We start from the raw sequence: 52,060 nt of genomic DNA, 5'->3' as shown, positions 1-52,060 counted from the left end.
ACGGTGGCAAAAAATGATCAATGCGAGAGGGCATATTTATATTACCTTACTAGTTTTCCACAGTCCATCGCCATCTAACTCAGCTTGGTCTTCCATAAGCAATTCAAATGGGTTTGCCGTAGCGATGCCATCAACTGCCTTAAATGGTATTGGTTAAGTTATAGTTGTATAAAGCATATTTCGTGTGGGCGTCAAACGGCCCTACCGGAACAGCGCAAAAAATGATTTTTACGATTTTGTAAAAATAGATGGTAGTTTTTACATCGCTGTTTTTGTCAACCATGGAGAAGATGTAGGGAGTACGTACTACGGTCGGTAAGGTTGTACATTTGAAAACTGTAGTGTAATTTCCTTGTACTCCACAACCATGCGGTAAAAGAAGGAGCGGGACTAGTGACTGAGGCATCCTAAAGTAAATACACCTATTGCAAAAAAGGTTGTCATAGGCGAAAGTTCATTCCAAGAAGGAAACCAATCATCGGAAGGTGTTTAAACACGAATAACAATTGGTTTATCAAATAGTTATTGCGATTACAAGCAGCCCTGAGTATTCAAACAGTAACCTCCGTGTTCTTGATAATGACGAGAATAATAATGTTAAACACCTGGATTATTCACGATTAGAAGTACACCCTTAATTCCTTTCCTTATTCGAATTTTTTTGTTTCAAGGTCGCTAAGAGATAATATGATTGTGTGATGGGTCTAGGTTTTGAAACATGCATTTGACCTGGTACTCTCGACTATCGACTCTCAACTCTCGACCAAAAACCCCAGACTCTTGTGTGATCTGATGATATAGATAATACATGCATCGTGGGTGATCGGAGCGTGGTTGGTAAAGGGAGATTCAATAACGCATGCAATATTATAGGAATTGCAAGTTGGCGTTAATAGACAACATTTACTATCTTTTTTTCTTTTTCTTTTTGATTTTATTGTTTATGCAAGTTCGCCTGGTTCACCTCCAAAGGAAACTTCCCTAAATTTTGTATCAAATTGCAATTCTAAATATTGATGGGAAATCAAAGATTCTTATTGCACAATCATATATTATAACACATACCTTGTTTTTCAGGGAAACGTTAGTAACACTACTTTTGAGGCGTAGATTTTCGGCATAGCTTTTAGCGCCACCGATATCTTATTTCCACGCATTATACACGGCTTTGATTTGTCGGCTTGAAGGTTTGGCACTGAAGTATTCAGTTGCCGAACGGATTATAAATCCTTCTTTCCTTGTGACTGAAGGCTTTTCGTTCTCTGAATAGAACCAAGCAAATGTTGTGCCAAGCTTTAAATAGTCAATACTGTGACTTTTAAGATGACGGGTTGCCTATAAAAGCATTTCAGGGTTCATAATTAGAGGCGTAATTACTATAATCATGTATAATTTGAATTCAAATCAACTGAAAATCAAATAATTACCTTGAAGTACTTTTTGTCACCAAATTTCCTCATTGTAACAATACGATTCTTTAAATTCAGTAAAAATCAATAAGCTGGAAATCGCTACCACACTGCTAGCAGAAAGTAGTAACTCGCTTTTTCTAACACAGGTCTTAATGAGCCAAAGGTCACGGTTGTCATGAGCGTGTGCTGTGATAAGGTGATAAGTTAAAAGATAACTACGCAGTAGTATCTTATTTGAACTTAAATGTCTTGAATATACTCAAAACAATGTCAGTATTAAAAAAGTAAATAAACCTAAGGAAGAAAAACACCTTAGAATAAACTAAAAAATAAAATTTAAAGTCGAGATTGTTCTGGTAAACGGTTCTTCTTGCACTCCGGCCTCGCTTGCTGTTGATGTTGTTGCGACTAGCGGACAGACAGACCAAAATGTATGCGATCATAAAAAGCTTAAAATCTTCTTGTACTTTGCGTCATTCGCCAAAAAAATGCTTAAAACATTCAAGTAAGCACTGAGGGATAATGTTTATAAAGTTTTTAGTAATCAAAAATGGGTTGGTACGATTTTCGAACTGGCTGCTGAACAGGCTGCTAACTTCAGCCTGGTAATTAATTCCCCCTGAATAGACTCAGTACCATAATATAATACTTTTTAACGATTCGGGGGCCATCTTGGATTGCGAGACATTATTGGACGTCCAAGGGGTAATATAGAGCTAGTTTCGCGAGGGATAATGATACTTTTATATGGTCATTATTACAGAAAAAAAAAAAAAAAAAGACAAACACACGAAATTCTATATAATTTCTGCCATATTTGTTTTGTTTTGCCCCCTGGTCGACCCATAATGCCTTGCAATACAAGAAGACCGCGGTATCCTCCAAGTAGTCCATTAATGCACTATTAAATTTGTCTAATTATTGCTAGAATATGGCAAGTGCAGTGAAACCTCTATCCCCAGCAACAAGGCCTTTCTCTTCAGCCTCAAGAGCAACGCAGGATCAAATACACGACTTGCCATCAAATCAAGTGCTTCGCATGTGGCGCTAAGTTGCGTGTCCTATCAGCAATCCTTTCCCAACTTTGGAAAGGACCTGGTGGTGAATCTTGAGTCAAAGAATGTGAAGGGCACTTTTGGTCAAACGTATGGGTCCACTGCTGGTAGCTTTCTTAATGGTCAGGAGACGTTTGAACCAAGTGACATTGAAATTCTCATCCCACAAGGTACGTTCTTACGAGGTGTATAGGGAGGTTATATGGAGATCGTGGAAACCGGAGAAGGGGGTGGGAAAAATGTAGCTCTTTTATTGTGAGCTATTATGCTTTTGATTATAAGTAGAAGTACTAGAAGCTTGCTAATCAATTTGTTTAATATTCAAAATGGTGTCTTATCAGATTTGGGTCGGTAGATGATTGGGGGTGCTATCTGTAACCAATCACATTTTGCATGGCTAGTCTTACTAAATAATGACGACATCCCTGGAAATTATACCATATAAAACTAGACATATAATATAGTTTACTGTCCAAATTCAATTTTGATACGAGACCGGGAAGGGAAGATGTTGTATTTAGCCGGTAAAGTTTGGCCATTTGAGTCCGCCACTATGCGATTGCGTTCCTGGCGACTTATTAGTGATGCAAAGAAAGCGACGTCATATGCGCAACGTTTCAAAATTCGCGGCTTCTATCACTGTGTATTTACAACCAAATTTAATCAACACAGACACTTGACCTTTGATACCAAGAATTGGTATCACCAACGTACCACACTACAGAGAATAATATATAGTCAGTGTGGGGAAAAAGCGATACCAGTGCCGCGTATGACGTCACACATGAATTAAAATTCAATGGCGGACCAGCTTTTGCCAATTTTCGGAAATAGAATTCAGACGGGAAAAAGTTTCTTTTTCGAACCAATTATTGGCGAACTTTATAAGCTATTTGAGCATATAGAAAATCGGGGATTTTTTGTGTCATTTTCATTTTCGTAAGACCAGCACTTTAAGATAGTTTTAATCATCTCGCTAAAATAGATAACATACAGAGTGGAATTCGCAGAAATGGCGTACGAGATTTGGTCTCGGTATCGGGATTGTAAATATCATTTGAACCAATCACATCTCGCAAAGTCATACTAAATTTATCTAATGAAAATACTTTGTCTTGACAACGTCTTAGCAGTTCCCCCTGTCGATTTTCTCTTATAAAGAGTACACTAACTAACTGCTTTTTTTACTTTACAGCTACATTCTGCTCTTCCACATGTCCCGAAGCTTCATCGTGTGATGAGATTCAAGGGAAATGCGCTTGCGACAAATCTTCAAGATTTTTTGAGTCTTGTAGCTCAGGTGTGTGGAAACGTCTTGAATAATATAAATAACTTAATATATCCCGCTTATTTTACTCTGCATTTCACTTTCTGTCAATTTTCTATTAGCTTAGGGTGTTATATAACGGCTAGACTGCGAGCGTTCCCACTTTTCCTCCAAACTCAGTAAAGGCGAGTGTTTTGTGATTCCTGTGGACGCGCGTGCCCTAAGCTCCATAAGAGATGTAAGCCCAAAGATCGAATTATAATTTTGAGGTTGATTTTTATGGAGGAAGTAAACCGGAGAACTCGAAGAAAACCCTTCGAAACACGCGGTAGGGAATGAACACCGAACTCTACTCAAATACGACACCGAGCGCGGGAATCAAACCGGGTCGCATGGATGCAGTGAGGGGCGACACATTTGCAGCGCACACCACTAGTGCTTCCTTATCTAGCCCTTCAAAGAAACCATATTTCTTCTCGACTTCAACAGGCATATTCCTCGACAACTTCACAAGCGATGCGTACGACTTTTTTCCCATGGAGGATCCCCTCAACATAAAGAACCTTAAACGACCTACTTGGGGTGAGGTTAATAATACTACCAAATTAACTAAAGGACTTGGAAAACCCGCTATTTCAACCTCAGAAGCTGACTATATGACGATCGGCAGCACACACGCGTGCCTAACGAATCCCACAAGCTGCAATTCTGGCGTTACTGTGTCAATCTGGTTAAAATACTCTAATTCTACATCATCAAAACCAGTCTATCTTTTCTGTAGCGACTCATGCAAAGGCAGCAGCACTGGGATCAGCATCGTGTTGACTGATCCTGCCAATGAGAAACTAAATATAACGGTAAGTATGCTGACCTCTATGACATGAGACAAACGTCTGTGCTCGTAGTTTATATGCAAAGATACCCCTTTACCCTTGGCATAGTGTTTTCCCATTTCAGGCCACTTGTCATTCCCCAGAGTATCATTTTTTTGTTTTAACAATTGCGCACGAGAAGACACATGAATATGGATATAACTCAAACAAAGAATCTCACTCTCAAAAGAATGACACGTGGTCTAAACTGGGATAGCATTACGCCCAAGTAAAGAGGTCTAATTGTTGAGAACGTCTTCAAATGTTATCCATACCCTGAAAAAACCTCTGGGCTGATCAAAGTTATGGCACGGGAACCTAAAGGAACGAATTTGAATTAAGTGTGTTAGGCTTTCAGAGAGGAAAACCAGAGAACCCAGAGAAAAACCCTTGAAACTAGAAGAGAATCAAAAGCAAATCTACATACATATAACACCGGCGAGTGAGAATTATTTCTCTATTATTTGATAATCGTACTATTCAATGCCTTACTTTCATCAGGTAACCACTCAAAATAAACAGTGTAGTCATCCGATCCCCTTTGGTCCAAATGTATGGACGCACATTGTTTTTACTTGGACTACAGACTTGGCTATGTACATCAATGGCCAGCAAGTCTCCCACTTGTCCTCTACTTGCATCTCCGACGGTTCGTATTCAGCCAATACCGCTGGAGGTGTTGTGATTGGCAGAGGAGCAGCAGTCGATGTGGATGATTTCATTGTTTGGCCAAAGCAGTTGGATCTGAAGCTAGTCGAAAGCCTTTACGATTTCTATAAAGGTGATGATTTGCACTGAGTGTATGTGTGTGGTGCAGAGTGGGCAGGATCGTAGAAATCTAAGAAAGGGTCATTAACATTTAGGGTCATCGTTCATTCAAGTTCAGATAGAAAAAATCAAGAGAATAGCACTAGCACTAGCACTAGCACTAGCACCAGAAATAGCAATAGCAATTGAAAATAGAAATAGAAATATTGTGATGTTTTAAGTAAATGCACCGGTTTCGAACTCTCTGTTGCTCAGGATTAGCCTCGATTTTGTGTAGAATATTATTCATTCCAGTAAAGCTCATCCGAGAAGCTGAAAATTTACCCCTGGGTTCCCAAGGATGAGTAAAGCTCCGTTGACTTTCAAAATGTTTGTATTGTTGAAGTTCTGCATCCTTTACTTTACTGTTGGTATTTGTGAGTATTGCGACGCTGAAATGAGCTGGGTAACCCTGGGTATGTAATCAAGGAAAACAGCGGTATTTGGCAAATTGAAAAACCGTCTATTAATCTGCTCACAGCTTGATCTCGGGATTAACGGTATAGTGGAGATCAACAAGTACCTTTTTCATTTTTAATTTAGGGAGAAAGAACATGACACTGGATTACAAATTCAAAACATCATCGATATTGCAAAGTGCTGATAAAGAACTTAATGCCTACAAAAGAATGTGCCACCAAGTCCAAGCAGGGGTAGGTGATGGGATTTTTAATCCATATAGTTTTTGATAGTTTCTGCTTTTAAGTTATGGCGTAATTCTTGGTTCGTTTGCTTGTGAAAGACGCTAAAATGAAGCAATATATATATATTATATGTATATATATATTACCAATGATTTAATCTACACGAACCTGAAACCTTTCTTCTTACAACAAATCCGTCAGGGAGAAAATAAGCTCTTTATTTTGGACCCGGAAGTGTTTTAGAAAAAATGAAGTTACCAAAAAGCTGTTATAGTGTATAGCTCTTATCGTTTAATGGCGTCATTTTACTACAGCTTTCAGAATTATTTGCATTTGGTAGTAGGAAGCTGACACATAAGAAAGTGTATATGACGTAACCATGCACGGCTATTTAACTCTTTTCTTTAAAAAGCGCATTTGAATTGCTTCGAGACCACATGCAGTCTCTCAGCCGCTCAAATTTATCAAGCAAACAAGATACTGTGACAATATGCACAGTACTATGATATTCATCTATGGGGTATTTGTCTCCAAACATGAATAATCCAAAATAAAAGTAGTCGTGCAACGATATGACAGAACACGAATTTGAAATATAAGTAAGAGCATTTTTTTCTTTTGCCAGGTAAAAGGCCTTTTAAGTGCGGAATTAGCATCCAAAGTTATCATCGAAAATTGTCTGTTGAGGTAAGTCCTCTATGTCGTATGCAGTGAGGTAGCTTTTACATGAAGGCATGATGACCCTGGTGGTAGAAACAAGTCCTGTTGTTTTCCCCTGGAAACACTGACCAAAACCAAGTGTTAGTTTAGAGTAAGGTAACCGTTATGCTAGGAACTATGTACTCTGGGGGAAGATAACGAAATATAACTTGGGCCTTCATGTAACTTGGGCTAAAGGGAGTAATTGGCTTAGCCACTAGCTAAGAGTTGTGCTTGTACTAAGACTTCTTGCGTTTCCTGCTCATCCGCGTGCTGTATCACTGCACATAGCACGCGCGCGCGTTTTCAGGCTACTGCAAATGACATAAATACAAATTTCTTAATCCCTCTGCACCACGATAATTTTTTCTCCCTTAAATATCTCACATGTGTGCGTTTTCTTTCTGGGCAGTCCTCTTACGGACAACAGTGGTACCGAGGCTTCAGTGTCTATCGTGTACTATGGCATGTCCGGATACAGCGTAGCAAAACCTTTAATGGAACGACTGAAGATTGCAAAAACTATATCTGCACTTCCTGTAACAGATGTTCTTATTTTGAACTTGCAAACCGGTAGGCTTTTATTTTTGATCCTGCTAATGACTGAATGCGAAGCTTTTCAAGCACCGTTACTTGTCTAATCGCATAGCGCCTTGAATTATGATAAAGGGATGCGAGTTTAACAGTAAAATACGAAATAATCACACTTTTTCTTAATGGAATTCTTGTGTCATTTCTTTTCTTTTCTTTTTTTTTTTTCTGTTTGCCTCGCATCCAAGGTAGTTTTGAGAGTAGTCTATTACGATTGGATAACTAAGTCACTTGGGTAGTATAAGTAATAATCTCATTGAAAATAACATTTGATTTTTTATTAGGGGGCACGAATTTTTGGTGTGCTCGATTTTGTTTCAGCTGCACAGGTCATAGAATATTTTATATTGGAAGCTCGATATTGTAACTTCTAAAGTCGAACTTACTCGATATTTTTTAAGGGGGGTGGGGGTTTGTCCCCTCTTATCAAAAATCAAATGGTCCGTCCCTTATTTCATTGTCTTTTCTTTGTAGTTTATTCTACACCTTGTCAGCTTTCCGTTTCTAGTGGTGTAACAACCGCATCGCTGAGCTGGAGTTGCCCTCAAGAGGAACCGGACGGTGGTATCCTGTCGGAGTATGAACTCAATGTTACAAACACTGAAACTGGAACCACAGAATCCATCGAGCTAAATTCGGGAAATTTGTTCTATACGGTAAAAGATCTCCTTCCTGAAACCAGGTATAACTTAACGGTTACTGCAGTAACGTTGGAAGGCGCTGGGGCAGCAAGTGAGCCTGTGACTTGTACAACTAAGAGCAGAGGTTAGTATAATATTTTACCTCGTAGTCTTTGTAGGATTGGGTATCAAAGGTGGCGTAGTGGTGCACTCGCCGCTCTTATCTCTGGGGTCTTGGGGTCAATTCCTGGACTTGGGATCACGTGTTATTAGACTTTGTTAGGTCTCTCCTTTCCCCCCCCCCCCCCCCCCCCCCCCACCTTTTTTTTTTTTTTTTTTTTTTTGAGGATGTTTCTTCTGGTTTTCCAGTTTACCTTCCATCGTAAACCCACGCTAAATTCCAATTCATTCTGTGAGTGTGACTTATATCGGTAAGGGGTAATTGATAGGAACAGACGTTGTTTGCATCTCCAGCACCCAATATCACCCCAAAGTGGCTTACAGAGCACTTTTCGGTTTTAGCGTAATGTTTTTATATTTTTGACCACCTGCCATTCTCTGAGAATAAGATTCTTTGGTTGAGTTGTATTCATATTCATGTGTCTTGCAACTGTTAAACAAAGAAATTATACTATAGGTAATGACAAGTAGTTTGAAATGGAAAACCTAACGCCTCAGCACAAGGCCAAAAAATATATTAATAACAGCAGTATGCAATGAATAAGGATGTTAAATAACGAATATATCTGTTTTAATCTGTCCTCAGCTTTGGTTGCACCATATAACGTGACAAGCCTGAACCAAACCGGTTCGACAATCTATATTTACTGGAACTTTAGCACAGTCGAGTTGTCAAACATTGAGGGATTTCGAATGAAGTACAAAACGATGGATGCCGTGTTTATCGGTTACATAAATATTCCGTCCAACCTCAGTCAGGCCGATCTCAGGGGTTTGAACAGCTCAACAGTATATCAAATAGCTGTTCAATCTTACAAAACTAATAGTAATGGACCATTCAGTGCGATTCTTAATGCATCAACCACGGACGGCAGTAAGTCCTTTAATTTTCTTTGATCATTTGATTACATTGATAACTTTACTAAGCGGACCTCTTAACAAACGAGTTGCACTGCAATCTTTTTCATATAATTATTGTAAAACAAACCTCTATTAAACAGACACCCGGCAAGGTCCCGAAGGTGTCAAGGTATTTGCATCCCTTTTTACCTTAGGCGTAAAAGGTGCACATTTCAAATCACGTGTATGTCATAAACTAAAGAGTATCATTTCCTTGAAACGACTGAAACAAAGAATATAATTCTAAAGAGAATGACACGTGGTCTGAAATGGGAAAATATTACTCGCAAGAAAAGAGGTTTACTATCAAGAGCTCGATGATTCAAGATATCATTGCAAAACCTTTATCCTTATAACCGGATGTTCGATATTTTGTTTAGTACCCGATGCTGCTCCAGAAAGTGTGCAAGGCTCTACGATTAATGCCACTTCCGTTACCGTCAAGTGGTCCCCTTTCAACCCTGACTATGCAGATGGCGTCATCATTGGATACCACATTGAAAGTTACATCGCAAACGGGGAGAACGCTGGAGGGAATTTTTCTTCAAGGATGATCTGTAACACTTCGACGACTCTTCATAATCTCTATCCCTTTACCGATTATTATGTGAATGTGTCTGCCTTCACGTTTCATGGAATTGGTCCTGCAATACAAGTCTTTATACCAAACCAGCCCACAGGTTAGAACATGAGCGGGTGGATCAAGGCAGAGGGTACGGGGGAAACGTCTCTAACTAGCCCACGGGTAAAGGGAGATGAAGAGAATGGGTCATCACCTCCTTTGCATCCCGAACCAACCCACGGGAAAGAACATTCGGGGATCAAGGCACAGGGTCCTGGGTTCAAGATCCTTCTATTGGTACCATTTTTCGGTGTATAAAGTAACACACCTTCTGTGTATTTAATTACACTGACTCATTGCCATACGCAAACCCCTTCTAATTAAATATCAAAGAGGAATAGACATTAGTATGCAAGGGGAATATGTCATACGAATGTTTATTCCCCTGCATATTTAACTAGTGCGTTAGCCCCAAATCTTCCCTGAAGAATTAAAAGCCGCACCCGGCTTTGAGACTCTTGGGAATTGGGGGAGGGATTAGCGATATATTCAACCGAGAAGAACAATGAAAACCGATCTGATGGAAAAATAATAGGTCATTGTTTACCTAGTCAATTTTGATCTTTTCATGCTTGTATTTTTGCAGTTCCAAAAATACCTCCTACTTCTGTAAGCACAAGCGAAATCCAAAGGACAGCCATTAACATCGCTTGGGGTCCTGTACCCGAGGGATCTTCGCTTGTCCCAATCACAGGGTATATGGTATGGTACAGAGAGCACCTCCCCAGTCCATCAAGTTCTTTAAACATCACTATACAAATCAATAATTCGATGAGTTGTCTGATAGAAGGACTAAAGGACTATACAAAGTATGAAATTAGAGTAGCTGCAATTAATAGAGCAGGTGTTGGTGTCTATAGTCCACAAATGGTTGAACGCACGGCCGAGGGACGTAAGTATTGTAGGTTTTTTGTCCATCCATTTATGAATAAATACCTCCCTTATTTCTTTATTCTTTCCATCTATTTATCTATCGTTCTATCCATTAATCTCTACTCTCTCTTTCGATATGTCCATTTATCCTCCATCCGTCCGTTCACCCATCGTTAATCAAAACATTTCTACCTCCATTCTTCTTTCCTTCTGCCCTTTCATCGGTCCCGTCCGTCCATTAATCCATGAAATCCCCGCTATCTTTTCCTTCGTCCATCCAACCGTCCATCTGTCGGTCCACCTATCAATTCGCGAATACTTCCCTCCCTTCCTCTTTCCCTATTTCCTTCCATCCGTCCAACCCATTCATCAATCATTCCTTTTAAACACATTTATAGTATATAATCCCCAAATTTTCATTCATGATTCATTCAGTTCATTGACCCTATCTTTAAATTTGCCTAATATAACAGATCCAAGGAGTGTTGTTTCCAATGCAACGACTAGTCACATGACAAGGAACAGCTCTATAATTCAGTGGAATCCTTTGCCGCCATCAGACTTGTCAGGTGTTTTGGCCGGTTATACCATCAATATATATGATGTCCTGAGAAAAGTGAATGTTACTCGGATGGTATGCGGTAACACAACTAGTACACAGCTGAGTGATCTGTTCCCTTATACTGAATATTTAGTCTATATAAGTGGTTTTACCAAAGGGGGCGAAGGAAATACTACTCTGGTTACTAGTTTTTTCACTCTAGAAGCAGGTGATTCTCCTTAGTTATTATTATTACTTATCCTAATGACACAGTATTACTCTACACCACACCTCTTTATTTCGTTTCTTTTTTCAAGTAATACTTCCCTCGCATGTGAAAGGGATTTTAGAAGAGGTGATTACAACACACTACACTAAACAAACTAGACTACACTACGCAATTGAGATACATTACAATTACGATTGCATCAAACGACACCACACTACACTACACCACAACACGGTGCACTAAAACAAACCACATGACAACACGCTACTCATTAACGCACACACGCACCGTAACACATTTCTTTTCCTAACTTTGGCTAACTTGTGTGTCTATTCTCCTGTCGATCTGCCAATAGCTCCTAATGCTCCGCCTCAAAACGTCACATCACGCAACACAAGCTCCGTATCAATAGAGCTCACGTGGTCACCTCCTCCAATCACAAACATCAACGGCAAACTGAGAGGTTATTGCATCACGTGGTTCAAGACCTTTGGAGATGGTCAAGAAATTTTTAACAAGACGATTGACATCCAGCCTTCGGCTCGCAGAAGGAAAAGAAGTGTTAGTGATCGAACTCTACAGACTTTAACCCTGAGCGGCTTAGAGAAGTTCACCATGTACACTATACGAATACTTGGATTTACTATTGCCAATGGAGTGTTCTTTGAGACAAATACCACCACGGCTGAGGACGGTATGTGTTGATAGTCAGCCCGCACTGAAATTGTTCTTGCATAATGAATTGTAGGTAATCCCTTATTAATTCCCAACACGACAAAAAGTCACTTGATTCAGGCCCGACATTTTTGCTCTTCATAACTTAGCATTTACAGCAACCCTCTATTAATTGGTCACCGGGTAGTTTCAAGCGGCCGATAAATAGAGGTTAGATGTTAGCCGGGGTGGCTGCTTCAATCTCCTAAGATATTGATGAAATATAACTGTTTGATAACTGGCCGTTTCTCGAGGGATGAGTAAAATGGGTCCGCATGTGCTTTACCAACTAAAAGATTTAATTTATAACAACCTTTTTTCCCACTTAGTGCCTAACGTACCACCTCCAAATATTACCGCTTCGAATTCCAGTTCAACAAGCATGTTCGTTTCCTGGCAACCAATCCCCGTGGAATCCAGGCACGGAGTATTTTTAGGATATCACGTGCTTTACCAAGAGGGCAATCAGATGAGCTCGACTCCTTTGGCCATCACTGTCAATCATTCAGTGTTAAATGTTGAGCTTAATAATCTTAAGAAGTTCACTGGTTATGTTGTCTTCGTTGCTGGTTTTACGACACCCGGTACAGGAAACTTGTCCAGTCCGGTTAATGTCACTACTGATGAGGACGGTAAGTATTGACACTACACATATTTGACAAATACCTGGTACGGAAAACCATTCCAAGGGCGGATCCAGGGTTTTTTGAAGGGGGGTCTCAGGAGTAAATTTTGTGGGCAAAGGAATATAATCCCAGTCGCATTTTTACCACAAGAAGCCCATTTGACCTCAGAATGACAGGAGGGTCGCGGCCCCCCCCCCCCCCCCCCCCCGACCCTCCCCCTGGATCCGCCCTTGCATTCCTGTCGGGTTAATGTCACTACTGATGAGGACGGTAAGTATTGACGCTACACATATTCGATAAATACCTGGTACGGAAAACCATTCCTGTCGGGTTAATGTCACTACTGATGAGGACGGTAAGTATTGACGCTACACATATTTGACAAATACCTGTTACGGAAAAACTTTCCAGCTCGGTTAATGTTTCTACTGATAAGGACGATAAGTAATGACACCCATATTACACGGGATTTGGTATGAATGTGTATACGTAATTTCTTATATTTCTAAAATAGAAGTTTCGCCATTTGATTAATTCCTATAACCTTACCTATCCATTTAATGTCGTTTCTCTTTGTTAATCATAGTCCCAGACGAAGCACCTGTGTCTCTAGCAGGAACCGCTCTGAGCATTACCAAACTCTCGTTCACATGGCAACCAGTTGCTTCTGACAAGCATAATGGTATAATCCTAGGGTATACTTTAGCACTAAATCTGATGAATACCAGCCTAGCCAAGACAGTTGTTATCAACAATGCTAGTATCTTGACCACTGAGGTGGCAGGGTTGTTATCATGGACAAACTATACGGCAAAGATCAATGCCTTTACGATCAAAGGACCAGGGCCTTGGAGTCCGGGGGTACTCGTCACTACACTTGAAGAACGTAAGTTCTATCTCTAACGTCATGCTCCTTGAATTTTCGTATAGCTATGTTCAATTTAGGTCTAGTTGCGTCACACTTTCTAACGTAATACTGTATTTGATTTACGTTTAGTTCCTTCACCCAAGGGCACTAGGACACCGAATGGGGTTGGATTTCCATAGGTTTTTTTTCCTTTCGATTATTTGAATTAAATCAACGTTATACTTGTTTACTTATCTTGCGTCCGTGTTCCTTCGTTCGCTGTTGTAATGCAGACGTTTTCATTCCAAAGGTCAAACGGTTTGAATAGCCTATGAGCGTTACTTCTTTAACGGCCGTTCCGTACTTGACTCTGTTTGTACTATACCAACAACAACGCGACCGCGCGATGCTCCCTACGTCAGTAATATTCAACCGTCCAGAGTTTATATGGTTAATCAAATTCACCTTAAGTTCCATATAGAGCCCCGGGGTAGGCTACTAGCCTGCTTGCCATTGTTCTCTCGTCTGCTCGCTTAATCCAATTATTTTGAAAGGTGGGGTGGCAGTGTGTTTACAAAGCGATGACAGATGCAGCACCAACGCAACTGTACGAACCACTGCCGAGCCTAGACATGGGGTAACACGATCTCCCTCGGTATTAGTAGTATTTTCGGCATGAGTAACATTTTCGCTGCAATTGCAAAGAAAGTTACTAACTCTCCTTAGAATATTAGAGTCCAATTAGAGGGAAGGGTACTGTTTACGAAATGAAATGTAACTTTTCTACCTCAACGATCAGACAGTTACAGTCAAAAGTATTAATATCGACCAGTAGGTCATTTTAGGTCACGCTCACGTTGACTGGACGCGGTACAAGTAAGTAAACAAATAAAGATTAGATTGCTATTACGAAATATCGTAAAAAATGCCTTTATTGTTGTTGATGATACAAAAGGGGGAAGTTTCTTTGAGTAAAAATTGAGAGTGGGGATTTTAGCGTGTGTGGTAATAGCGTGCTGTCGTTGATCTATGGTACTTAAATCTCTAGTGCCTGTAGTGTAATCTGGTAGTCACGTCTTAGGGTTCGAATTACTAGCGTTCGGGGCCGAGGGAGATCGTGTTACCTCATGTCTAGGCTCGGCAGTGGTTCGTACAGTTGCGTTGGTGCTGCATCTGTCATCGCTTTGTAAACACACTGCCACCCCACCTTTCAAAATAATTGGATTAAGCGAGCAGACGAGAGAACAATGGCAAGCAGGCTAGTAGTCTACCCCGGGGCTCTATATGGAACTTAAAGTGAATTTGATTAACCATATAAACTCTGGACGGTTGAATATTACTGACGTAGGGAGCATCGCGCGGTCGCGTTGTTGTTGGTATAGTACAAACAGAGTCAAGTACGGAACGGCCGTTAAAGAAGTAACGCTCATAGGCTATTCAAACCGTTTGACCTTTGGAATGAAAACGTCTGCATTACAACAGCGAACGAAGGAACACGGACACAAGATAAGTAAACAAGTATAACGTTAATTTAATTCAAATAATCGAAAGGAAAAAAAACCTATGGAAATCCAACCACATTCGGTGTCCTAGTGCCCTTGCTTCACCTATAACGCCTCCGTCACCGCGCTTCCGTTTGTTGTACCTATTCTACCACACATTTCCGTTACCCTTTATCACATATGTAATAATATGTTCTAGTGTTGTGAAGTTAGTTACACTATTACAACATGGCCAATAGCAGTAAATTTTCCTATGTTCTATTCCCATTACCTCCGTCACGCTTTCAACTCCAACATTTTCTTCACATCCATGACATCATGAAAATCTCCAACTTCGTCACGTCACGCTTGTCCCGTCACTTCACACTTTTTATTTTATCTAATAATGTATATTTACTCCTAGTCCCATTACCACCTACTACCGTGACGGCACAAATGCTGAGCTCTACAACCATCAACGTGACATGGTCACCAAGTAACACAACGTTTTTACGCGGCATTCTACGTGGATATCGCTTGACATTCACACCCAGAGGGCCTGTCTTCCCGAATATCCCTTACAACGTGACTACAAGTGTGAATACCCTGAGTACTGTACTAACAGACCTGCAAGAGTTCACCGAGTATGACATAACTGTAGCAGGTTTTACCATTGGCGATGGAAACCAAAGTCAATCTGTAATCGCTAAAACCGATTCGGCTCGTAAGAAAATGATTTTTATTCTAACAGAGGGACCCCGATTTTAGTATGTGGGTGAGAGTGTGATAAAGTATGTAAGTGAAAGGCAAGCAGAAAAAAGAAAGAAACAAACGAACAGGAATCGAGGGAAAAGAAGATATTTGAAATATAGATATGTCTTTCCTCGATCACCATTAATTTCTTGTAATATTTACAACTTATCAAATGTCATTTGGTTTACTCTTTATCAAGCTCCTTCTGCTGGTCCCAATCCTCTTGGCTTGTTGGACGTTACTCCCAACAGCATCACCTTGCAGCTTGGCTCAGTCCCACCTGAAGATAGCAATGGAGTCATCACAGGTTACAAGGTATGTCTTGTCTTTGGAATCTGGTTTGTTCAAGTAATGGAATTGACCTGGGTACAAACTACATCATAGAAGACAAAAGATCTTTGAATATTGTGGACTAACCTTTTGTTGTATATTGTGGACTTACTTTTCAGCCCTGTAACTATATACTGTCGCCTTAAAAGGCAAAATAAACAAATGAATAAAATAAAGATAAACTTCGGTACAAACTTTATACAATGTTCGTCTTTGAGAAAAGTCTCCTATATAGATAAACACTGATTTTGTTTTTAGTCATTTTTATCCAAATTGGGCTCCTTATGTTCAGTCCACTTGATGTTCTCCGGGCTAGCTCCGGCGCAGCTTGATTTTAAGTCACGTGCACTACAAAAAATCCACAAGCTTTGACATTATTTTACTCTATAGATAAAATAAAAGTCCGATAAATAAAAGATAATAATGATAGATAAAGTGTACTAGCAAGTGAAAAACGTCTGCGCATTTCAGGAATCGCTTCTAATCAACTTCTAGTATATCAGGTAGGGTTTTATAGGGTTTCGTTTGCACGAATCCTGTGGGATATATAAAGTCTTGATATTATTTTTAATACTGGTACTTCTATTGACAGTTTTCTTGTTGCAGGTTCTGACTACTGCAGTCGGTTCTTCAGACCCACCCAGAGAGAACCTCTACGGTCCAACAGCAACTATCGCTGTGGTAAATGGTCTGATGCCATATACTCAGTACTTGTTTCAAGTGTTTGCTTCTACTGACAAGGGATGGGGTGTACCGTCCAACACTACATTACGATCGGGAGAAACTGGTAACTAGTTGATATGGAAGGTCACGCGATCATTATCGACCATGTTGAATAAGAAATGTGGAGAACAGGTCACGTGATTAATATCCTCATTGTTGGATGTGAAATGAGGAGAACTAATCGCGTGATCAGTATTCACCGTGTTGGATGAGAAATGGGGAGAACTAGTCACATGATCAGTATTCGCCACCTAAGTGGATTAAAGATGGAAAGATTAGGTCACGTGATCAGTATCAGCCATGCTGAATGAGAAATAGGTAGGGGCTGAGGGCGGTGCGCATTAACAGCTCACAAGATCATTATCCGTCATGTTGGTTGAGAAATGAGGAGAGCAGGTCACGTGATCAACATCTGCCATGAATTGGATGAGAAATATGGAGAGGTTGGGTATTAATTAAGATGGTCATTTCTCCAATGTTTCAGCTCCAGGTGGTCAACCTAGCTACGATGATGAGAATAAACGTTTCTCCACGGATTCCATTCCTTTACAATGGGAACCTTTAACGATAGCTCAAGCCAATGGAGAAGTACTTGGTTATCGTGTATCATACCAGCTAGTATCTCTGGGTGAGGAGCCGGTTGAGGACGCGCCAATCAACGAATTTGACGTCACTGGCACGTCTACTGTGATAAAAAACCTTGAGCTGTACGGCGGTTATAAAATAACGATTGCCGCCTTCACTGCCAAGGGTTTTGGTCCACCAATTATTTTATACGGAGGTAAGAAATGCTGTCCTATGTCGCAATTATTTTCGCTCGACTCAGTAGTGGGAATGGCGTGTTGGTGAAAGCGCTCATCGGTGAAATCACGTGTGCGGTGACCATGCACGTGCGAGCATTTTAATATGAACAGCAATTTTGCATGCTGTGATGTCGTCCGGATTTTGTGCCGTGAAAGTTACCATACCAAAAGCATTTTATAGGAATACGAAACAATATCTAACTCTATGGGAGGTTTTCCTAGAATCGTTTATGAGTGTCAAATTCTGACGCTAGCATCCATCAGACAGCCGTTTTTCTTGATCAAAACCTTCATTTAAGGCCGAAAAAGCCGCGGGAAAATTTCTACATATCAACAAATTTTGCGTTTGCTATCAATTTTTTCAGGACAAAACAGCAGATTTCAAATATTAAGATCAAACATTCTTCAATATAGATAATCATTTGAAAAACCTAACTTCACACCAGTACACAACCAGTTTGATATTTTTTTCCAGCTCTAGTTGAAATGGTGCATCTATTCTTCTCTTAGAAACTTGTAGGTGCAGAAAAACACTGTATGCCAACTGGCGCGTCTACAGCCCGTACGTGGAGATCTCTCCAGAGACAGGTGAACTGGAAGGCATCTTTCCTGAGATGGTCAAACGAATGACAGAAGAGTGTTGCCAAAAATGTGTGGCTCATAATGAATCGGTAGTCGATTTTACGACCAGTTTAGACGGTTCGCCTGCCCACAAGCCAAATGAAGATGACTTGAAGACTAATATATCAGAAGATGTTGACTTTAGCTTCCCGCTGTTCGGGACTAAGGATCAGAAGACGTATACTGGGGGATTCGGCTACCGGGCTTTGATAGAAACACCCGGGATAGTGTACGTGGTGAATATAGATACGGAAGACGAGGGCCCACATATGACAATCATCAGATCTTTGTTAGGATGTTTGCCATATATATCGTTGACGGTGCTGTTGGCTTTCTTGGCTGGCTTTGTCTTGTGGATTTTGGTAAGTTTTAGCATCAGATGGCTTGACGTGAATACGGGATATTGGGATACAAAACACGTGCATTGAAACGTAAGGTCAAGCTACTGAACCTGGCTTCGTGCCGTGACGCATTTGTGTGTAAAGTGGACAATTTTGCTCTAACTTTTTCCTTGATTATCAGGACCGCAAAATCAATTCCGAGTTGTTCCCACTGACTTTCATCAAGGGAACCTATGAAGGATTGTGGTGGGCGTTTATCACCATGACTACACTAGGGTATGTAAAGTTATGTAACGCTGTGTAGTAGTTTGGTGAGGGTAAAATTCCAAAGATGCTTCCCATGTTAAGCATAGAATCCGAAATCTGAGTGATAAAACTCGTAATCTGATAGCCTACTATTCCAATTTATCTCTACGTGTCACAACAATGAATCTCTTTACGATGGCGAGAAATAATGCTCTAGAGAATGACACGTGATCTGGTAAAGGTGAAAAGGTATATTTAGGGACTGGTCATTATTGATCGCCTGGGGAATAGGTTGATTTAGCTGGGAATCACATTTTTCAGGCAACTGGAGGGGGATCAGTTTATTGTACATTAACAGAGTATCAAGGGGGGGGGGGGGGGCATCACTCAAAGATGAAAAAGTAGCAACCTCTAATGAGTGGATCATAAAAAAAAGAAAGTGCCTCATAGGGGGATCAGTGAGTCTTTAGTGTTCTTACAACGAAACTTCTCCGCTCCCCTCCGGAGCACCATATGTATAGAATATGGTAAACTATGCAACTAATTAAGTTTTCGTGGTTATCGCATGGGAATCCTGTGCGTAACGCTAAAAGTGTCGCCCGCCAGGTGTACATTGCGTTTCTGATTGGTCGAGCTTTCAAACCACACGTCACTTGGAAAATGACGACTTTTTTTAACGAGCTTTTTTACTATCATTTTTTGTTAATATTGTAAAAACAAAACAAAAAATTATTGAAGAAATCATGGAAAAAAAGAATTCGCCACAGTGTGAAGATAGAGGTTAGGACATTTTCTATTTTGTTTTATTTAGTGTAGATAACATAACTACAACATTACCGGAAAACGAGCAACAAACTAGCATGACGAACGAGAGAAAAAAGTACTTGTTTTGTTCTATGGTAAGAGTATTCGTAGTTCATACATGATATGAAATAATCATTTGAAAAAGCACTTTTTGAATTCCACAATTAAACAAATCCAAGAGATTTTTGACAAAGTTTAAAGCAATAATATTCCTAAAATTACTGGCAAACGAGCAACGAACTAGAATGACAAACGTGCGAAAAAAGTGTACCTGTTTTGTTATTATGGTAAGAGTACTTTCATTTTGAATTTCATTCAATAATTTTATATCTTTCTAGAGATAATTTATGATGGTAATTGAACTGAGTGGAGTGCAATTTGGACCAAAATTGCATGACACAAAGTTTAATTACCACTTAATCATACCCTTTTTGTAATCATACACATGACTACATGGCTACATGAAAAATACAATTTTTTTTGCTTTTTTGTAATAAAATCTATCAAAAAGTGTGAAAATGTCCCAATTCACAGAGAAAAACACTTTGCAAACGCGTTGAAAAGGCTTGTTTGTTTGGCTGAATATAAGAAATCTGGTTCTTTCAAAAAGATGCGATTAAGAGCTCAAAAGGATGCGATTAAGAGCTCCTAAGGATGCGACTTGGGAATTAATCGCACTCCTTTGAACCAATCAGATTGCAGGATTTCACTAAACCTGATATTGTATTGGATTATTGGTAGTTATCTTTCGTTTTATGAGTAAAATTAACCAGAAATTCAATGCTTAAAAAATGTCGGCCATGGAAAACTTTGTCGAAGAATCTTCCAAGAAAAAAAACTAGCCCCTGGGAGGGTTGGTGGTGAGTTGTGTACAAAATTCATATAAGTGGGATCGGGAGAGTATTCTCGCGCAAAGAAAACGATGTAGTGCATTTTGATTGGTTTTCATTGTTGTTTTTTTTATCATGGAAGACATTATCTTAATATTGAATAAAAAAATTGAAGATTTTTTCCCGATATTAATTTTATCTTCCACATTCATTCGAATTGGGCTCCCTGTGACTTGCTTATCGGGAGCTCCGCTTTTAGGCAGTGCCTAAATATATTTAATATTTGAAGGAACAGTCTGTAATGTAGGAGAGATACTTGATAGGGATAAAAAGAAAACTGTTAAATATACTGACTTAAAAAAAAGTCTTAAAAGAATGTACCCTGGATATAAAGTAATGCAAGTCAACATAGTATTTGATTTTCTATCTGGGTATCACACGGATTTGATTAGTAAACTGGCTGATGTAGGCCTCACTGAAGGTCTAAAAATTGTAAAAAAGTGTCAGAAATGGGTTATTTCACAGAACTGTGAGATTGTGAAACGTCTGTACAATTGTTAAATTTGTATACATCTTTGTAAAACCAGTCATGCAGATATTTGCTTAGACTATTCATGCCCGCAATATTCTGTATTCATGTAGCATAAATGTCTGAAGTTGAAATAAACATATAATGATAATAATAATAATAATAATAATAATAATTATAGTACACTCAACAAAATTACTCGACTCTGATTGGTCGAGAGGAGTACAATTATAGCGTTAATTGTACTCCGTAGGAGTACCGAATTAAGTCGCTATGGCAACAGGGCCAAAACAATGTCAAAACAATTATTTTCCATCATTTTGTACTTAAAAAACATATAAAAAATTTTTTAAAGCCGTAAGAACTAATGTTTTTTATGCATTTCAGTTGCGCGATGGACTGAACATCGGCCGCCAATTAGACAAAGATGAACGGCGTCGCTTCGCATTTTTTACTGCGATTTTGTTGAGTGAACTATAAACAAAAAATCGCACGATCTTCTCGTACAATTTGGAATTGATAGACACTCGTAATGTTTTGAAAGTTCTTTAATTGCACTCGCCTAAAGGCTCGTGCAATTACAAGAACTTTCAAAACATTACTCGTGTCTATTAATTTCCAAATTGTACTCGAGATCGTGCGATTTCCTATACTAATAATAATAATAGTAAAAATTATAACAATAATTACTATAATAATGATATATATACCAGGCGTATTCGACATGCATATACTCACACATATGCACACCAAGTAAACAAGTAATGACCGGTCCCTAACTGTAATATTTGTGTGACGTTTGATAGGTATGGTGATCGATTTCCCAAGTCGTTCTGGGGCAAAGCCTTTGCGATCAACTGGATGCTATCAGGGATCATAATCTATGGCATTTTATCGAGCCTGCTTCAGACAGCTGTTACCACAATAGCCATATCTTTTGATACTAAGTTCAATGGCAAACAGGTCAGTATAGTCATAAGCTAATTGCCCTAAACAGGCTAAATTGATGAGCCGTTAAGGAATCCCGATTCCCAAACCAATTATAATGCATTGGTGAACACAATAGGAAAGTAAGGTAACCATGGTGCTAAAGTAGACCATTATTATTATTACCACACGTCTAGCTTAATGTTTTTTATGCCTGTGTCATCAGGTCGTTGCCATTCACAACTCACCTGAATTTCGTTTTGGACAACGTCTCAACATTCCGATGAATAAAGGTATTTGAATTTCTGTCAATAGCTAGATAACAATAATGACAATAATATGGCAAAGGTGATGGCGATTATCATCGATAGCAAAATGGTTATCATTGGTAATATTTGATCATGACATTGATGATGATGTAATCAATGATGATGATTGATAAAGATGATTTATGATGATGACGAAGATGATTTATGATGATGACGAAGATTATAATGATAATAATAAAAACAATGATGACGATGATTGAAGATGATAACAATAATGACTGATGATGATGACCATAATGATGATAAAGAAAAGAATGATGATGAATAACAAAAATGACTGCTGATGACTGATGGTTGATAACGATGATTGATAAAGGTGATTTATGAGCAGGGGAATTTTGTCTGCGCATGCGTACGCTTTTTGGTTTTCTCCGCGCTTGGGCTTTCTGAGGTAAGCGGGAAACTTTATATTTGTAAACAAAGATGGCTCCTAATATTCACTTACTAAAACTTTAATTATTTCCCTTTTTCTGCTTTCTGCTGTTTCATGTACAAGAAAATTCTCAGAGAAAAAATGCATTGTCTGTAAACGTCAATGTGAAGAAAAAACAAATTCTACCAGAAGTGTTTCCCTTACCTGGAACGCAGGCTAGCTACTTTAATAAATGAAGGAAGTACCAGAAGGCGTCTTGTCTTTGTCTTTTTATGCGCGCGCGTTATCGATTTTTTGTCATCTCCCCTACCCACCTTGGTAACAATTTTGTTTTTCTACTATAAAATATACTAAAAAAGGTAGGCAACTTCACGGGCTTCCTGTGGAAAATTCAAACTTTGACGAGAGAAGGCCGCGAATTTATCCAGATATTTTGACTCCGAAAACAAAAAAGTATACAGAACGTCGTACTTACATCTAATCTTCAATAATTTAAAGGATTTTTGATAAATTCTCTATAAGGAGGGGGTTTTTTGGGCTTTTTTAGCGAAAACTTATGTGCCGTCAGTTATGCTTGCATCCGAGCGGGCCTGAACACGAGAAAAGGGATCCAAAACAAGTCCTCTCCCTCCCTCTCCAAGTGTTTTTGGTTCGTTTTTGGTTGGTTGGGAAGCATGTGGTAACGAATCAAAAATAAATTCGCGGCTTTCTCTCGTCAAAGTTGGAATTTTCCACAGGAAGTCCGTGAAGTTGCCTACCTTGTTAGTATATTGTATAGTAGAAAAACAAAATTGTTACCAAGGGGGGGGGGGGGGGGGTAGGGGAGACGACAAAAAATCGATAACGCGCGCGCATAAAAAAGACAAAGACAAGACACCATTTTTAGAGTATTTCCTTCATTTATTAGAGTGGTCAGCCTGTGCCTGGAATACGTAAAAAGTTGTTTCGGATTTACTTACGACGGCTATAGATTGTTTCTCATCACACGTTCTCAATCAGCTAAAAATGTAGCTTCCCGAATTTTTAGAATGTTTATTTTACAATATTTTGGTTCCCCATTGAATAAAGGCTCATGACCAGAAATCTCGGCCATTTTGCTCCCGCGGTCAAGTCAGTGGAATTACCCATATGACATATATTCAATATAGCGACACTCAGAAAGAAAGACTATGGTAAGGGTTACTACCAACAGTTAAACAACATTTCATCGGTCATTTTACATGAAAGCAGAAAGGTTTATGCTTCTCTCTCAAAGTTCTAAATCATAGTTAACAAATGTTTCGTTAAAAAAACAAGCTACACAAATTAACTTTAAAAAGAGCTGTTTAAATGGAGGTCGAAGGACAGGACCTCAAAGGATAATTTACATATATAATTACACCTTTTGCTGTTCATTAACCGCAAAGGAATATTCATTAAAGAGAAGAAGCATTGCCATTAGAGCGAACACGCATGCAATAAGGCGAACGAAGTCTCAATAGTGCGATGGAACGTTCATTAAGAAATTTGGCATTGAATTTGACAATCATGAATATGTTTGCGTGGGTTCATTACCGTTTTCAAATTTTCATTAGCGTTTTGGTGCAGACAATAAACCACAACACGCATTCAATACAGTGTTTTGGACATTTATTTACGCAATACCATATAAGTATATTGTGCTTTTACGATTGTACATTTTCAAAACCAAAAAAGTTAATTTATCCTTAAATGTGATCTCTATTTAAACATCTTGGACGATATGTTTGCATGTGGTTGTACCATTTTATGCATTTCTGTGGATCTTCATCGATCTGACTTCATTTGGAATTTGGTTTCTTTGTTGAACGATTGCAACATCCAAAAAAGAGGGATTAAAAAACTCAGAACTGACTTAATATTTATACCTAACGGCGCTTTGTTTGTACGAAATCATATTCACGGCTTGTAAAAAAAATGAAAAGACAGTTAAAATCCTACAGTTCCTAGTGGAAAATATACTTATATTGTATTGCGTAAATAAATTTCCAAAACGCTCTATTGAATGCGTGTTGTGGTTAAGTTGCTTATATAAAGTCATTTTTTGCTTAGAAATTCAGCCACGATCTTTCCAAGAAGTGTACAACGCATTAATAGAGAAGAAGGCGTACGGTGCTTTTTTAGATACGTACGCCATCGGCCAACAAAAGCACCTGTTTGAACATCCCACTCTAAAGTTTGTTAAAATCTACGACTTCCGATCTGCGTATGGGATTGTGCTGGGTGGTACGTCCTGGAGACTCAGGACATGCTTTTACCGGTACCTGCGGTCTAAAAGAGTGGAGGTTTTTGAACGCATCACAAAATACACCAAGTTTGTTGAGGCGGTGAGTTATTTGACAGAAGCCCGGCCGATTTAGGACTAAATATATCTTTCTTGAGTTAGTAAAATACAGCTGTATTCCTTGACTACAGATTCATTTACGCAGGGTTAGCCTCGAATTTGCGTAGAATATGCATGTGTTCCACTAAAGGCCCGCGGAACTTCAAAGTGCTTGTATATATTAGTTATGCATTCTTTATTTTATGGTTGATAGTAGAGTAGTATTTATAAACCCATGAAATACACTTAAATAACCTATTTAGTGCTATTACACTCTAATACTTTTGTTTTTTTGTTTCTATTGTGTTTATCTGAATACTACACCCTCGTTAGTACACTTTGTTTCATGAGTTTATGAAAACCACTCTAGCAAATATTTTGGATGTAAAATGATGCTAACTCAGCGTAAATGGCTCTCCCTTCAGGAGAGTATTGGAAAGAGTGCGTCGTTCTTATACTGATTTGGTTATTTTGAGCCGTCGCAAAATTAACAAGTTTTGACACGGGAAAACGTGTCAAATGTGCTGGGCACATTGGATACTTTGAATAGAGTAGAAGACTATTTGGGATTTAGTCATTGTAAGACAGAAGAAAGTCCGTGGATTCGGTTTGAATATTTTTTTACGGTCAAATTGAACCAGCATAAACGAGTCTTGGTCGCAAACCCCAAAGCAAACCTCTGTCTCTCTGAGAACCAGTGTTATAGTGGCTCCATCGGCTCAAAAACACCACACAAAACATGATTGAACAGAAGATTCTCCATCTACAGAAAAAGTTTGGTCTCGAAAATTTACCTCAGAATACCCTGCGAGCAGAGTCTCCTTTACCTTCCCCCAAGTGAGAGAAAGGAAAGAAGACTCTTTCCTTTCTCTCACTCGGGGGAAGGTAAAGGAGACTTTGCTCGCAGGGTAACCTCAGAATGGAAATATTACGAAAAACGTATCTCTTTCCCTACACTTCTAAGTAAATTTGCCCCCCCCCCAAACAATATGGCGTCGGAAAACGTGAAAGGAACTATAAATAAACTAATACAAAACTCGTGTGAGTACTCTTTTATGTAAATTATGACGCAGTAAATTCCTCGTCCACCCACTCGTTGAAGGTTTCGGCATGAAAATCCCTTTTTCATAAAAATATTCGACTAGAAATAGATACGTTTAGCTAACCAAAACAAAAATCATTACTTTAGTTAATACAATAACATATAACTCGTGCGGGTACTGTTACTAAAACAAGGAACGGCCTGAAACCACCTGAAACCATCTTGAAACCACCTGAAACCAGCCAAAACATTGAATCTCCATCGAGTTTGTATTTTATTGACTTTTATCGATCGCTCCAGTGTTTGTTTTCCTTGGAAGGGATGTATTTCATGGTAGAATGTCATATAGTCGCTACGTATACTCTCCCATAGAAATATTCCACACTTATACCTCACCTCTCCCTCGCTACGATTACCTTTTCCTAGCTATGATCAACCGTCCCTACCTATGATCAACTGTTCCTAGCTATGATCAACTGTCACTAGCTATGATCAACTATCCCTAGCTATTTTCACCATTCTCTACTAATGGTTTCCTGTACCTATATATAGATTAACTTCCCCTTATATAGTTTAATGAACTTAAAAACTTGCAGGCAACATGGCTGAATTACGTTAAGCAGGGGCTTATCCAGGATCTGTCATGTGGAGGGGGGGGGGGGGGGGGCGTGGGGGTCACAACATACCAAATTGTCACTATGACATCATATCACATAACGGTCAGATGATTTATCTTTGGCTTTGAAAATGGGGTCACAGGCACCCCTGAGCCCCCTAGATAGGCCAATGTTAAGTTAAACAAATTTACACGTTAAAGTAAGTAAAAAAATGTTCAAATTGTAATCATAGATAGGGACAGTTGATGACAGCTAGGGATAGTTGAAAACAGCTAGGGACAGTTGATGACAGCTAGGAGCAGTTGAAAATAGCAAGAGATAGTTGAACATAGCTAGGGATAGTTGATCATAGCTAAGGGATAGTTGATCATAGCTAGTGACAGTTGATCATAGCTAGGAACAGTTGATCATAGGTAGGGACGGTGGATCATAGCTAGGAACAGGTAATCATAGCAAGGGAAAAGTGAGGTATAAGTGTGGAATACTTCTATGGGACTATACGTATGAGCGACTATATGACATTCTACCATGAAGTACATCCCTTCCAAGGAAAACAAACACTCGATCGATCGATAAAAGTCAATAAAATACGCAAACTGGACGACAAACTCGATGGAGATTCAATGTTTTGGCTGGTTTCAGGTGGTTTCAAGATGGTTCCAGGTCGTTTCAGGTGGTTTTAGGTCGTTCCTTGTTTTAGTAAATACCAATAGTACTATTTTAGATCAATGACGCAGTAGCAATTCCTGGCCCGCCCACATTCAAGCTTAAGGCATGAAATACGTTTTTGTCATGAAAATATTCGACTAGAAATAAATATGTTTTGCTAATCAAACCTAATATCATTTTTTTGCTAATAAAATAATATAAAACTCGTGCGAGTACTATTTTACATCAATGACGCAGTAGAAATTCCTGGCCTGTCCATTTATAATCTTTTGTTTACGTAACTAATTCGAGTTGTATCAAAAAACAAAAATCGCACTTAAAGTTTCTAATTTAGCTCCAGTTTCTAATTATCTGCTTAGAACTACCAAATTAAGTTTAAAGTAAGTTGGATTAAGGCATTCTTATCACATATGTTCAACCTCTTTCACCTCCTCCGTGTCCCGATCTTACAGATCTCAACATGCATTTTCAACTCGTGTTTCACGTCATGACGAGGTCCACCAATGGCATTCGTAACACTAAATTCCGATCATACCTAACTCACCAAAAACAAATGTACTGGGCCCATAGGCCCAGCACAAAAACTCACACATAGCCTTTTACTAGTTTAATTCCCTCTGACAGTTAGAACTATCGCTCTCTTAGTCTACGAGTCGAAAGTCCGGCATGAGGCCGAATAGGCTATTGACTCGTAGACCATAAAAAACGTAAGGTCTATTTGTTTTAGTATAAACCTAATAATCGCTCAGGATAGAACAAATTTTGAAATTAGCTTGAAATATTGAAAAATCAAACGCAGGATTTGTGATAGACCATAAGTAGGTATATTAATTCCCTCGATCTTCGTTTGGTCCTTAATTTTGTCGCAAAATCACCAGGGGATAGGGCTAGGGTAAAGTCATATGATAACTTTGTTCCCCTTTTCTTAGCAACAATTAACAGTTTTCTTATACCGCTATTTCAAAAAAAGTATGGTTAAGGTATTGTTTTTGAATTGCACTAAGGGCAATGTTAATAGCAAAAGCTAACTACGATATGCAATTTTCCTAAACCTCGTCTGCGCGTTTTTACGGTCATTTTTCTTCTTTTTTTGTGATTTTGCTTACAAATGAGTTAAATACATTCAAGCTAAGTAAACAACAAAGAATATGCAAGATGCAGCGTCCCACAAGCTACATGCAACAAAACCTTCAACAATTATTATTTTCAAAATAGCTGTATTTTGCATTTTGTTAACGCGCGTGTTTGTGTTGTAGCCACCCGAGGATCTTCCAAGGACAGTCGAGTACAGTTCTGGTCTGTTCACAGCAAACACCAATTCGTTCAACTATACCTTGTTCACGTTGCTGGGATTTTGGTTATTCTTGATGATGCTGGGTTGCGTGTACGAGTTTATCAGGCGAAAGATGACTAAAGTCAAGGATGGTTAGTAGAGAGGGGAGGGGAGAAGAGGGAAGAGGAATGACACATTTCCCATCTTGATTGTGCTGGGATGCGTGCACGATGTCATCAGGCGATGGTCCAAGTCAAGTATGACACTAGAGATAGACGTTTGCGCATGCGTAAATTTTGGCTTGTTTCTAAGAATTTTGAAGAGTTTGAGTGAGAAAAAAAAACGCTTGTTTTCTCCAAGTATAAAAAAAAACGTAATCATATTTTTGTCAGACCAAGATACTGTATTAACAAACACAAGATGAAAGAATTAGCCTTAAAGTGCTACTATGACGAAAATCGCTCAAACTTGGATTCAGCTGAAACTTCCTAAGAATACTCTTTAAAGGTCCAATAATCACTGTATGAAGTGTTTTCTCGATATTCAGGACGAAAGTATAATATTTTTACGATTATTTTTTGAAGTCTGTGACGTCATACACTCAACATCGAACATCGCTCCATACATTTCTTTGTAGTTTATGATCAAAATATCAGTAGTAAAGGGAGAAAGAAATACCCAAACATCCCCAAAATATAAATTATAGTCACAAGCAATGTGAAATAAGCACATTAGCCACCCTTTGGGCTTCATAGGAATAAAATAAATTAAGGATTTATATACAAAGAAATATATGTAGCAATGTTTGATGTTGAGTGTATAACGTCACAGACTCCAAAAAATAATCGTAAAAATATCATACTTTCGTCCTGAATATCGAGAAAACACTTCATACAGTGATTATTGGACCTTTAAAGAGTATTCTTAAAAAGTTTCAGCTGAATTCAAGTTTGAGCGATTTTCGTCATAGTAGCACTTTAAGTTTCAATCATGGACACTATGCATGGCATTTTATGAAGTCCAATTTATCAGGCATGTTTGAAAGTCGAATGTACATAGGTTTTGGTTAATTTACATACGGATTCAGAGCATGCGCAGACGTTTTTTTTCACTCGTGTCCACAGGGAGCACGGCTTGGTGATGCTAAATCGGTAAAACGATCACGTTTCATATTTTGATGACATTACATAATAATCGTAACTCAATACACCCATATACAAACGGTCACTACGTTATAGAACACCAGTGTTTGTAACGCGTAACTTAATACCGCAAGGAATAAATTCAAATTCAAATACGTAACGGCTAAGTGTCTAACACTATTGCATTACAAGTTGTATTACGTTTGTATATGGGTGAATTGAGTTACGATTATTATTTAATGTCATCAACATATGGAACGTGATCGTTTTACCGATTTAGCATCACCAAGCCGGGCTCCCTGTGTCGTGTCGTCATGTATGTTTAATATAACAGTTATCGTAGAATGATAAGTTATACACCGTAGTGAAAATAGTAACTGACGTTTCGGACGTTAGTCCTTCGTCGGAGTCAATGTTTGACTCCGACGAAGGACTAACGTCCGAAACGTCAGTTACTATTTTCACTACGGTGTATAACTTATCATTCTACGATAACTGTTTTATTAGAAACACCGACGCAGTCCACGCTAGTGTTTACTAGCCATCATCTACATATGGTTAATATAGGAATGACACTAGGTTTTGTGTTGCAGTACATAAGTGTTAGCTAATTCATGCCAAGGATAGTTAATACTGGGGCGGAGGAAAAGGGTATAGGTGAGGGGGGTATAGGATTGACACTAGGATTCGTGAATGTCAAGAAGGGTTATTAACGGTTTTGATGGTTTCTCAGAAAAACTCGAGACACTAGACGAACTGAAGAGGGACATCCAAGAGTTTGTCGACAACATGAAGAAAATTGAGCAACAACTGCGAGAAAGACACAAGCAGCAGCTGATACGCTGGTTCAAAAAATACGAAAAGATAAACGAAAAAGGCACTATCAAAACTCTGAAAAATTTGTTTACATAAATCACGATAAAGTGAATTTAGCAAGCTGTTTAGGCCCTGTTTACACCGACACGGTTTCAATTAAAACCTTGTTATTTTTTACGCGTTTTATGCCTTGCCTCGACTCGGTTTTATGCTGATTAAACCTTGTTATTTTGAAACCGTGGCCAGTTCAGAATGAATAAGATTGTTTGCTTGCTGACATTTTTGAGCTAGTCTTTATAATTTTTCACACACGGCAATACTATATAACACTATTTTTTACCAGTACAAACTAAGCTCAAAATTTTTAAGGTTGGCAAAGGGTTTGTTGTTTGTATTTAAATAATGTCAGCACGAAACAAATTATGCTGGGAAAACGTTCAGACAAAGCGCAGAAAAAAATTCTTATTAATTTTTTTATGTCATTGAGATTGCTAAGATGTTGCCCAGATCCGTTTTGACGTGATTGGGATGGATTGGGTGTGACTGAATGGATTTGATGTGACTGAGATGGATCGGGTGTAACTAAGATGAACTTGGTGTGACTGAGATGGATTTGATGTGATTGGAATGGGTTGGATGTCACTGGAAAGGATTGGATGTCACTGGAATGGGTTGGAATTGCGACTGGAGTGAGTTAAATGTCACTGGATTTGGTTAAATGTGACTAGAATGGATTGGATGGATTGGGCATGTGACTGAGATTAAATGTGACTTTATGACCTTTCGGTTATTAAATTTTTAACGCCCACACTGCAGGTCCGGTATGCAACATACTACAAAACCTTTACAAGCCTTTTTTGATTGGCACAGCTGTATTTTACATCCATCACTTTCCGCATAAGGGTCTTTTTCTTGTGATTCGCTCCACATGCATGCACTACAATAGAGAGTTTAAGATTCTCGTTTACGGCAAAAGTGAAACGTTAGTTGACCATTAAAAAAGTCTTCTTTAAAATTAGTAAAAAGGAATCGCAAAAATCTCCGAGTAGTAGATATATATAAAAAAGAACATTCGTCTTTGGTGAGAAGGCTTAAAAGGTAAAGTGAAATACAGGGAAACGATGAAAACGTGGTCACGTTTGCCGTTTTGCGGAAGGAAAAACGAGAATCGTAATCAGTCTAATTACATTCATTATCTAGGACACACATGCAACACTCAATCGGAGAGAGGAAAACTTCCATTTTTTCCCCTTTTTGATAACATATTGTATTGTGATCTAACTCAGCTTGGTACAAATGATAATTCCGTACCATGTGTATTGCTCATTAGATAAGTCACTTGTTAATTCAACACCAAGTATTCTATATTTCATGGCAAATCCTGAAAATAGGATTTCATTGATTCATTTTTATGTTGTTAGGCGGGGTTGTAATAGGAATTTAGTTCCGCGACCTGACGCACGTAAAAGTTTCATTTTGCGGAACGTGTCGCAAGGACAAAATTCTGTCGCGACGACGAGATGACACAAAAATCATTTTGTCACATCAAGATGAAATTGTCCCTGCGACCTAATCTTACGTAGTATCCCCGCGACTTAATGCTTGCCTAGTGTATCTCAACATTTATTGAGAAAATTATAAAGTCTATCGAAGAACGAGAGTTAGACCTCCCTGGAAGAACCAATCATTGAGTTGATGTACGGCAGACTTATATGGAATATATCACCATAATTTTGTTTCCAGGATCCAGTCAGTCTCTGCACTGATTTCAACGAGCCTCTCATCCCAGACTTTCTTGCATTCAGTCTAATTATCAGCATACAATACATAATACTCAACACTGATTCTTTGCAACGATAGAATGTATAACTCTGTTAATCTATTCACTCCATCAGTGTTTTTAGCAACTCTGATGTCCGCTTTCAGCTACTATAGACTGAATTAACGTTTGAAAATCCTATATAATTCTCTGCCCACTTTTATGCAAATATATATTTTATGTATGAAGGGTTTGCAAGACCAAGTGAAGGCAGCAATACTGGATAAAATCATTTTAAAATGAGAATAAAATCAATTTTTCGGGGGAAAGAGATCACGCTGACGTCATCCAACATGGCTGCCTGCAATAGACTTTGTAAACCTCTACTGCATATGCTCACAACCCAACGTAATCGATTAACCACATTTACATTAGTGTTTAAACAAAGTAAATAAAAAACATTCACTTCATATCAGCATCGATATTTTTATTTCTGAGTATTATATACATAGCAAAAGGTGTCTGATTACTTTAGGCTGGTTTTCACTGGCGACTGCGAGTCAGAAGCGCGTCAGATGAGCAAAGTTATTGGGAGGTTTCTTTTGCTTGGCTTGTGATAGATACTTATGACAGACGAGCGCTTTTCACTTTCAACTACACGCAGACTTAAAGTTTTCCTGCAGATATTATATTTGTTAAGTAGCAAGTGAAGAAAACGTGATCTCGCTTTACCTACCAATGGGCAATTCTCTAGAGGGTCTTTCTTTATTATTGAATGGTATTCCCTCTCTACCTTTCTCCAACTGTATCCCCACACCAAGAACGATCCACTCAAACGTCGCTCTCTACAGGTGTTACCATCCCCTTTCACCATCCATCTCAGTCTATTTCCGACTCAGCTCAAGAACTGCATGAGTAAAAGTATCATGCAAATTGAAAGCAGCAGCTGATCATAAAGCAAAAATACCGGCACCGCATCCATGTTGGTTAGTATAGTAATATACTCCTTACACAAACAGATATAGCTGATATCACATTGTGGTAGTAGAACGTGCTAAGGCTGACTTCACGTAGGATGTTCCAAGCGAACGTCAGTGGACCTCATCTATTAATTTAACATCTTTATGAACGACCTTTTGAACGGATTGATTTTCCAAAAGAAAGGACATTCCGATATCTTTCCTCCTATTTTGGGTGTACCACAGTGTAATGAACTATCAATTATTGAAGAAACATTTCAAAATGACGCCAGATTCTCGTCTCATGTCCATTATAAGCTCGTCCGAGGCAAATCAATGCCTGCATGTGTTGAGGGTACTCCGCAAGGAAGAATTCGATCAAAGGGACATTGAACTGCTATTCAAATTGGTACTCTTTACAGTTTCTTATGGTCTTCTTGTTTATGGTGCTGCAGAACCCGAACTAACCACCGTTCAAAATTTCCTGAACAGATGCTTCAAGCAAGATACATCAGCAAGAGAACAGATATACGTTTGCTAATAGAAAACGACACAGGAACACTTTCAATAAACTGAAAATGATGAAAAATTACCCATTGTACCCTCTGCTTGTGCAAATTAAGAAGACCTCACACAATTTGAATTGCACCTAACCCCTGATACAATACTTTCAGTATTGATTCTACATAAGGCGAATAGTTGAATGGTGAAATATTTCTTCATTTGAATGTTGCGTCTTTAAGTTATGAAGGTTCATGCTTCCAATATGTTACTGACTGTGACGTCACCAAAGGCTTCATTAAATATATAAATGTTGAGTGGTTCATACAAACAGTTTTTAAAAAGAATCATTATTATACTCGAGCTAAATCTGATGTCTCATAATGGCTATGTTTAGTATTAACAAATACACTCAAAAGCCTGGGTTAACGTCACAGTCACAGTCAAGTTCTTCAAATCAAGTAGAGTGATTTCTAAAAGACCCAGATTGACTTAACCACTCGCCGGTAGTTTTTTATCTATAGTGCCTTGAAAGAGTTATATGGCTAGCATCCTAGGCTGCGTTCATAATGTATGGCAGAGGGATAGGGGGCAGGTGAAAATTTGAAATGTCCAGAATAATTCTTAAATCCCCCCCCATTAAATTCATGCAAAAAATTACGATCCCCCCTAAGCAAGGCTTGTAAGTTCTTCCAAAAATTGTGCGTCTTCCCATTTTTCTGATAAAAATTTGCCCTTCCCCCTTTTTCCTACCAAAATTTTCCTGGCCCCCCCTTAATTTCACCTGCCCCCCACGCCATACATTATGAACGCAGCCCTAGAGCTAGATATAGATAGATAGATAGATAGATAGATAGATAGATAGATAGATAGATAGATAGATAGATAGATAGATAGATAGATAGATAGATAGATAGATAGATAGATAGATAGATAGTTAGATTCATGGGGCCCTAATGTAACTTGACACGCTCCCTTTTGTAACATTTGATCCCTTTTGTAACTCATTGCGGTTACAAAAGGGATCGCGATCCCTAATGTAACTTCAAGAGTTCCCTAATGTAACCTGATGTTCCCCAATGTAACCTGACACGTTCCCTAATGTAACCGGAGGTTCCCTTTTGTAACTCAAGGCGTTCCCTTATGTAACTCCACATTCGGCTTCAATTTTCTGTCATTTCTTTTTATTTATTTCATATAATAAAGGTGATATGGTAAATCGAGATGCTTTTTGAAGAGTATTACCATGGCTGTTCACCTTCTGAGAAAGGTTTTTGGGGGTAAAAATCGATTATAAAAAGTGTACTAAAACCAGTTACTTCGATAGTTCCCTTATGTAACTTCATATTTGGCTTCAATTTTTTGTCATTCCTCTTTATTCTTTTTAAATAAACAGTGCAATATGGTGGATCAGAATGCTTAGAGAACACCATTATCGTACTGTTTTCTTTTTAGGAAATGTTTTTCCGGGATTAAAATCGATTTAAAAAATAATATTACAACCACTCGCTGTAATAGTTGCCTAATGTAACCTTTTACGAAGTCTTGTGTTGATATGATGTTCTTTGAAACTGATAACAAATATCTTACACTAATTGCCCATGCACAGAGTTTTGACTAAAAACTACAATATTTTTATCGAAATAAATACAGCCACAAAGTAGTTTGGCCTCTATCCTACTTCTTAACTAAGTTTTACATTACTTTAGAAGTCGTTATTAGTGCTGGTGATACCCACTGTTCAGTTGTGTTTTGTTTGCTTGACGTTTAATGGTATTCTTACACAGTGCAATGCAACGAACGATTGAAGTAGTGCAAGTAGCTTCAGCTATACTTATTATAGTTATGGCCTTTATGTTATTATCAAGATTTCAATGGCGTTTAAGTTGCTGAAACACGGTGCAACATTGCACTCAACATCAGCAAGCAGCAAATTTGAATCGGAGTGTCATTGGAATAAAATCATGCAACATCGCTTGTGTCAGCCTGCTATGTTAAGTTATTTGGTCCGCAATCATAAATTTGGTGCAAGCTGTTTCGCTTTAAGTTTCAAAAAATTGCAATTTATGTTGCAGACATGTTCACATGATGAAATTTGTTGCGCGCAATGTTGCAAGAGTAGACTAGCGAGATTCAACTTCAGATTTGTTGCATGCAATGTTGCGTGCAACAAGTTTGTGGTAGACACACGCTACGACAGTCCTTTTGCGTGTAATGCTGCATGCAATGTTTCACCGTGTGTCAGCACCTTAACTGCCTTGAGTTTGTAAAGCAAGGTTATTTAGCAATAAAATGTATTAAAATTCAAAACTCACGACTGTGTCAAACATCCTTCGTTTTTCTAGTCATATAAAAGCGATGAGGCTCTTACGTAAATGCGCTAATGCAATAATGAAACGATTTAAACGAATGCAATGATAAAAATAATGAACTGATGTTACTATTAGAAGTAGCTTTAATTTTTTACATATTAAAGATTACTAACATATGAAAGCAAAAACGTGCGAATAATGTATCTAAATGCTTACAGATAAAACAAGGGAGAAACGCCGTATTCCCAAAAACAAGGCATCATTCTACACTCTTACCAACTATCTAACAAGTTGGTGATGCGTATAATCGATTTCTACATCAATAAGAATAACAAAAAAGTCCCAGAGAAGGAGCTATATTTTCGGTGTTTTTCGGTGATGTTCCCTTTTGTAACATTTTAATATCGGAGATTAAAAATTCCAAGTAAGCAAAATAGTGAAAGCGGCTCAATTGTGTATTAGGATTCACCGAATTGTTTCCATTTATGGCAAGAGATTGAGTTTCGCGAACGAAATGGAACCTGGAGAAAACTTTATTCCAACTTAAAAAACACATTAATAATTCATGAAGGAAACACAATAGAAATCATGACCATGAAGGAGGTTTTATATCTGATATAGATTCGTCTTCATTTGCATAAACTTTAACTTGGATTTTCTCTATCAAAGTTGGTTCGTTTCGTAAAGAATTCGGTACAGTATGAGAACATACATCAGGAGTTTTTTAAGCCGTTTAATAAACTCGCAGATCGTGTTTTATCGGGTCTAAAACCACTCGGCTACGCCTCGTGTTTTATACCCGATAATACACTCCTGCTCGTTTATTAAACAGTACTTAAAACACTCATTAAAAATTCATAAGCTTATGGTCCAATTGGAGCCACCATACACGTCACGTGCATGAACATTTATACCCGATAAAGTCCTCTTCATTAGTATTCATGTGATCTTTATATAAAGACCACTCGAATACTATGAGGATGACTTCATCAGGGATGAAGTATACATCCAAGTTTAGATGAAGACATAGAGCTTCATCAAGGTCATAGTCAACCCTAATGATCTTTGACTAACGTGCCTGTCTTTGCCTTGGCACGCAATATCCAACGTGTGGGAGCTTCTATTGAATTTGGTTGCGCATGCCCGTGACGTCAAATCTTTATCGAAGTATAAAAATCCATGTTCGTGACGTGTATGGTGGCTCCAGTTGAACCAAAATCTTATAACTTGTTCATGAGTGTTTTAAGCAGTTCAAAAAACTCGTAGATCGTGTTTTATCAGGTATAAAAGCACTCGGCTACGCCTCGTGCTTTTATACCTGATAAAATACTCCTACTCGTTTTTTAAACACTACTTAACCTGACTATCCCTTTTGTCATTTGAGCGGCATTTTACAGCGGTACATATAAAAAATTATAACTTCCTAGAATTATATCATTTTATCCTCCACTTTTGGTGTAGTGTGCGGAAGAAACCTCTTAACAATTGGTATAAAATGCATTCTTATCCGCAATGTTTTTTAAGAAGTTATCATTATTCGCTTGGAATGGTTAGATTTGCTCAAAACAGCTACTTTTCGGTTACGCAAATTTTTACAACTTTGGCCAAGAAAATTCTTCTAACTCAAAATCTGTTCAATATTTTTGAAATTTTGAGGACATCTAGTACAGTTATCTCGACTGAATGTGCTTGAATTCGGTGGCACTACATTAAAACGGTGGAAAGATATTGCAGTTTTTCATGAAGATGCACGTTTTTTGATCATTTTGAAATTTCTTCAAACCCTAGCACCTAGTGATGTTCATACGAACCTACTTGAAATTTTCGTCCCGATTTCCTAATGAAGCTTAAATACTGAGTGGATGTTTGGGGGCATCAGTAGACAGTGTTAAGCATGATCTAACCTGAATTCCTATCATATTGGGTTGTTGGTCGATTAAGAAACCGCAGAATCCACGACACCACGACATCATCCTCAGGGAAATGAAAAACGTTACATATTGACAAAGAAAAACGCGATCAAACCATGGCATATGTGCGCGCGCATTAAATTATTATTATTATTATTATCATTATTATTATTATTATTATTATTATCATTATTATTATTATTATTATCATTATTAGTATTATTATTATTATCATTATTATTATTATTTTATTCATTTATTTCTTTTTAATTAATAAATTAATTTGTTTTATTTTTTTTCCTAAGCGCGCGCGAATTTGTTTAATTTAATGCGCGCGCACATATGCCATGGTTTGATCGCGTTTTTCTTTGTCAATATGTAACGTTTTTCATTTCCCTGAGGATGGCCGAGTAGGCCGAAAGCTCGGAACATATGTATTAAGTCTATAGTTGATAAGACAAATTATCATGAATGTAACAACAACCAACAAGGAACTATTTGATTTAGATACAGTCAATGTCATTAACGTTGTTCACCGAAAAAAGACATTTAGACAATTACACAATTAGACATTTAGACAAATAGACTAAAAGAAATATCATGTGTTTCATTATGTATTCTTTGACTCGTGTGCGTCAGCCTGAACTTTAAATGTGCAAAATTCACACTTGTGAATCGAAAAATCGAGAATGTCTCGACCAGTTAGTGAGGATCAAGATGGAGAATGGTATTCATGCGTTTGTTTGAATGGAGAGAACGTTCGAGGAAGCACCTGATATTTCTTTTAGTCTAAGTGTGTAAATGTGTAAATTGTAAATGTGTAAATGTGTAAATGTGATATGTGTAATGTGTAAATGTGTAATGTGTAAATGTGGTAAATGTGTAAATGTGTAAATGTGTATGTGTAAAGTGTAAATGTGTAAATGTGTAAATGTGTAATGTGTAATGTGTAATGTGTGTGTCATGTGTAATGTGTCCCTGTGTAATGTGTAATGTGTATGTGTCCTGTGTATGTTACCTGTGTGTCCTGTGTAATGTGTAAATGTGTCCCTGTGTCCTGTGTCCTGTTTCCCTGTGTCCCTGTGTCCTGTGTCCTGGTGTCCCTGTGTCCCTGTGTCCTGTGTCCCTGTGTCCCTGTGTCCCTGTGTACCCTGTGTCCATGTGTCCCTGTGTCCCTGTCCTGTGTCCCTGTGTCCCTGTGTAAATGTGTCCACTACTGTACCTGTCTTTTCCGGTGGCCACCGTTACTGCCATTGACTGCACCTTTCTTTCTCCCCGGTAGCTCCTTCAGGAGAAATTGCATCATCATTAATAGGCCTTATCACGGTTTCCACCGCCATTTTGGATTATCTGGGCGAACATGGGGCGAGTAGGCACGGTCGCTAAGCCCCATACAATTAACAGAGAAATTTGCACTCGAGGAATTCGACTCACATTTTTCGTCATTTTTAGCACGTTTATCGTTTCCTTCGATTCTGAATACCACGGACATTTGAGGTAAGTGTATTTCCTTGACTTTTTAATTTTTAACGGGCAGCTAAAGTGGAATTTTCGCCGCTTTTGGAGCAATGTTTATAATTAAAAGCTTCAAGCGCATGGAATACACAAATCAATGTTGGTTCTGTAATTGTGCTCTCACTGCGCTTATTCTAGAACAAAAACTAATGTTATAAGTGAGTGTAAGTGTATTTGTTTGACATTTCACGAAAAAGGGGCAGCCAGAGTGGATATTTAACCGTTTTTTGGGGAAATGTTTGACCACTATAAAATACTACTCTCACAAGTGAAACAACACGAGTCAAACAAAAAGCTTAAATGCCTAACTTGAGCACATGGACTACGCATCACTTTTGGCACTCTCAATATTGGCTTGTTTAAGTACAAAATCTACTGTTATTAGCCGAAATAGCTATAACATTTTAGTTTCTTCTCACTCAGGATTAAGTTTTCTGACAAGTTAAGTTTTCATGTAGCTACATGTATGAATCCTGTTTTGTATAAACTAAAATCACTAAATGTTTTTTGCTGTGTTTAGATGGAGACGTATGAGGATTTTCTGGATCTATCTCTGGGATCCTTGAAGGATTACTTGAACATCGGAGGTATCCAGACTTCTGGAAGAAAAGTTGAAAGCAAAATGTGAGCAAAATGTGCCCATCAAGCTTTCCAATGAACAGCACAATAGCAGCCTGTTGGCAGAATACCGCAGCCGCCTTGCCAGCCATGACCTGGATGATCCCAAATCTACCACTGAATGGTTGGACGACATGACAAAATGGCCCAATGTTGATTTAGGGAAGATTTTCTCATTCATTCTTTCCCACAAGGAATTTGATACAACATATATAGGAAAGTACAAAGATCAAAAGGCATTCTCCTATTGGAGAAGCAACTTTGTTGGACCAATTTATTTTTCCAAAAACAAGGGCGAGAACTGTGTTTTGAAGAGTGTGGTTACTCCCTCCTATCGTATACGGCAAGATCCGCATGAAGTGTGGGTTGCTTTGAAGAGAACAGGTAGTGTCGTGTGTGGATAGTGCAGTTGCATTGCAGGCACCAGCGCAACTGAAACAAATTTGCCCATCTGCACAAGTGTTTAAGAGTGTTGAGTCACACTTGCACAGTCAACCAAGAGAAAAGTTGTACATTACTGAGTATGCTAAGAAATACAGCAGTACCCTAAAGAGTGAACAAACTGAGCAAGAAAAAATACACGGATTTCTTGCAACACTGCCATTAACTGCTGCGGAAGTAAGTGACATTGAAAAGGAAACAAAATGGCAATCGAGTTCAGAATTGTGGACAAATCACAGAAAGGGAAGAATTGTTGCTTCAAACTTCAAAGATGTATGCTCTAAAGTTGATTCCTTGGCTAGAGCAAGTGGAAGAGTCAAGCCAAAGACAACCCCATTGACTGCAAAGTTGCTATATGGCACTGACAATTTAGACCATGTCCCAGCAATAAAATGGGGGAGGCAGAATGAAGACAAAGCCCTTCACGATTTTCATGCCATTGCTCTTGCAAAGCACAGAAACTGCAAAATAGCAAAAACTGGCTTACATGTGTTAAACGCAAAACCATTCATTGCTGCAAGCCCAGATGGTTTAATGACATGTTCTTGTTGCGGAAAAGCAGTAATCAAGATTAAGTGTCCATACAGTATCCGGAGCTCATCTGTTAAAGACAGCTGGAAAGAAACCGATTTTCTTGAAGAAAAGAAGAACATGATACAACTTAAAAGAGACCATAAGTATTATTACCACTCATAGGGCAAATGCGTGTCACTGCTATCCCTAAGTGTTACTTTGTGGTTTGGACACTTAAGGAGTTGCACATTGAACTTATTGAGTTGGATGCTAGCTTTTGGGTTAATGCACTGTTAAAACTTTATGTTTTTTCAAGTCATACATGGTCAAGGTTCTGCTTGGACTCCGCACTATCTATTTTTGTGCAATATGTGAGAAAGTGGTATTGGAGGGTGAAGAGCTCCCTGATGGCTCCCCTGAAAACAGTGTTTGCTGTGACAAGTGTGCTGCATGGTTTCACATAAGGTGTGTCTCGAACGTTAATGAGGACCAAGAGTGGCTTTGTAGTGCTTGCCTTGCAGATCTCATGGCAGATGAAATGTGCACATAGATGCAAATTCTGACAACAACCGGATATTATAACACGATAGAAAATCATTGGACCATTATTCAATACATGGCATAAATTACAAGTAGGGTGCAAATATTTAATGTGTGAAAGATTAAGTGTAATTTAGTACTATTTAGTTTTAGGGAAACAAAAGAAAGCAAAAGATTGTAATATCTAAATAGTACAATTTTAGAGTTTATCAACCTTTCAAACATATAGAGTACAAACACTTTAAGTGTGCAACATAAATACCACTAAATTCTGCTAAATTATGCTAAATCTATATCTTTTAATCCGCACTTTTTACTACTAAATAGTGCAACGTGTTGCACAATTTTAGTGTTTGTACTCTACTTTTTGCACTCTGTTGAAGCTTGTCGATTTAGTATACTTTATTAATACCAATGTTACATCTATTTAAATATTTGCACTAACATACATGTTACCAGTTATTTGTTAATATTTACTTCAGAACTATATTTATTGTTTATGAGATTTGAAGCATACACAAGGGGAGCTTTGGTAATGTACAGTGTATGTCCTAGCCTGTGTTGCATTTTGGGATCAAGTTTGTTTAGTTAAATATGTGAAAATTCTCACACCTTGAATTCTACTAGCTAAACGATATGTTTTACCCATGCTACCTAGCGGTGTGGGTACGTGTGGCTCCGTAACGTTTTTTTAAATAGCTGTATATTTGAAAATGTGCAAGAATACCCTGTCCCATCCAATTGGGATTCTGTGCATAAGTAAATGAACTCAAGATAAAATATTTCGTGCTGTTATTCAAACACACAATGGAGCTTTGAAGCATGTAAGTGCACATACAACTTTCACTATGTCATCACATAAAGGTAAGTTGTTAACTGGCAGGATATTTTTCAAAATTCGATATTGTTTTAGTCGTCCTATTGCCTGCTCAACATAAATTCTAACATTCGCAATCCTTGATGTTTCTCTGACATCGGCGGCAGCCATTTGCATTCCTGCTCTTGTGCTTGGTGGAATACACAAGGAAGCACTTTTCATTAGCAATTCCTCTCTTATCTTGAATCCTCTGTCCGCCATTATCTGGTCATATGGCTCCACGCAATCTAAAAACCCACCGTCTTTTACTATAAATTTGTCTGATGCCCTACCCCCATAGCACTGAGATACATATGAAGGCATCCCATTTGGTGTAATGCCTACCAGGAATTCGATTGTACAATGGTGTTTGTAGTCTGACCATAGGGCTGCCTGAATATCCAAAGCACTAGGTGTCTCAGTAAAAACTTCTGAACAGTCGATAATACAACGTACATTAGGATATAGTCGTCTGAAAGAATCGGGTAAGTAGTCAATCAATCAATCAATCCTTTATTTGTTAAAGCAGGTTAGGTTTACAAAATTTTAAAACAAATATTGCATCGACAGCCAACGGCTGATGTGGACCTGCTATATATATATATATATAACAATATGATAAAATATAATAACCACTACTATAATCTAAAGAATTTGAAATGTAAAGGACTGGTGTAAGATTAAATTAATCATAATTAAAATCTGAACATACACCTACTTGGAAGAATGCCACCACAGGAAGAAAGGAGACACAAGCAATCCAGGCCACCATCCCCCCATGACAGAGCCCCCACAAGCAGGTGTACACATTATATGTAAATTAAATAAATAGTAAATAAATAAAATACTAAAATAAACTTAATAATAGGCTTAATAATAAATAAAATCATCCTTCTTATGTGAAACAACAATAGCTTCTTTGTTAAATGAAAATTGGAGAATATCTTTAGAATGCTTTCTTAAGATTGCTTTAAACCCTTCTTTACTGATAGTATTAGTAAGTTTGACTTTCTTATTTATAAAATTCCAGATATTTGGACCCCTATATTGTAAAGAACTCCTGCCTAATTCAGACTTTACCCGAATGATATTTAACTGATTACTAAATCTCGTTGATCTAGATGATTTAGAAAATAAATCCAAAATTTGGCTAGGGGCAGCCCCTGTGAAAACGTGTCTGCGTCTCTTATATAAATAATTTATAGGAAGCCAGTTACATTGAGACAAGCATAAACTACTTTCTAATGAAGAGGGAAGATGATTAATTATACGACATGCTAGAGCATGTATATGATCTAAACTATTAAGTAGTGATGGGGAACAATTTCCACACACCGATATTCCATAAGTAACACTACGTATAATTGTTTTAAAATATATTTCTTCTAGGGCTAACTTAGGTAAATGTGACATTTTTCTTAGAGCACCAACTTTTTTGGAAAAAGAAGTTCTAACTACGTCCACTTGTGCATGCCAAGAGAGTCTGTTATCAATCGTAACACCAAGACAGGTTGTGAAATTAACAAACTTCACAAAGCCAGGGCCAAAGTGTAAAGGCTGCAAAGGACCAATAAACTGTTGCTTTTTTAATATCATAGCTTCAGTTTTGGAAGGGTGGATTGTCAATATATTTAAAGAGCACCACTTAGATATCTGTACCATAAGACCATTTAGAGATGAAATAACTTGGGCAACACTTGACCCGATTGAGTAGATTGTAGTGTCATCAGCGTACATCATGACAGAGCCATCTTTTACTTGATCAGGTAGGTCATTAGTATAGATAGTATACAGCCTTGGGCCAAGCAAGGATCTCTGAGGGACACCAAATTTAATAGGAAGAAGGACAGATCTTTTGTTGTTTACTTCTGTATATTGATATCTATCAAGTAGGTAGTTCATTAGCCACTGATGTAATGGACCAGAGATGCCAACTGCATTGAGCTTTAAGGATAGGATTTCATGTGACACAGTGTCAAAAGCTTTTTTAAAGTCGATAAATATAGCTCCAACAGTTAGGCCTTTGTCCATAGCTAGCTTCCACTTTTCTGTCATGGTGAGAAGTAAGTCCTCTGAAGAGAGTCATTTTATAAGGCCACAATCTTGTAGATGACTATCAATGATAGAGCAAGTTTGATTTTCTAGGAGCTTTCCAGGAATGCTGAGTAAAGAAATTGGCCTGTAATTTGAAACTTTAGAGAAGGAACCTTTTTTATGAACTGGAGTAATTTTGGCTTGTTTCCATATATCAGGAAATTTGTTCAAACATGAGCTTTTGTGGAAGATTGTAAATAGACCATTAGCAGCAGAAGATTTATCAGGGATAAGGCTTGTGATGAAATGCCGTCTGGACCAGAGGCTTTCTTGGCTTTCACCAGTCTCAAGGTCTTTAGCAATCTGGATAACATTTATTTCCGTAGATTGAATGGTAGGAGAAATTCTATAAATGTGATTCAGCATGTTAAAATCGTCAGGAATGGAGTCATTCCGTGACAGATTTTCACCAATAGATGTAAAAAATATGAGTTTGATAAAATTTGCCTTGTCAATGTCATCTGATATTTCAGTATTGTTATTATCTTTAAGAGTTCTGACAGAAGAGGATTTCTTTACTTTATTAGTGCAGGCTTTTACTATATTCCAGAATTCTTTTGAATTTCTGGATTCACAGAATTTATTTCTCCAATACTTAGATTCAGCCTTTCTAAGGAGGTAGGTCACTCTATTTCTTGATTCTTTATATCATTCCAAAGATGAGTTGAGCATTGGGAGCCTTTATAGGACTTCAGTAACTTAAATCTTGTATTCATTTCCTTCCTGATGTCCCTATTTACCCATGGTAAAGAATCTTGTTTGATCTTGACTTCACGGAAGGGAGCATGAGAATTAACAATGTTCTTTTAAAAATGAATGTTCCCAAGCCCAAGTTGTATCATTTATATCTTTAAATGTAGAGCAACTCCACCAAGGAAAATCCTCAATATCTTTTTGAAGTTGATCTAAGTTGGTATTTTTGAAGCTTTGGGATTTCAGTAACAAAGGATTTTGTTTCTTTGGAATTAGGTTATAAACAGCATAAATAAATTTGTGGTCGGCAATTACAAAATCCATAACATCAGCATCTTTAACTTTAGAGGTGTCACTAACAAGTATCAAGTCCAACAAAGTATTTGTAGTTTCAGTTGTACGAGTTGGTTTCTTTATAGTTGGTTTCTTTTTAGTATAGGCCGCACCGCACGGGCCGGATTTTTGCGGTGGATTTACTAATTTTGCGGTGGATTCGAGTATATTTGCGGTGGATTTAATTATGTTCTAATACGTCACGCATTACGTGTATCATATGCGGAGGATTTAATTATTTTTGTTACTTATTACCATAAAATGACGGGTAGGTATTGTGAAGTTGCCATGACGACCAATTGACGCCATGAGTTTATTGTTCGACAAGTTTGGACAAGTTTTTTGTTTACCAATCCAATTTATAGAGCTCGGGGATTTTGAATTTTTAACTCCAAAACTCAACCAACCAACCAAGCAAGCAAGACCTAAAAAAATTTACTTTTGAGAAACGCAATGGCTACGTTATTCCTGTTAGGCTCTCGAGAATATCACGCTACCGTCAATGAATTCAAAGGACTAATGAAAATTTGATGACTATTGTATCCAACACAATGCACTTAATGACTCATAAACGATAAACAATAAGACCTACTAAGTTCTTCCTAATTATGCAAAAATCAGCTGAAAATGATTAGTTCTGTCGTTTATCTTGTTCTATATTATATAAACAGCGTTCATTCTATTTCATACTGGACCGTAGTACAATGACTCTAAAATTCCCTAGCATTCAAGCTTATTAATGCTGTCATATCTCTTTTCCTTCAATCATTTTTGTCACGTGATAAATAAGACACGGCATCAAAACAATTTTATGAATGCACAAATCTACAGGAAGCCCATATCCAATTTAGTTATTGAAAAACACAGGAAGTCCATGAGCAATTCTTATTCCCACAGGCAGCCCATCCGATTTAGCTATTGAAAAACACAGGAAGCCCATGGCCAATTCGTATTTCCACAGGCAGCCCATCCGATTTAGTTATTGAAAACCCAGGAAGCCCATGACCAATTCTCTTTTCCACGGCCAAGACCATTTGAAATACCAAAATTAATAACTGATTTTATAATAATCTTATATCTACTTATTTTTTCTATGATTGAGGGTCGATGAGAGGTCGATGCGAGGTCTATGAGAGGTCGATGTAAGATTACCTCCTCTCCTCCTGCTATCAGGCTATCAATAGCCTAGCTATCAGGCTATCTATAGCTTAGCTATCAGGCTATCGATAGCCTAGCTATCAGGCTATCGATAGCCTAGCTATCAGGCTATCGATAGCCTAGCTATCAGGCTATCGATAGCCTAGCTTCTTGGCTATCGATAGCCTAGCTATCAGGCTATCGATAGCCTAGCTTCTAGTTTATCATTTCATATAGAGGAGGAGGAGGAAGAGAGAAGGAGGAGAAGGAGGAGAGGAGGAGGAGGAGAGAAAGAGGACGAGGAGAGGAGAGGAGGAGGCGGAGAGGAGGAGGTAATAGCTATTGATAGCCAAGAAGCTAGGCTATCGATAGCCTGATAGCTAGGCTATCGATAGCCTGATAGCTAGGCTATCGATAGCCTGATAGCTAGGCTATCGATAGCCTGATAGCTAAGCTATAGATAGCCTGATAGCTAGGCTATTGATAGCCTGATAGCAGGAGGAGAGGAGGTAATCTTACATCGACCTCTCATAGACCTCGCATCGACCTCTCATCGACCCTCAATCATAGAAAAAATAAGTAGATATAAGATTATTATAAAATCAGTTATTAATTTTGGTATTTCAAATGGTCTTGGCCGTGGAAAAGAGAATTGGTCATGGGCTTCCTGGGTTTTCAATAACTAAATCGGATGGGCTGCCTGTGGAAATACGAATTGGCCATGGGCTTCCTGTGTTTTTCAATAGCTAAATCGGATGGGCTGCCTGTGGGAATAAGAATTGCTCATGGACTTCCTGTGTTTTTCAATAACTAAATTGGATATGGGCTTCCTGTAGATTTGTGCATTCATAAAATTGTTTTGATGCCGTGTCTTATTTATCACGTGACAAAAATGATTGAAGGAAAAGAGATATGACAGCATTAATAAGCTTGAATGCTAGGGAATTTTAGAGTCATTGTACTACGGTCCAGTATGAAATAGAATGAACGCTGTTTATATAATATAGAACAAGATAAACGACAGAACTAATCATTTTCAGCTGATTTTTGCATAATTAGGAAGAACTTAGTAGGTCTTATTGTTTATCGTTTATGAGTCATTAAGTGCATTGTGTTGGATACAATAGTCATCAAATTTTCATTAGTCCTTTGAATTCATTGACGGTAGCGTGATATTCTCGAGAGCCTAACAGGAATAACGTAGCCATTGCGTTTCTCAAAAGTAAATTTTTTTAGGTCTTGCTTGCTTGGTTGGTTGGTTGAGTTTTGGAGTTAAAAATTCAAAATCCCCGAGCTCTATAAATTGGATTGGTAAACAAAAAACTTGTCCAAACTTGTCGAACAATAAACTCATGGCGTCAATTGGTCGTCATGGCAACTTCACAATACCTACCCGTCATTTTATGGTAATAAGTAACAAAAATAATTAAATCCTCCGCATATGATACACGTAATGCGTGACGTATTAGAACATAATTAAATCCACCGCAAATATACTCGAATCCACCGCAAAATTAGTAAATCCACCGCAAAAATCCGGCCCGTGCGGTGCGGCCTATACTACTCGGGTAACTCCAGCTATATACTTTATTATTGCCATTATAACGTAATAAATAAATAAGTCAAGTAAAACCGCAGAAACTATGGCGAGTGGGTTTGTTTTGAATTCCACGCTTGCTTTTCCGCGTGGACGATTTGCATCAGCTCAAGTGATAAACATTGCTCCAAAAGCGGCGAAAATTCAAAAATAAAAATAAAAAAGTCAAGGAAATACACTTACCTCACGTGTCCGTGGTATTCAGAATCAAAGAAAACGATAAACGTGCTAAAAATGACGAAAAATGTGAGTCGAATTTGCTCGAGTGCAAATTTCTCTGTTAATCGTATGGGGCTTAGCGACCGTACCTACCCGCCCATGTTCGCCCAGATAATCCAAATGGCGGCGGAAACCGTGATAAGGCCTATTGCAATTTCATCAAAGAATATACTAAGCTTACTAGACTAAACTACTCTAAACTCACTACACTACACTAAACTATATATGTATTTACGGTTATAGAAATGAAATTTACTACTCAAGGGAAAATAAAACCTGCTTTACAAGGATGCCGTGCCTTAAAAATAATAGAATACGAAATAATGGTTAAATTTCATGTTGTAGCATTAAAGATTTAAAAGACTTTATAATTGTAGCTGTTCTCAGTTCATTTGTTTGGTAAACTACTCCAGAGAAAGCCACCACTATAACTGAAGCTTTTTTAAAAGCTATTCGTCCGTGGCAAGGGCAGCACTACCTTACATTCTGTGTTTCTTAAATCGTACTTATTTACCTTGCTACGATCAATACATTTTGAAGAAAGATAATCTGGAGTCAGGTTATTTAAAGTTTTGAACATCATTAATGATTTGGCGCAGGCCCTTTGTTGTTGTAAGGGTACCCAGCCTAAACTACGAAATTTTGAGAAGGCTATGATTCGCGCAGCACGATTTTGAAGCTTCTGTAATTTATCTGCAAGACCTTTGTTGCATCCATCCCATACTACGCTGCAATAATCAAAATGCGGTTGAACAAGAGCATTATAAACTACGATTAGTGTTTCTCTTGGTACGAATTGTCTAATCTTTTTTAATGCACTTATACCTGATACAATTCTTTTCGATATTGACTGAATATGGTTTCCCCAACTCAGATTCTCGTCCATAAGTTACTGTTTTGTCATTTATTGTCAGGTGGGGGGCAGCAGGAAGTCTCGATAACCGCTGTCGAGAGCCAATGAGCAGAAATTCTGTTTCGGACATGTTAATTGTAAGCTTATTGGCAGCGAGCCATGCATAAACCCTCATCAGATCATCATTGACATATTCATTAATATCGTCAATATTATTGCTTGCATAGGTAATGCTTGTATCATCGGCATACATTCTTGGGAATGAATGCAACAAACAGCTAGGTAGATCATTTATGTAAAGTAAAAAAAGAGGAGGCCCTAAAATGGTTCCTTGAGGTACTCCGCACGTAATACTCAAATCAGTTGACTGAAAGCAATTGACTGAGCACACCTGAGAGCGGTTTTCCAAGTACGATATGAACCATTGAAGCGCGACTCCTTCAATACCATAAGAATGTAGCTTAGAAAGCAGGCGAGCTGATATGTTATCGAGCCCATTCATGCCTTTGCTTTGTTTAGCTTTGACAATAACTGCTGAACCTCTAAGGAATTTATTTCTTGCATTAAAAATTTTGAGCCTGTTTTAGACAAATTGTTTGTAAAAGAAAGACTGACGTCCGGGATATTCTTTGCAAGCTTGGGTCCAATTTCTGCGAAGAAAGTGTTAAAATCGTTACAGATTTTCTTCGGGTCGCTAGTGCTTTCATTGTTGACTACGATACTATTTATGGTTGATTTATTAAATTTGCGACCAGTTAAGAGGTAATGTCCACAAGAATCGAAACAATGGTGGCAAGGGTCAAAAAATCAAATTCGCTCTTCTTTTGAAGTTAGATATGCCATTATTAGATATGAATCTCTGTGTAGTTGGTTTTCGAAAATATTATTTTATTTTCGAGACAACGGCCACAGAAGAGGTTCGACCGAAACCCAAGCAAGAGACGCTCAAGAGGAGTGAAAATGGGCAAACTTTGAACAGAGCGCGCGTAAAAAATAAACCATCTATGACAAGTTTTGAACTTTCTTCTTAATGTATCGCCATTGGACTTGATTTCAAGCTTATTGGGAAAGGGACGAATTTTTGGCGACGAAAAATAGGAGGCCTGTGTTTACATATGCTAATTAGTTGCCTCTAAAGAAAAAAAGATTTAACTATGGGCAAGTTCTCTGATTGAAATAATATTTATGCTGCAAGTTGAGGAAGAATAGACCTTTTCAAAACTTTAAAGATTGATTTGGGGAAATTAATTCTGACTGCATAGAAACCTGTTGAATGTGGTTGAAATACATGCGAAAATCACGCTTCCCGAATCAATGCAGGACTAAGGATTTTCGTAAAGATTGCCATACAATTTACCCTGAAAACTAGGAAATTAATGTTCGTACCGTTGTTTGAAAGTTCAATGTGGTTTGGTAAATTTAAGCTCCATTGGAAAGGTTTTGGGATTGTCGGTATATGAGCAAAAAACGCGATCTTTGGTGATTGCGTGATTGAGGTTCCACTTTACGTTTAGAAGTTTGATTACTGTAAAATTCACGCTAAAAATTACGATAGAAACGTTCTTTAAATAGCTTTATGATCTTATTTTTCCCAAATAAGTTTTGGGTCGATGAAAAAGCCGAAAGAAAAACCGTAGTTTATCGTGATGTTTAGAAGTTAGAAATGTTTCCTGCTTAAATATGTGACATTGATTCACTGCCATGTTTAATTTGTTTGGTCAATGATTCCTTCATGTAACTCGAGTAGGATATTTACATAGTTTTTCCATCTATCAAAATGTTTGTGTACTAGATTTACGACTACAAATGTTCTTTAAGTCAGTCCATGAAGCAAAGCCAAATTAGAGCTGAATTTTGTGACAAAGGCACCCGGCCTTGGGCTGGTCTCACTGGCCCGTGCTGGTCTCACTGGCCCGTTTATTTCGATTTCATTTGACCAGTTTTTTCAAAATTTTAAAGGTAAATGTATGGCTTTTTTCGTCAATATAAAGATTTCTAAGATGTCGAGTTCAAATAGCAATAAAATTCCTTGTATTATTTATTTAAATTAAGAATCTTGACACTTGCAATCTGCTTACTTGTTTTGTTACCCGGAAACATCCCATATATCTTTCTTGGCTATATTCGGTATTATTTTGCGAATTCACTTACTCTTCTCTGTACCAACTTCAATTTTGCCAACGAGTAACGCCGTATGAAAATCTGTATGAAAATCTCTTACATGTCTGTTTTTAAACATCATGGTTTTAGCATGTACGACACAACCAAACTCAACAACATTTGCAATCAGTCGCTCTAAAAATCATTGACCTTGGGTCAAGTAATCATTAGGCGGTGTAATTTATAAATATATAAACTAACTGTTAAAACCGCTTGTTTATCGACCCAAAACTTATTCGACTAAAACAAGATTATAAAGCTATTTAAAGAACGTTTCTATCGTAATTTTTAGCGTGAATTTTACAGTAATCAAACTTCTAAACGTAAAGTGGAACCTCGGTCACGCAATCACCAAAGATCGCGTTTTTTGCTCATCAGTACCGACAATCCCAAAACCTTTCCAATGGAGCTTAGATTTACCAAACCACATTGAACTTTCAAACAACGGTACAAACATTAATTTTCTAGTTTTCAGGGTAAATTTTATTGCAATCTTTACGAAAATCCTTATAGTCCTGCGTTGATTCGGGAAGCGTGATTTTCGCATTTATTTCAACCACA

General features: G+C 38.1%; 1 protein-coding gene and 1 pseudogene across 1 annotated transcript; both read left to right on the top strand.

Annotated features, from left to right (window-relative positions):
- The first annotated feature begins 1,962 nt into the window (after nucleotides 1-1,962).
- On the top strand, nucleotides 1,963-32,718 carry LOC116299801 (uncharacterized). The gene is made up of 27 exons (XM_089034034.1): nucleotides 1,963-1,966; nucleotides 2,341-2,637; nucleotides 3,663-3,767; nucleotides 4,224-4,591; nucleotides 5,108-5,387; nucleotides 5,957-6,066; nucleotides 6,683-6,744; nucleotides 7,169-7,329; nucleotides 7,822-8,112; nucleotides 8,734-9,021; nucleotides 9,428-9,727; nucleotides 10,256-10,561; nucleotides 11,016-11,312; nucleotides 11,668-12,006; nucleotides 12,356-12,658; nucleotides 13,239-13,538; nucleotides 15,405-15,704; nucleotides 15,933-16,048; nucleotides 16,670-16,850; nucleotides 17,271-17,567; nucleotides 18,100-18,572; nucleotides 18,733-18,827; nucleotides 21,767-21,923; nucleotides 22,114-22,180; nucleotides 24,660-24,934; nucleotides 28,515-28,683; nucleotides 30,407-32,718. Exons 1-27 carry the CDS (start codon nucleotides 1,963-1,965, stop codon nucleotides 30,583-30,585), a joined length of 6,120 nt encoding a protein of 2,039 aa, XP_088890160.1. The 3' UTR covers nucleotides 30,586-32,718.
- A 7,247-nt stretch (nucleotides 32,719-39,965) lies between these two features.
- On the top strand, nucleotides 39,966-41,567 carry LOC148909175 (uncharacterized; annotated as a pseudogene).
- The last annotated feature ends 10,493 nt before the right edge of the window (nucleotides 41,568-52,060 follow it).

The sequence above is a fragment of the Actinia tenebrosa genome, unplaced genomic scaffold (assembly GCF_029948245.1).
Source record: "Actinia tenebrosa isolate PJP-AT-01 unplaced genomic scaffold, QUT_ActTen_1.0 PGA_scaffold2__45_contigs__length_23673736, whole genome shotgun sequence".
In the NCBI taxonomy this organism is placed as follows: domain Eukaryota; kingdom Metazoa; phylum Cnidaria; class Anthozoa; order Actiniaria; family Actiniidae; genus Actinia; species Actinia tenebrosa.
The sequence above is the reverse complement of the archived record's forward strand: the minus strand, read 5'-3'. Positions and strand labels throughout refer to the sequence as shown.

What these genes read in the sequence shown, in the direction of transcription:
- LOC116299801 (XM_089034034.1), top strand. An exon ending in ATGAGAAACTAAATATAACG is followed by an intron (nt 4,592 to 5,107) that starts GTAAGTATGCTG and finishes TACTTTCATCAG; the next exon opens with GTAACCACTCAAAATAAACA. An exon ending in TGAACGCACGGCCGAGGGAC is followed by an intron (nt 10,562 to 11,015) that starts GTAAGTATTGTA and finishes CTAATATAACAG; the next exon opens with ATCCAAGGAGTGTTGTTTCC.